Source organism: Numenius arquata, chromosome 3 (assembly GCF_964106895.1).
Source record: "Numenius arquata chromosome 3, bNumArq3.hap1.1, whole genome shotgun sequence".
NCBI lineage: Eukaryota > Metazoa > Chordata > Aves > Charadriiformes > Scolopacidae > Numenius > Numenius arquata.
In genome coordinates this window covers 11341239-11403085 of record NC_133578.1, presented here as the reverse complement: position 1 = coordinate 11403085, position 61847 = coordinate 11341239, and the positions used below count along the sequence as shown (strand labels likewise).

General features: G+C 47.5%; 1 protein-coding gene across 2 annotated transcripts; it reads right to left on the bottom strand.

Moving 5' to 3' along the window:
* Positions 1 to 6614: 6614 nt before the first annotated feature.
* SLC12A8 (solute carrier family 12 member 8) lies at positions 6615 to 59472 on the bottom strand. 2 transcript variants are annotated; one of them, XM_074145344.1, is made up of 14 exons: positions 59250 to 59472; positions 58333 to 58479; positions 55184 to 55375; positions 50666 to 50897; positions 32832 to 32945; positions 25418 to 25505; positions 23829 to 23916; positions 20606 to 20752; positions 16828 to 17503; positions 14868 to 14965; positions 13846 to 13848; positions 12386 to 12503; positions 10103 to 10163; positions 7847 to 8012 (listed from the first exon to the last, which is right to left on the bottom strand). In XM_074145344.1, the coding sequence occupies exons 1-14, from the start codon at positions 59316 to 59318 to the stop codon at positions 7847 to 7849; spliced, it is 2199 nt and encodes a 732-aa protein (XP_074001445.1). In that variant the 5' UTR covers positions 59319 to 59472. The 2 variants fall into 2 exon arrangements, with proteins under 2 accessions (XP_074001446.1, XP_074001445.1); XM_074145345.1 differs by lacking the exon at positions 13846 to 13848 and having other exon boundaries at positions 6615 to 8012.
* Between the last annotated feature and the right edge of the window lie 2375 nt (positions 59473 to 61847).

The following is a 61847-nucleotide window of genomic DNA, read 5'->3' as shown; positions in this document are numbered from 1 at the left end:
AATCGTGATGACACTTCTAATTATACAAGTAAACATCCAAGAAAACACCTGAGTGACCCAGAAGCCACTGGTAGTTACCATCAAGGTACATGATCCACACAAGACATCTTTAGGTTCCTTCAGCCTACGTCAATGTATTTATCCATTCTTTATGGAGTAGGTTGTGTAAAGAAAGCTTCCTTATCGATAAGATGGAGAGACCAGTACACAAACTAAGTAACGTGCCACCATGGGATTGAGTTAAAGCTCAGGTGAAGAGCTGTGAAGTACTTTGGTACTTTGGGAGATGGCACAGGGAGCATAGAGCAGCAGCTCAAATACGTGGGGATATCCCTATACATGAAATGCAGGACTCCACATTACCGATTCCTAAGATAATATCAGTAATAATTATAATTCTTCAGAAACTTTCGTTAGTCCCTGGAATGAAAGTCTCGCCAACAAGCAAATCTGACACTTTCCTACGTCCTTTAACTATGCAATACAGGTGAGGCATCAGGGGCAGAGAAACCTCTCCCAGGTCAGCGATATGCCATCAGGGCTGCGCGGGGCAAATCAAAGCTAAACCCAGCCCTGATGTGAAATGGATGCTCTTGCATCCGCTCATTCGCAAGCTTGAGGGGCCATAACGCTGAGCCTAGAGCTCTCATCCCCTATCCGCCCACCTTTCCCAAGAGACTTCCCCAACGTCTAAGCCACATAGCAGCTCCCTGCTCTTACTGCATCCTCCCAAGCTGTAAATCCAAGCGGCAGGAAGCACGGTATCGAATGCTTTTCCAAAAAAAAGTCTCAATAAATTCTTCCTACTGTTTTACTCAACAGGCGCATCGAGAGCAATAGCAGAAGCAGGCAAATGCAAAACAAACCTTGCTGAAAGAACAACCTGTGTCTGTATTGAATGGCTCCATCTCCCCCTGCCCTTGCGGTGCATCCATAGCACGACCCATGGAGCTGTGAGCAGTGATGACCTGGATTAACCCCCTCCGCTGGGAAAGCAGGTAATGCCCTCTCCCAAATTGCAATTAAACCCACCCGAGCTGCTGCAAAGCTGCATTTCTGAACCAAATGGGTCATTTGTGACCATCAGGAGGGTGACCATCAGGACCATACAACCGTATGCACCACCAGCACCAAGAAACACCGACCGAAGAGCCCTGAGCTGCCCTTGAACCAGTTGCATCCCAGCACAGCTTAATATAGGTGGGAAAACCGACCGACCACCCAGCCGGTGGTGCCTGGGGTGGCCCGTTGCAGCCTCCGACACACACGCCAGCGGTGAGGCTGCTGCCTTCGCCCACCCCAGCTGGGGCAAAAGCCCCGCAGTGTGAACCCATGTGTTGAAACCAGTATTTACCATGAGAAAATAATCTCTCTCCTCCCTCCATCACGGCTCCAGTCACAAGCAGCACATTATTCACACGCACCTGGAAGGAAACACCGATATTCAGGCAGTTTCAGACTTCCCAAATGCAATCCCTCCCCTCCCCTCTCCCCTGAGGTACTTAATTTGCCAAGTTTAGTGGCTGTAAATTTAAAGCTACTGTGTTTTCCTGCCATGTTATTTTATTTCGACCTTCACTGCTTCATAAGGAATACCCCTGCACCAAAGAAGTCAATTTACAGCTGATAGTTTTGAGCTCCAGCTCCAACAGCCACATGAAAACATGGGAAAAAAAAATCAAAAATCTCCCCCCCTTTTTTTTAAGTGGATTTTTTTATCGTTTGGGGCTGCAGAGGGTAGTGTGTTTGGGATACCACCCCTGCCACCTACATGACCCATTAGACGCCCTCCTGCAAGGCTGGGGAAGAAGCATCGGGAGCAGGAGGGGGATGCACTACAGCAGGATGAAGGTAGTTGTGTGGAGCATGAGAGCTCAGCGAAGGCCACCGGCACTTGGCTTTTCCTCACGTGGTCCTGGAGTTGTTTATCCCCGTGGCAGGACTGCACGCTTCGCTGCTGCATCCCGCTAATAATGGTTACAGGGCAGCTCCGCGCTGAGGGCTGCTCCTCTCCCTCCTTCAGAGCACAAAACTAATAGGGGATTTAAATGCATGAAATCGTGCCTGAGGAGTTGAATGGAGCAGGAAAACCCTGACGTAAAATAATGCCGCCACATCCTCCTGAAAAAGGCTGTGACCTCAAGCTTCTCCCCGAATTATATATAAAATGCATTTAATGCTTCCGTCTGAAAGCAACCAGCGCATTCAATACACAAAGGAACCTAAAAAATAAATCAAACAAAAAACAGCAACACAGGAAGCCTTAAAACATAACTGTATAAAACATGATTGATAACATACATTGATTAATTGAATCCCACCCATCACCATGTTTTGGGGCAGGAAAAACATTATTTGTTTTTATTTCACCTTGATTTCCACTTTTCAGATTCAGGGGCTGGAGACACATGACCAAATTTGCCCAGTTCTGCATTTTTTCAGTCTGAAGTCACCAACACCCCCCCCAGGGGCCTCTAGAGAAGAGGCGTCTCTGTAGCACTTCGTCAGGATTACACTGACCGGTCCCTTCTCTCCGGTTCCATAGGAGCCTTTCACAGCCCCGGCCAATGTCATGAAACTCCTGCAGCTCCCTTGAAACTCAGCCCAGATCTGTCCAAAACTTGGATCAGGCTCATAAACCTCAGACAAGTTTTAAGCTGATGATGAATTAAGGTACAAAGTGAGTATTTTTTACTCCTGGAATTTGTTATTAAAAGTCCTGAGTTTCCAAAGCGGACAGATAGTTCCTAACTGAGTAATTAATTACCTTCCCCATCTCCTCTCGATGCCGTAAGCCATCCATTAATGGATCCCAATCATCCAAAAGGCACTTAGTACCTGACCATTTTTCTTGAAATTTTGGGGGTGGTGGTACTTTATTGATTTATTTTCACAAGAACTGCTTGCCTTGTACCGCCCTTGGAAGCTGCTTTTTCCAGATACTTGACATTTGGAGGTCAGGATGGATACGGATCTTGTGATCTCATCTCATCCCTCACAGAAAAATGCACAACAAATTAAAATGACGTTGCATTTTGAATCCCATCATGGAAATAAACCCCATAATTTCTGGGAAAAAAACAAAACAAAACAAAAAAAAACCCCATCCATTTAAATCTTGCTGGGAAGAAGCAATTTTGAATTTCTGATTTAATTCTTTTAGGACCCTTTTCAGACAGCTCTGGTTTGGAGCGCATCGAAAAAGCCCTGGATATTTCAGAGCCGAGAAAAACACTGCACAGCAGCGCCTTTAAAATCCAAAACCAAGCCCCTGACAAAGTTTATGAGCAACATTTGGATCCGTTAAAGTTACAGGGGCACTCTTTGCCCGCTGCGTTTCTAGGAGTGTGCCCGTGCTTCCATTCACTCTCACACGAGGGGTGCAAATCCCAGGTATTGGGAGGGGAGTGCATGAAAATCACATGAAAAAAAGTCACGAGCAGAAGGCAGAAAGGGAAGGAGCCTCTCTTGTGCCGTACAGACTTTAAAGCTATTTATTTCTAGCCTGCAGTTTGCTGCTAGAGCCTCTCGTCCGTAGCTTTTACGGCTGTTACCGTTGAGGTCTCACCTCATCTCAGGTTTAAGTGATGCTGTGCCAAATCTGGCTCTCACATCACTGTGAAGTCAGGAATATAAGCAAGTCCATTATATACTCCATTTATATGAAGTTACCAAATGTATAGGTTGTCAACAAATTTTTCTCTCTTTTATCCCAGTAACTGCCTTTTCTAAAATTCACCAGGCAAGGGCAATAATTCAAATAACCTCGGTTTCCCACTAGTCTAAATGTTAATCCTAGGCTGGCTCCTGGGGTTCAGCAAACCTCTTCCAGCCTTGCAGGTGTAAGTATGATGCTGCTTAAGAATCTCTGTCTGTCTGAACCCGAGGTACATGGGCGAGAGCATACCAGCTCCTGGGGCACAGAGAGCCCCTCGTGCCTAAATTCGGCCGTGCACAGAAGCATAATTTCATAATTTGTCATCATTCTTTGCTACTTCAACACTGCGGTCATGACTATCTGCTATGAATAAGTGACCGTGGCCAGCATGTGATTTTTTTGGCCGCTGTACACAATAAAGACCAACCAAGGAAACTCAAAGATGATCAAGAGAGAGCCATGAGGGCAGGAAAAAAAAGATGAATTTAAGCTAAACTATGGATTTAAGAAGCTTGGTTCTCCCTGTGCAGACTCCTAACGGGACACACAGGCAGATCCAGGGGGAATTATGACAATTTATACCAACTGAGGAGCTGTCTCTTAATGCCAGTATCACAATACAACATCACTTCTCTCCTGCCCATTTTTAGTCTTGGCTATTTGTGATCTAAGTTTTTTGAAGAAGAAGATCCTGATTTCCGGACCTTTTTAGTGTTGTGGGATCAACAAACACAGCATGAGCTTCCAGGCAATACTGCAAGACAAGTCATAAAATATTTATCCTCCACTGTCTTCTGTGCTTGTATGCTCTGCAAAGGAAGCCGTCAAAACCAGAGCCACCAGTTTACAGTTGGAGTCTTCAAAAAGAAACAAAACCAGAGCTTTTATATCCACATCTCTCTCGAAAGCAAATCTTCTCACACCCTGACCCATTGCAAAACATGCTCATTTCTTACATAATAATTTAATTTAAAAAATCAAATTTCCAACTGAAAGGAAAGTAATTGCAGATCATAACAAACCTTCCATGGTTTAGAAGGTACAAGGGCCTTTTCATAATGGCATTAACCAAGCTGCAACCTATATGGGACATATGATGCTCAGACCTGGGTCCCAAACCAACCTTCAGGGAACCTGAAGCTTCATGAAAGCTGCAGCATCCATCTGGAGTCACAGCCTGGCTCCTGGGGGTATGAAAGCAGCACGTTCCCACTCACAGCAGCATTAACCCATTAACCACTAAATGTGAAGCTGATAAATTCCTACCCCTAATTTCACCTTTTTTTTTTTTTTTTTCCTCAGAGTGCTACTGAAACTACAGACATTTTTGACACGACACCCCAATCTTTGGCAATGCAACTGCTTGCTCTTTCTCGCTGGAAAAGCGTTGATGTGCAAAGTCCCTCCACTCTTACCATTCACTAAGCGAAAGCTAACACTCTGGGAAAGATCAGCATGTCCCTTTTCAAGCATGAAACAGGACAGTTGCTCTACCCATAACCTGTAACAGCAGCAAGGAAACCAGCCCTATGCGATGCCTTACTCCCTTGCAGATAGGAGGGGAGGAAAGAACCAGGTGCCTGTACTTACCAGGTGGTGAAGGGAGGGAGCTGGTTCCTGCTGAGGTGGTGGTGCCAGTGGGGGAGATGGAAAAGTTTCTCCAGCAGCAGCACGTGGAGCCCAAAACCCAGAAACCACCTGCACAATGTGCTCTGCAGAGCATCTCCTCCGCTGCCAGGTCCCGGTGGCAGCTATTGCCATCCAGCGCTCGTGCCAGCCCTGCCACTGCCTTTTTCCAGAAATACTGAGCCAGGACCCATCCTCGCACCCTAGAGCCCTCTGGACAGCCTCTCACCAGGCTCCTGCGCAGCGCGGTGCCTTCCTCCAGCAGCCGGCCGAGGCTTCACCAGCGGGTGAACACAACCAAAATTGTTCCAAAGGACGTCCGGATGCAAAGGGAGCTGGAGCTAACGGGGCAGGACAGTGGTGGCAGGGGAAGGGGACGGCTGCTACAGACTCACTCGGCTGAAAGCAAACTGTGGGGCACCTTCCCAATACGGCCAAGGGACCCTCCCCATCCTCCCTCTCTGGATCTCCTGGCTGCTGCCATATTTTAAGAAGGGAACTAAATTGTTTAGGAGCTGACAAAGAAGTTAACCCAGGACCTTCTGCCCATTAATCGCTTCATGATGTGCTCTGGGGTTTTCTTTTGTTCAAGCTACAGAGAAACACAGGGCTGGGCAATGCTGGTCTCGGGAGGGAAGGCACCCCACAATATTTTGATGCAACAGGACTTTATGAAATACAAGATTTTACAGTAACAGCATTGTGGTTGCGTATCAAGCTCTAACAGGGGATAACACAGCACCATGCGCCTTGCCAGTGGTGGATCAACACCAAGGTGTGTTTGATGTTTGCACAACAGCAGTAGCTGCCGAACGTCAAGGATGCTACAAGCCCAGGAAGGGCTCTCTGGAGCCACTGGTCACAGGGAACCCAGGGGAAGCTTCAGCATGGAGCCACATCCTCACAACAGATCCAGACTCTTTGGAAACCAAAGGCAAAAAGCAATGAAAGGAAGGAACCCTGGAAAGAGCATTTCCAACACAGAACAACTGGCTTGAGGTGGCTCAGAGCTGGCCACAAAAGCGTAACTTCCCTCTTGCCTCTACTGAGATAATTAAGGTTAAAAACACTTAGTAGAAGACCTGCGACCTTGGAAAATTAATATCCTTTCTGCAGTGTACCGGGACTGCTCTTTTCTTCATCGCAGTAGAAAGCCTCCTTTGCTTCCCTCTGTAAGAAAACTGGAAGAGCCAAAGCTGCAGCTGGTCAGACCATGAGATGGGACAGGGAGTCCCTCCATGGTTTATAATGCCAGGGCACTGGGTGCCAGCAGGCAGAATGGTGCTCAAAGGCATGGAGCGCACCCATACAAGCATGGAGAGGAGTTCCTGGTGTCTCAAGATTTTATTGCACAGAAGGAGAAATAAATAATCTACAGGCTGAAATGTTCAGAGATGAAAGGAAGTGAAAGGCAGTGATTTCCCCCTCCTTTTAGCATCAGAACAGTTTGTGCTGCTGGGGCTTGCCCCAACCCCAAGCCCTCCTTCACACCTCCCTGGGTCTCTGCCAGGACCACTGCCTGCAGGCAGGACAGTGCTCAGTGGAGGGGTTTTTCCTGGGGAGCAGAAGCAATGGTGACAGGGGCATCCATGCAAGACCTCACCCCACCGCCACTGCCCACCAACCCTAAGGTCTGCACGGGAAATCCTGCAGCATCCCCTGCTGAACCTCCTGCATCCCAAATCGTGGCAGCAGGAGTAACGGCTCCTTCTGGGAGCTCACCATGGGATGGGCTTAAAGCAAAATTAGAAAAGATGAGGCTAAACATATTTTGTTAAGGCACTTCTGAATCATCTGTCCCCTTCAGCCAGGAGACGCTCTATTTGGACCCAGCTATGTTGTCAGGACCCAGATGTTATGTCAGAAAGGATGTGGGAAATCACTATGAACAGCTTCTAAGACATCATTTCACAGTTTTACAGTAGAGGTCATTATACCGCATTAAAATGTGCAATTTCAGTTGTGAATATATTTCATAATCTTCTTGCACTTGCCACTGATTCTGGCCTATTGTCTAATGCCTTAAAGTACTTTCTAAGACCTTGGAAATTGAAATGCTGAGGTAGAAAATTACTGTATTACAAGCAGGCAAATTCATGCCGAGAGGAGAAGTGAATTGACCTGGAAGGTCGCATCCATCCGTGGCACAGCTGGGAGCCGGGCACTGGCTTCTGCTGCCGAGGTCACCGCTCCCAAGCACAAAGCATCCCTAGTCACCCAGAGGATGTTTGAAATGAGGTGTTATAAGCAGTGATGGTCTTTAGAGCTCAATAGTGCTTATAATTGAATTCTTTAAAAGGATTATACTGTCCTCAGTAACTCATCACTTCCCTGGACTGGCCCTTTCGTTTGCATTTTTTCCCCCATTTTGGGTAAGATTTGAAACCCAGCAATATTGTAGTTTGCATAAACAAACAAGCCTCGAATAGATAAATAACTATTCACATCCTTTTCATATATATTCAAGTATTTCACAAGGCACCATGGCAGCCATTAACATTTCTAAATGCTTTTTGAAGTCATGGCTTGATTATTATTTTTTTTTGTGTGTGTGTGTGTCCTTTACTGGAATTGATTCCCAAACTCCTCTCTGCTGATAAGCGAGGACTGGTGATAGCGGTCCCGCGAGGCGAAGTCTGCGTTCTCCTCGGTGAGCTGCGTGGTCTCCATGCCAACTGTTGCAAAGGACGGTGTCACCACGATCTGCTCCTTGGGAGATGGCCTTCTCCTGCAAACAGAGAAGCAGAGGCACCTGCATCCCCCCTTGCTTGCCATTCATTAGCGGCTGCACAAACAAAATCAGCTGAACCGCTGCTGTGAAGAGGCTAAATCCTCCTCGTCGCCCTTGGGATGCATAAAGCTAATCTGAAAATATTTTTCCTAGAAGGCAGACAAAAAATATACTCCCTTCCTCCAGCACACACTGGAAAACATACATTTTCTTAACAAATACGTTTCCTCTTTGGACACTGGCTACGGCAAACGCTTTCGACACCGTGCAGGAAAAGGAGCTTAAACCATTTCTAATGAAAAATACCTTTCTTATAGTTTCCTAAACTTTAGTGTACATTTCAATTATTTTTGTAACTCTTTTAAATGAAAAAGGAGATACTCCTGCAATCTCTTTATCCCAGAGGCTGATTTTAAGAAAACCTTATTGCACATCTGCAAATCAAAAGAGCAAGAGCTTATAGCACCGACTCAGACCTCATTCAGCACCAAAGAGCCTTAGAGGTGTCAAGGATCCTTGGTTGCCTCCAGCTCTCTTGCACTCTAATGGGATTTCTTCTTTCTCTCCAACTCATTAAAATGTCTTGCCTGGATTTCAAGAAAACAAAGCTTAGGAAAATACAGCAAGTGACTTCAATGCAATTTCTCACAGATGAGCAAAGGTGGGCTTCAAAATGACCTCCCTATCCCCCAAGCAGAGCCAGAATTGTCTTTGTGCCAGTATAAGCAGGACCCCTGGTACTAGCATAAGGCGACCAAGCCAGCTGGCTGACCCAGAGACTGCACTTTTTGAGCAGAGAGAAACAGGATCTGTCTCTACCTTAGGCAGTCATCAGCTCTCCACTCAGCCCTCCTCAGCAAGGTCTTTGCTCGCTGATTCCACTGATCAAAGCACTAAGGATGGGGCCGGTCTGGAGAAAATCCCCATGAGACAACGACACTTCTACCCACAAGAAGTGAAGCTGCCTCTCCAGGGGGATAGCTTCTCCTTTCCACACATGGTAACTCTCCATGAAGCCTCACATCTCAACCAGCCTCCCGTGGGCAGGAGACAGGGCTGAGATGCACCAAGGGACAACAGGGAGGAAAATCGTGCTCTATCAACACTGCATCAAGCTAAGAAAGGTCCCATCACCCCCACCTTCTCTCCCAAGCCACCTTTGCTACCGAAGACACGTGGCCGTGTTAAGGGGACTGCAGGCAGAGGCAGGAGCTGGCAAGATAGGCACGGGTGTGTGCCAATGTGCTTAAATGCCTGGACTTTCATTTAGTTTAAAAGGAGCCACCAAATTTGCCCACATAACGCAAGGCAGCTCGTGCTGTGCAGTCCCTACTACGGTGTTCACTCACCGCAACAAAAAAAAGCAACCCAACAGATTGAAAATCTCAAAACCCCACTGCATTGTACAGCAGCAGAGATGGTCACTACCCTCTGTGAGAAACCCAAAAGTGATGGAATTAATAATTAATAGGATCAAAACAGATTAACAAAACTAGTTAATAACCAACCAAACAAAACCCTTAAGCTCTTGGGAAGGAAAACCCCAAAACTTTGCTACTGCAGTCCCATGCAAATTCAATACTGAATGGTTCCTTCACTGAAGACCTTGTTTATTGTATTTGCCCTGCAGTTATCATGGCTCCCCCCCAGATTTCCTCTCTGAAACTCAAGTACAGCTGCTGTGTGTGCCTGTTCCACCACTACCATAGTAATTCCCTTTCAATGGATGGTAGGTGAAAGAGATGGAGTCTCCTGTTCCTCATTTTCTACCAGATTTTCCAGTTCAACCTGAGCCACGCGAGGTTAAGCACAGACCTTTGGGGTAAGATGAAGCTTCAGGCACCAAGATATGGTTATCAGCTGATGTGTCCACATATAAGACTCCAGCTGTCCCACTTACATGGCCAGCCATATGCCAAGCTAATGGGAGCAAGCAGTTATTTTTACCATTAAGAATAACTCTGAGTATGCAAGAAGTATGCCCAAGGTAATAAGCAGGTCAACTCTGCCACTCCTCGCTGTACACATTAGTGGATCACAGGAACAACGAGCATCACCTTGGTCACTGCCACGTGACTGGTACCAACCTGCACGAGGTGATCAAAACCGACTTAATCCAGCCGAAGAAACTGAAATTCGCTGCTGCTCCTACAGAAAAAAGGCATCAAAAGTCAGAATGCTGCTAATTCTCTCCTAATAGCATTATGCCATTGAACTTTTGCATAAAATCTCAAACCAGCAGGCCTGTTATTAGCCTTCAGTACACAAAGATTCCGCGATGGTAAGAGCACTCCTGCAGTCTTCCCACGTACTGCAGCTTTTAAACGATTGTCAAGAAACTTAACCCAAATTTCCCATGGAGAACAGCTATCCTTTCCCAGACTGACAGCCTGTGAAAACCCCAGTAAAGCTGTGAGCAGAGCACAGACACCCTCAGCCATACCTTTTCCTCCCTGGACCGCAAAGCTCATTCCCACTGCAGGGATGGAGAGACAGCAGGAGCCATTCAACTGACCTCAACTAGGGTGGCTGTGGTGTCACCCTTCATTCCCTCCTTCCTCGCCCCATGGAGAGCTGGCTTGGCTTATTACACCAACACTAAGTTTTTGTGATTTCTCTGTAGAGTTAGTTTCCTGCACTGGGTCACTGCAGGGGCAGGGAAGTGCCAGTGGCAGCAAAAGCAGCAGAAGTTTGCGGTGAGGGACAGAGAGAAGAACAGCGATCCGGCAGCGTCTGCTGGGTTTGGCTTAGGCTGATGGGGAGTAAGAGGAGGGAGTAAGGAGATGTCGAAATCCCAGAGCACTTCCGCTCCCAAGGTCTTCATCTAGTCCTTAATCCAGAGCATCTCTCAAGCTAATATCTCCCAACCTTTCTAGACAGAAGGGTTGTTCAGTCTTTTGGGGAACAAACTCACAGCTCATTGGATGCCATATGACCACAAAATAACGTTCCCTCACAGCCAAATAAAAACTGGGCTGAACTTTGAGCATTTATTTCTAATGTTTTCTTTACCATGCATTGTTTTACTGTATGCGTGGGGATGCACATGCAAAAGAAACTAAGAAAAAAAATTTCTTATCACACTGCTATTTGTCAGAACACCTTCCAAAACCCTCTACACACTGAGAAATTCTTTTTGAAGTAATTTTTGGCAAATATTTCGAAAGCAGATAACAGAGATATAATATAGCAAATATACAAAGAAAACTCAAAAGCCTGAAAACATTGTGTTTTCTTTACTCCATTGGGGCTGTAAAAAACTTTGTTAAAACTTAGATGTATTTCAAAAGACACAAATTAGCAAGTACTATCCACCACCTCAGCTCTTTCTACTATCCCATGCAGATAAATAGAAAAGAAGTCAGAGTAGAAAGAGGAGCACTGGTGAGCGATGCTGTGATGGTTACCAAGTGACAACTATTTTTTGGTTTCTCATCATCTGGGTTTCTGAAACCCAGTATCCACTTACCTACTGTCTAATAATCTTTCACTTAAATAAACACAAGTAGCTATTTCTGCATTGCTTAGAAGACCTAAGAACTCAAGGTCTTTTGACTGTTCTCATCTGGGACAAAAAACTGCACATCCACGTGTGCAGGTACTTACGTATGCATACACCTATATATGTATAAATGCACCTACCTATGTATGTAATGCATAAGTACGTGAGTATGTGCACACCATGTGTGTACCACCCTCTCCCTTCAGAGACACAGACCCCTGCAAACCCCTCCCGCCGCCATCCCAAGGAGCCGCAGGCTCTCATGAGCTGCCTTCTGAATGCGCTTCACTGTTTAATTCTGAACTTGTTTAAGCCGATCACATGCGCAGACCTTTCTAATGCCCTCTGCCTAAGAGTATTTTCCCAGATTATGTCCCCCAACATATTCAACCTGTTTAGTTCTGGAATCAAAAGGCTCTCTTGTTCTACAGTTATGAATGCTGAGATTTAATGAGATATTCGTCATAATTCCCATTTTCATTAAAGTTTTCTCAGGTGGGTTTAGGTTGATTAATTAAGTTTATTAAAATGTATTTACGGCAGATTTTTCTCATTGCTGTGATACATTTACAATCTGCCATCCCTGTTAAGTCTTAGTATTAGTATCTGGTTTTGCCATTTAAAGTACAATATATTAAAGCAATAAGCACAATGTTCAAACTATCAGACTCATGCTCGTTGCAGTTGGAATCCAATATAACACCAAAGACCCAGAGAGAAAATGTATTTAAACTAGCAAAGAAATAAAACCTCATCATTCACTGTGTCACCTGCATATTAAACACAAGAGTCTCAATCCCTAATTAAGTTAAATTAAAGCTTAATGAATTTTTAAGCAGATTTAATAATACAGAAAAAAAATACTCACCAAGGGGGAGTCCTGGGCTCGCTTGGCCAATGTAGAAATACAGAATAACTGCTGCACCCAGGCTGACAAGGGTGTAGATCCACTGAATGACAAACATTATGATGAGGGACACGATCGCCTGTTGGAAAGACATGGTTTGGGGTTACCCCAGAGTCCATAAGATAACACGTTGGTGACAATCTGATAGTCCTTTTCCTGCAAAGCCCAGAGCATGAGTTGCAAATCTACAGAAACTCTTCAGTAACTGAGGCAGTGCTGGGGCTTTCAAGTTTTTCCAAGAGCAGCAGTAAGTACTCTTTTTTTTTTTTTTTTAATCAGAAATGCTGCAACTTGGTTCAAAACACGTGCAAAACCAGTGCTTTGATGGCATCTCAGCACCTTTGTCTTTCTCAGAGTCTTCTTGGGAGCATTGTGTAAGAGACACATGCAGCCAGGACCCAACGATGCAGCCACTCGGCTTTATCCTGATGAGTGTTTCCTTTTAGGTGTCTCCTTCCTAACAATGTCCCAGGATGGGGACACAACAGAGGCTCTCCTTGCCCAAGACCTGCTGCACAGCCTGGATCCTACCTGTGGGAGGAATGATGCCAGCTGCAACCAGGTGGCTGGATAGGTGCTCCTGGGCATCAATGGCTGAGGCCGGTGGGGCAGCAGGACCCTAGGGGAGCCACATCATCTCCTGCCTGAAAAACGCTCCACGGTGCACAGCTTTTGGCCATACATGGAACACTTCCATCCAGTGTTATCTGGAAAAACTTGGGTATGGAATGGCTGAGGTTTCGTAGTAATGAGGTTCCCATGTTAGAGGCAGCCTTGTTTGGTCTCACCATTAAAAGGAAGGACAGAACAGGTTTACAGTGTCATGTCCAGCAGCATGGAGGTAGCTTTCAGCAAGCTACCTTGAGTCCTAGAGGCAGCATGGGCCTCAGGTCTCTGCTCGGGCTACTCCAAGAGGAGCATCCAGAGGGTCACCAGCTCAGGAGGTAGATTTGGCTCAAGGGGCATATGAATGAGGGCAGAGGTAGCATCTTCATGGATCGGGTTAGGAACAGCAAGGGACAGCATGCAAATAAAGAGCTAAATGAGTCCAGAGTAACACGAATGGTGAAACTGGGTGGGAGAGGGCAGAGGCAAAAGGAGTCACGATGAACAGATGCATCCGATTTTTGCTTTTGTGATTTTATTTTGCATTGTTGATCCCTTCTCAGCTTTGCTGCAAACTCATAGAATCATAGAATGCTTAAGAGTTGGAAGGGACCTTAAAGATCATCGAGTTCCAACCTCCCTGCCATGGGCAGGGACACCTCCACTAGATCAGGTTGCTCAAAGCCCCATCCAGCCTGGCCTTGAACACCTCCAGGGATGGGGCATCCACAACTTCCCTGGGCAACCTGTTCCAGTGCAGGAAGTTCCAGGAGTTCCAACTCCTCCCAAGTCTGACCATTGACAGGAAACCAAACCTGCTTTAATGAACACGTCAGTCATCTCTGTAAGCAAATTCCCCCAGGAAGGCAGAGAACTGACAGCTTCGTGACGACATGTGCTTGGGAGCCACGTTAGTTGCTGAGCCCGGAGACAGTATCAGCCCGCAACCTCCTAAAGATGCCATCACTATAGAGGAGCCTCCAGCATCCATCCCACCCCTGGCACCGCAATCCGGCAGGACTCCTCACCAGGAGCTGGCTGCTGCAGCAGTGAATTTGAAAAGCAGGTGTCAAACTTCACCTGAGGATTAAACTAAAAGGGTTCGGTGTGTTGTTTGAGCGGGTTTGTTACATTTTACATGCAAGTCTGAAACCCCTACTCATGCAGCAAAGCCATATGGTTCATTCATTATGCATATCTGACCCTTTCCCTGTCACCTGCCCATTAATCCATCTTCCCAAGATGATTTTAAATGTCTTAAATTCCTCAGCGGCTTGAGACAGAAGCTATTTAAAAGTTATTTATTCTTTAAAGTAATGTGCTGGAGGAATACTCCGCTTTCCTCCCTCAAAATTGTTGAATTTTACAACTGGTCTGCTGGTATCAGGAGGTCAGCGCTAATGAAACCCACCCCGAGCTCGCAGAAACCGTCTCATAAATAAAAGCAATACAGCTTTGAAGCTGATGTCTCACTCCACCTCACGGCAAGAAAAAGCAGGCTGGCACACAGTGAAAAGAGGGACACTGTTTTTTTTCCCCAGCCAGTCATGCATCTCTAAAGTCCTCAGATGCCAGGCTTTGAATCTGTAACTTTTTGGTTTGGGTTGGGTGTTTTTTGCTGTTGTTGTTGTCTGAAATAATATGTCACCTGGCTTTCTCTGAATTTGAACTGCTGGATGCACAGAACCTTGAGTACTTAAATTTAGGTGACCTGAAACAGTAGAAACAAAAGCAATTTTGAAGTACTGGAGTGTAATTTACACTGCAGTAAGTGATGAATTGCCATCTATTTTCTACAATCGCAAACTAGTGCCAAAAATAAAAGAAAATTACTTACACCAGCAAAGGAAACCCAGTGGTTGCAGAATTTGGAGTAGAAGGATTCTGGTATTTGCTGAATTCCCAGCTCTGGATTTTGTTGCTTTATAGATGATTCTAAAGAAAAAAGTGAGGAAAAAAAAAAAAAAAAAGAGACATTAGAAAGGTGCTAAAGTGTTCAGTTTTTTTCTTCCTACATTACATTAATGGAGCAGGGTCGAGTTTGAGGCCTGCAACCAGTGGTGTCCCCCAGGGGTCAATACTTGGTCCAGTTTTGTTCAACATATTTATCAATGACCTGGACGAGGGGACAGAGTGTATCCTCAGCAAGTTCGCTGATGATACCAAACTGGGAGGACTGGCTGACAGTCCAGAGGACTGTGCTGCCATCCAGCGTGACCTGGACAGGCTGGAGAGCTGGGCAGAGAGGAACCTAATGAGGTTCAATAAAGGCAAGTGTGGGGTCCTGCACCTGGGGAGGAAGAATGTCAGATACCAATATAGGTTAGGGATGGACCTGCTGGAAAGCACTGGTGAGGAAAAGGATCTGGGGGTCCGGGTGGATAGTAAACTATCCATGAGCCAGCAATGTGCCCTTGTCGCCAAGAGGGCCAATGGGATCCTGGGCTGCATAGGGAAGAGCGTGGCCAGTAGGTTGAGGGAAGTCATTCTCCCCCTCTACTCTGCACTGGTGAGGCCACAACTGGAATACTGCATCCAGTTCTGGGCTCCCCAGTTCAAGAGAGACAGGGAACTACTGGAGAGAGTCCAGAGTAAGGCAACAAACATGATCAAGGGATTGGAGCATCTCCCTTATGAGGAAAGGCTGAGAGAGCTAGGACTCTTTAGCCTGGAGAAGAGAAGGCTGAAGGGAGACCTTATTAATGCTTATAAGTATCTAAAGGGGGAGGGAGGATGGAGCCGGACTCTTTTCAGTGGTTCCCAGTGACAGGATGAGGGGCAACGGGCACAAGCTGGAACAGAGGAATGGAACAGAGGAAGTTCCACTCAAATATGAGGAAGAACTTCTTTATGGTGAGGGTGACAGAGCACTGGAACAGGCTGCCCAGGGAGGTCGTGGAGTCCCCTTCTCTAGAGATTTTCAAGACCTGCCTGGATGCAGTCCTGAGTAACGTGCTCCAGGCAATCCTGCTTTGGCAGGGGAGTTGGACTAGATGATCTCTAGAGGTCCCTTCCAACTCTAACAATTCTGTGATTCCATGATTACCAAATTGCAGAAAACTAAAGCACAAATTCTAGCTGACAGCTTGGTATGGCAGAACTTAACCAAAACTTCTAAAATGAAAGCAAAAAGAAGGGCAAGGGAAAAAAAAAGTTGCCAACTCCAGTGCCGAGTCCATTTGAAGACCACATCTGCCTATCTCTGCTTCAGTTTCCCTATCGTGAAAGGAGAGAAATAAGGCTTTTCTCCACTGGAAGGGTTTACGAAGCTTAACTGCATAATGCTGATAAAACACGACAGCACTGAGATAACAAACTCCAAGCAAACACACGGTACCAAATACCCACATTGCCAACACAACAAATTCAGACTCTGAGCAGTGGATGTTGAATTACAGGCTCCACCTGTAGCATGGGGACCACTGCATCTTAGTAGCCTGAGCTTTAGATTCACATGGCTCCATCCCTCCTACCCTGCACCAGAGTGAAGTAAACCCCAAGATACACTCAAAACTTTTTTAATGTAAAGTGTTAAGGGTGCATGTGTAGAATAATGAGTATATAGCAAACAACCCTACACTAAATATAGTCCTGCCTGCTTTCCTGTCATTAATCTTCCATAGGAAATTGCATTGGAACTTCTCCTGTGATGCGTTGCAATGAACCCTACCCTCACCTGCAATAAATGATATTATTGCTATGAATCATTGAGTGACAGCCCCATATAATGCTAGTTTCACACCTTCCTCCAGGAAAGCACTGTGAGCACAGAGACGTCCACCTCCTACGGCCCTTACCTTCTCCTCTCTGGGTGGGGAGCGTGGGGGCCTCGCTGCAGAGCTGCTCCCCCTGCTCCAGCAGCCCGGGTGTCCGCTGAGCATCCACAGTGGGTGACGAGCACGGACCTGTGTCACACCGACAGCCCTGCTCAGCCAGGTCCTGCCGGCTCTCCTTGTGGGGCTCCGTGGTCTCATCCCAACTGTATTGAGCCAGGGGACCATCATGATGGAGATCCAAGAGAAAGCTGTCCTGCAATGTCTGCTTGGCTGGCTTCTTTGCCTTCTTTTGTTTGGCCTTTTGGGTTAAATTCTTGGCTCCTCCTTTTTCGCAAGTACCTGGCTCAGTACGAAATGGTTTGAAAAGCTGGTCCATGTCTTTTGTGAATTCTAGCAAGGTGCCATTTGATCTGCTTTGAATTACTCCATCTGCTGCATGGCTGGAGGGCTTGTTGAAAATTAAAGGCTGGGAAGAGTCAGCAGGCCTAGTGTTTCGCATCTGGGTCTCATCAGGTTTCTGCTGAACGTTGTAGCTCAAGGAGACCGAGAAATAGGAATAGTCTACAGCAATATATGTTAACATGAAGTTGATGGTGACTATGGGAGCAAGAACGTTCACTTGCCCAATGAAGACGAAAGCCATGGTGATGAGACTTGTTAAGCAAACTGCAGCCACTGGAGTCTTGTTGGGTCCTTTCTAGTTCATAAATAAAACAAATTTTCATTTAAATTAATAATCATGAGCCTCGCCATGAGGATTCACCATTTGCTCAGCTGCCACGGGTGGTTACCTGGGCTGTCAAGTACCCCCTTAGTCATGAAACACACACAGGCGTGCGCAAACAGAGGCTCACCAGCTTAATAAATTAAAGACCAGGCCAGAAGCCAAAAGCTGCTGAGCTCCCACCTCACCTCTGAGCCCTACTCAAGCTTTGTCTTTGGAAAGCTCATCCGCTCTCACTCCATATCTCTGCAGTAAAACAATGTCATTAAAGTAGCAATAAACCTTCAGAGAGATTTGTGGGGCTTATGGGAAGTCTGGCAATAAAACGCATTAATTAGAGTTAACTGTTCATCTCCAGTTTCTCCACAGGACTCTGCATCACTGCCTACCCAGAAGGCTCCCACTCGCTGCCGCTGGAAAGGCTTCGGCTGCCAGATACAGCCGGTGAAGCAGTATCTGCACAGAGCAGTGCCACCTTCACAGCAGCAGCTTCTGGCTCTGCCCTGACACCAGGCTGAGCTAAATCCATGGTTGGCTGAGCCTCTGCAATGGGGGTTTCCCTCCTTTCTTCCACCAAAGCCGCATCTGCCCAGCAGCAGGAGGGAAGCAGCAGAGAGGTCGGGAAGCTGAGGATGCTGGAGGGTGGGAGGCAGCCCCAGCGATGCCAGGAGAGCATCAGGAAGGCAGGCAGCCAGGAGAAACACCGATTGCTCCTCTCCTTTGAGGCGGGGGGAAGGCAGGAAGAGGAAGAGAAAGAGAGATACAAAGCAAAGGGCATCAGGGTCTGGCAAGACTTAAGCCATAGCTCATGAACTTTAATCCCAGGTCTAACGTGCTCTTCCTCGGACAAGGCACTGTCTCGCTGTTTCAGTCCCCAAGAAGCTGTGTAAAGATCTCACTGGAAAATATCTTACAAGATATATTACAAAATATCTTTGGTTTTGCCTTACTGCATGTACTTCTTTAATAAACACACAGCCCAAATGGAAACTATTTCTATATCCTCCATTCTTATTGATTAATAGAAAAGGGGACCCATTCTGGACTTTACGCCTTTTCACAATGAAATAGAAATACGTCTCAGGGATAAAAGAACACAGTTCTCAGAAAGCATCTATGGTATCAGAAGGACGTACTGAGATGGGGAACAGATGGGATGATCTCAGGATGCCTCTGGCTTGGGTTTAACGCTACAGCAAACAGTCATGTCCTTCCCATCAGCTGGGATTATGGTGACTACAATACTTTTTTCAGCCATGGAAAAGAAGAACTGATGTGGAACAGATTGGTAAGGGAAAACGAAATTTATTAACTCTCCATACACCAAATCTAGACAATTTTCAAGGTGGCAGAGAGAAGGATGGGATGAAAGTGATCTGCCTTTGATTTCTCACCTCTTTTTGAGCCCGTCCCATTGTGGCACTCTGCCCAGACAGAGTTCAGAGCAGAAGATTTGACAGAAAGACAGAAAACTATCAGAGAAGAGAGAGAATCAGCTTTGCAGTAAAATTTGCTAAATCACTGAGAATTTGCAAAGGATTGCCAAGTGGAGAACACCCTGTTCTGGGATTGCCTGACAACTGCCTCCAGGAGCTGGAAGTTTTTGCTGTCATCATTGTTCCCACTTCACTTATAATTATTACTATTTATTATTATTATTGCTATTACTATGACTTTAATTTTGAAAATTACTTTGAGGAACATAAAACAAAGTATAGAAAATTGTTATACCTATTAAAAATTAAATATTTTAAAACATTCAGAAATACCAATATTGTAAAATATCTTTCTGTATTTACACACTGCTCTGAAGGAGCAAAACATCTTAAGATTTTTTCCAGCCCTCGGTACAGACAGTTAGGTGTTGCAGGTTATTGAGAGCAAGGGAATTATTTTCTACCTGTTTAGAAGAAAGCCATAAAAAATAGTTTGCTGTGAACATATAGCCCAAGACTACAGAGTCCTTAGTGACTGGTACTTTGACTGATCTCAGCAGAACAACTCATGTGAACGAGGATTATTTGTGAGGACAAGGAAAAAGCCTCTTGTCATATTCAAAGCAAGGCTTTGTTTCAAAGCATATCTAAAGCTTAGCAGCCCTCTAACTTAACCTTTCAAATCTATTCTTTGTTTTTATTTCATAGTGTCCAAAAGGTACCTTATCTTACAAAGAAGTGTGCTCTCCTCTGGTGCATGTGGACTGAATCCACTGCACCACGACTGGTCACGTACTCAGCTATGAGGTTACCAGAGAGGATAGGAAGAACTCAAAAGAAAAAGTGCAGAAAAGTGCAGAAAAGAAAAAAGAGAGGAGAGAGAGGAGAGAGAGGAGAGAGAGGAGAGAGAGGAGAGAGAGGAGAGAGAGGAGAGAGAGGAGAGAGAGGAGAGAGAGGAGAGAGAGGAGAGAGAGGAGAGAGAGGAGAGAGAGGAGAGAGAGGAGAAAAAAAAGCAAAAAGATAAAGAAGCAGTTACCCTCCATTGCACCAAAGTGCCTGGACAAAAGCTTCATGTCTCTGCCCTGGCTGGGAGGGCAGAGAAGAGCTCGGTACCTTCCTGGGTCAAGGATTAGGATCAGTATCAGCGTAGATAAGGCTTTTGCAAAAACACCCCACAGGTAAAGTTGCATCATAAGCAGCTGTTTTACTAGAGGCATCTCGAAAGAGGTGGGTCCGAGGGAGGGAGGGGACAGATGGCAGCCCAGGAAGGGCTGTCTGTGTGTGGGGACAGGACAGCCAGCCCCGGGGCGCAAAGGTGGGCGAGGGAGATGCTGGGGCGAAGAAGGGCTGTTCTTGCACGGTGCTGAGCCCATGGGAGGGCTCAGGGCAGAGGTGGTGCAGCACGAGGGACAGGCAGGGAAAGGACCACAGGCAGCTGGGCTCTTGGGTTTTTAATAAAACCACCCACTTCCTGGCTTTTCTGCCTACTCCAGTCTACCAGATCCCAAGCCCTCCCCCTCCTTGATTTTCATACATCCTCCATCTCACCCTACAGACACACAGAAATCCTGGCTTCTTAAATCGGCAGTTTTCCTTCAGGTGAAGGTTGGAGAGCAATCTCGGAGGAAGGATGACTAACCCCACGTCCAAGGAAGGCGAGCATGGGGATCACATTTTCCTGGGCGATGCACTGCAGGATCCTGGGTGCTCCGTACAGCCCCCCCATGCAGGAGGCCAGGGACGAGATGTACAGCCCTAGCAAAAATAAGAAACCCACCAAGGATACCTGGAGGAAGTGAAGAGAATGCAAAGTTGATTATATCGTTCTTTAAAGACCCCTGAGCAGTCTTAAATACATGTATTTTCAGAGATCACATATATTTTGTAACATGGCTCAATGAACAGAGCAAGCCCTGGGAAAGCAGCAATTTAACTGGTCTGTGGTATAAAGTGCAAGCAATTAATACAGGAAAATTATCCCATAAAAGTAATTTAATACTGAACATCCTGTACCGACAGAGCCATTTGACAAGCTCATATCCAAGAAATTCTTTGTCACTTGGAGCAATTGCAGCTAAGCAGCAGCTATTAGATTCCCCTTAAGTAACTGGAAGTGAGTTTATTTCAGGAGAGATCACTTATATACAGAGCACATCATACAGGAAAAGCTGCCCAGGCTTCCAACCATCCAAAACAGGAAGACAAACCCCTGCGTCCCAGAGGGGAAAACCAACCCTGAGAGAAAATCCACAGTGAAACCAAATCAAAATTGCCACTTAAACAAATGGCATCTCAAAAAAATACGCTCCGAAGGATATAATACAATGACCTTATTTTCCTGTCTTCAATGAGAAAAGAATTTCCTTTGGCCAACATGAAACTTAAAAAAAAAATACATCTTTAAAGCCACAGTGCTAACAAGGCTGGGTTTACTACTGGTTTCCAGTGAGCATCTCCTGCAAGTGTGGAGCAAGGAAAGGAGGGCAGATCATGGTCTATCACACAGGACTGGGGTGCCCCTGAGAAGGTCCCCACTGTCAAGTGCTGTGAGCACAGGCAGCAGCTCTAAAAAAACCCCACCCAAATACACAAAACCCCACAATAGGAATCCTATGCAAGAAAACTTTGAAATGGGAGTGCTCCTGGTACCACGGTGTGAGGATGTGGGCAGACATAGCCAAGGAGACTAAAGGTCATCATCCCTAAATCCTGCAAGACCACACAGAGAAAGACAAATCACAGGGGGTAACACCAGCACAAAGGCCAGGCAGGGAGGAAACCCCACAATTTTGGTCCAGATTCCTGCCCATACTCTGCTGAAGCGAGCTGCTGGAGGTACCCACAGACACCTGTGGCAGAGGATGTCACCAAATGCCGGTCCCTCATGTCCCACGTGTCCTTCGCTCCCCCCCCTCCTCTCGTGGAAAACGAGGTCTAAATGAACATGGGTCCTCCCAGCTACTGCCCCTGCTAAGGTCAGGTGGCGCATGCTCTATTAGAAGGAATTACAAAAATTGTCTAAAGATGATTCAGGCTACATCTGCCTTTTCCTCATCTATGAAATCCGCACACAGCAACGAGGAGATGGGGTAAAAAGACATAAAATGTTTGCTGTTTGGGGAAAGCATGTAAAATTGATTCTGTGGTCCAAAACCGTACAAAATTCCTACCACAACATTCCTTTTCCCCATGAGAAGCCACTTGGCCTTGTGAATTTTATCTTGTGGGACAGAAGAAACTTGAGGCAAGGATGAGCAGGTATCAGCTTCCATTGAATGGACAGACACTCGATGAGGAGTCTTCCCTTCCCTCTCCTCTAATCCTGCCCTGCTCTAAGAAATACTTGGAAGAAACAATCTCTTGTGCCAGGCATCATATATTATTTTAGCTGCCAAAAATACTTGCATTTAAATGTACTACTTGATATTCAAATCAGGGTTAGAGGGGAAGAGTCCTTTTCACTGAGGCTGATGAAAAGGTTTGCTGGGGGGTTTGAGCACGGAGAGTGTGAATACTTTGTAAGAAATTGGCACTTCGAGCTCATTAGAAGTGAAATTACTGAATCTCATTTTTATGTTTGAAAAGCCAAACAAGTATTGTAAGGGAGAGAAGCAGCCAAGCACTCGCTCACCTGTGAGTGACAGAAAGGGAGAGTTTGCCTGTTGGATGTGTAATGATCTCTCCTCCTCCGCCCCTCAAACAAAATCATTAAAATCTGAAGCAGCTTGTTATAATTCAAAGAAGCAACATGAATATTGGGATTTCACCATTTCTTTGGTTCCATACTAAGGAAAATTGAATTTTCTTTTTTGTTTGGTTTTTCTGGGTTTTTTTATATCTAACATTATTAAATAACTTCATTCTTTACCATGAGATTTTTCATTTCCCCCCTGAGAGGGTTCAATCTTTTTCTCTTCATCTGATTCATTTAAAGCTGATTCTTTTAGTCGCTGTGCTTTTCACCCACTAAGTCTGTCACACTGACATACAAAGATGTTGCCATAAAGAAGGTAGGGTCATTCTTTTTTCCCCTGAAACAGAGATGCTTTTTTACCTTAGCAGGAAGTGGCAGGAGCCCCACCAATAATCTGGAGTTTATTTTGGGGGCTGGAGGAAGTCTAGAGCTACAATTACATAGAAAACGAAGCCAGAATTTCAAATTGATATTTTAGATAAGAACCATGTTACAAATCAAATAAAAAATTGATTCAATTAATCACAAAAAGTACTGTCAAATATGATGAACCCATGATTTTGGATAATGTTGAATAATAGGAAATGATATCCCATATCCCATTTAAAGTAAGACGGTGACACACACCAAAACCTTTTGCTCCCTTTTTAAAGGCCTGCAATGATCAGGTTCATTGCCTGTAACACTACAAACCTCCCCCATGTACATACAGCCCTGTGGAATGTCTCGAGTTTAATAATCCTATTGCTCGCCCTGCAATTACAGCCCGCTTGATATGGAAATGTAAGCTTCGCTTGACTTAGTAAAGATAAGCAGTGGGGTTCTTTAGAGATTTCAATTTGGTCTAAGCTTTCACCAACGAGAAAGGATACATTGAATAAAATACAGTATTTATCGTTAGACCACATTAGCATATTTTAGCTCTTAAAGCTATCACCGGGTGATTATGCCAAGATTCAGCATTACGGGATACGCTGGTGAATGCAAAGCTGTTCGAACCAATTGTACACTGCGATTTGCAATGGGGGAATCCCCCTGAATTTCAATGAGGGATGGGTACCCAAAATTCCTTAGGCTTTTGGAAAAGTTCAGTAAAGCAGATGGCAATCCGACAGCATCATTATATAAAACCGCTATATATAAAGGCTGGGTTATTCAAACAAGTTACCTTCTCTGCTATCATGAAGTCATAACGGAGTGACTGACGCGTACAAATGGCTCCCAGCAAAAAAACGAAGACCATGTACAGAAACCACCTGCAAACAATAAAAATAAACTAATTTTTTTCCAGCAAGCGAAGACCCTCGAGAATTCCGCCCATTAGCAGAGCCAGGAGAAGGTCAAGTACCTGGAAGGTGGGTCTTCAATCACTCTGCATGGGCTGCTCCTGCATGATTTAGCCTCAGGGTTAAATTTAACACCGGTCCGTGTTACTTACCAGCTACAGTGCACTAGGGACAGCCGCAGCGTGACTGTACAGCGCGCCTGAGGGGAAATTACCCGTACGCTTGATCTGTGCATGGGGGGAATAGCCCAATCATGGGGACAGGCTTTTTAACAGGGCCTATTCCGAGAGGAAGAGGGGTAATGGCTTTAAACTAAAAGAGGGAAGATTCAGACTAGATAGAAGGAAGACTTTTTTTTTACAAAGAGGGTGGTGAAACACTGGCACAGGTTGCCCAGAGAGGTGGTAGAAGCCCCATCCCTGGAAACATTCCAGGTCAGGTTGGACGGGGCTCTGAGCAGCCTGACCTAGTTGAAGATGTCCCTGCTCATTGCAGAGGGGTTAGACCAGGTGACCTTTAAAGGCCCTTTCCAACCCAAACTATTCTATGATTCTGCAGGTACACAGGTCCCCTTGTCTGGCAGTAACGTTAGATACCACAGCCAGCTTGCTCTACAACCTCAGTCAACCTTTGGTATCTCTGGCGTTTCCATTACTCATGTGGAGGGATAAGCTAGTCTTGTCTGCAAAGTCCAGACTGCAGAGATGTGAACAACCACAGTCCATCTATCTGTGATACTTCTGTGTCCCATGGAATCCCTCAGAAGCACCAATGTCAGCAGGAACCCCTCTAAATTCAGAAGATCCTTCCTGTCCAAACCTTGGTACGCAATTAAACATAATTATTTCAAAAACAGTTTAGGTGGCAATGAAAACAGGCAGGAAAACCTACTGAGGTGGCTTTTTTTTTTTAATATGTAACAGTATTTTATTCCTGGAAAGCAGCATTTCCCTTGGGACAGCACTGCTTGGGAATGCGGGGCCGCAGCATTCCTCTAGCCTTGTAGGTGGGTAGGTCACGTCACTTGTCTTGGCCCCATTTTCCCCAATAATAAAAATTATATATTTTTTTATATTTTATATTTGTTTGTATTTTCTATTTACATATTAAAAAAAAAAAAAAAAAGCGAGCACTTCAAAATCAACAGCAACAAGTGACAAAATCACACATCCCAAGCCTTCGAGAGCTTTGCATCCTGCCCTGGGACAGCCGGGCTGCAGCAGCAGCACAACCGCTCTCACACCAACACACATCCCACCCCGCCAGAGGAAGGACTGATTATATCCGCGTTAATGAACCTCTTCTACCAACCCACCCAGAGTAGGTGGTGGTAATGGATGATAATTTGAATGAGAGCCAGACTTTAATTTTCCAGATGGCTGAGTAATAAAAGGTTGATGGGAATATGAAATGGATTGGTCACATCCAGGGCAGGCTCCAAAGAGTAAATTTTCCCCAATCTGTGACTTACGAGGTGCCAATAGCAGCCAGAGACCCCAGGGGGATGCTGGTAGCAGGCTTCTGGAGATCTCCGCTCATATTGAACCCAGCCATCACACCTGTGTTTTGTAGACATAAATGTAATTTAGAGTTAATCTAAGTTATAGCATTTATAATACATATTATAATATTTAATGTAATTTAATCAATCAGTTAATCGATTGCTTCAGAACAGTAACTATATCATTTCATTGCACTTAATGCACAGACGTGAATATTGGCTCCCACCGACTGCTTGGTAAGAAACTGTTCGTGTCTTTAACAGAAGCAAGCCAACACCAACACGTCTACAAAGAATCATTTGTCCAGTTTGAACAATGCTGGGGGAGGGAAGGGAAAAAAAAAAAAAAAAAAGGAGAAATGTGAAACAAAACCCATCTTATCTTAATGCAAACCTCACAGAAGACCGCACTGTCTAATTGTTGAAAAGAAAAATGCTCCCGTTCATCAGGGCAGCGCATTCAGCAGGGGGTTACTGTCCCCACCCCGACCAGATCCATTACAGGTCCCCGCATTCATAGGGGACAACCGCCCTTACAAAAACGGCCTGGCCTGTCCGTGTTTAATGACGATCACATGCGCGTTGAGCAGAGGGAATAACAGTGCTCAGCACGTAGGTGGCACCTTCCAGCCAAGGCATCTGCTTTGGCAGTAGGCATTATCGCTGCTTTGCAGATAGGAAAACAGAAGCACTGAGAGGGTAAGTGATTGTCCCGGCGTCACGTAGAAAACACGTGGTAGGACTAAGAATAAAGTACTGAACTGTTATTTTAGGCCAGAGTACAGGGTATTGTACAATCAGGGACAGTCCTTAGCCTAAAAAATTACCACCTAAAGACGCAAGAAAGGGAAACAGGATGGAGCGAAGGATTACAGTCTCCACATTGAGGCTAGGAACCCAAGACTGAAATGGGTTAAGAGACTTTGACCATAGTTGAAGAAGGAATCATACCAGACTTGGCAAGAAAACACAACTTTTCATGTCAAATTATCCCAGAACTTCTCCTAGAAGACTTCAGATATCTACTATAAATTTAAAAAAAAAAAATAAAAAATTGAATAATCTGTGGTTCAGAATCCTGATGAGGATATGGACAATTTGAAGGCAGGACAGAAGAACCTCTTTAAGACACTAATTTCTGCCCATCGCTGTCCCACCCCTCAGATGTCAGGCTAACATCTTCATAAGGACGCATGGGCCAGGTGCCAGCCAGCAGCGCTCATGGGATGCTCCCTGGGAGCCGGGCTGAGATCACCACAGATCAACAATGAGGAGGAGGATGACAATGCCACGGCGCTTGCAGCATCTGCCAGCCCTGGCAGCAGGGGACCGACCGCACGTCGGTCTGACGCTCAGCTGCCAAGTCCAGCAGCCATTCCTCATTTTCAGAGGGCACGAGAATGACAAAGTCAGTCTCTGAGGCTGCCAATCTGAGTGACTACAGCTCTAAATCAGCAGCAGCCCATTGCGTTTTAAAGCTCAAACACTGATTGCTGCTTGGGAGGGTTTTCTCCCAAGATGAAGGGTAGACAGGAGCTGTGGGACAAACCCCACGGTAAAGGGGACAAACCCAGCTCAGCCGCTGGGTGCCTTTCCTACAGACCTCGTATGGCCACCGACAGACTGCCAACAGGGAGCAACGGCTGCATTGCTGATCAGGGAACAGGGACTGATCTCCTGCTCCATCCCAGGCTTTCCTGTGCATCTTCACAGCTCCATCTCCCCATCTGCTAAATGGGAATCGTAACACTTCCTCTCCTCGCTGTGCTGCCGTGAGGATGCCACGTTAATGAGCACAAGGCACTCATATGTTGCCAAACGCATCAGCTAAGCATCCCGGGCTTTATTTATTTATTATTAAAATTTTTTTCTTTGATCATTTTCTTTTTTCCCCCCCTTGATCATCCCACCCAGCAGCCATCTTTTTCTGTCACCCTTTCCATCACAGAGCCAGAGCCCCAACAGCCTTTCCTCTGTCCCCATGGGCTCCTGGCATTCCTCAGCTCCTGGAAGAGCTGTCTTCCAGATTCAGACCAGATTTGAATCCTTGACACCATATCGAAAACATTACGAATCAAAATGAGTTCTTAATTTTCTCCTGGAAGACTCTTCCATGGACATACTTCTGAACAGCACTGCTAAAGCCCGTCAACTGGTGCACTTTTCCCCAGATAAAGCTTCCAAGTGCTGCTGCTTTTAAAGAGCCACACAATAGGCTTAGCTGGAGGTGAGAAAAGTCAGGAAAATAGAAGTCCACGGAAATGGTCACAAACATCATGCTAAATGAAGCCTCTATGAAGCAGTCTTCAGTGACATGCTACTTTGCACTTCAGGGGCAAAGTAGAAAGCTGAGAATACTCTGAATTTTTCTTCCAAAGGGAGCAAACCATTGTCGGAAGGACAGCTGTTAATCTCATGTGCCTCTTGGCCAAGTTTCCCAAACATCTGGCACCACCTCTAAACCTTCCAGCTTGAGTTTGACTCACCTCCTCCTCATCCAAACTCCTGCCTCAGCAAAGCACTGGGGAAACACCAAAATGGCAATTTCTGGAGTAAATATGAAAAAAGTTGAAGACATGTGAGTCACCAGCACAGCGATGACTGCACAGCCCAGGCCGCCTCATTGCCTCCCTCCCACAGACCCATGCATATTCACAAGCAGCCAGGAGATGACCTGCCAGAGCCCACATCAACGGGATCTTGAGATCGATGATTGACCTCCTGCTTGGCAGCAACTAGGGGTCAGACCCAGGCCAGTGCACAGGATCCCCAGGAGGTCACACCTGGGTCTCACAGCTTTGACTGCCAAAGGCCAAGGCCACCACAGAGGGAACCAACACCGTTATCTCAACCACTCAGGCCAAAGCTATCTCCTCCGTGCTGCAACTATACCTCTGACCTGACTAGTAAAAGTACGGGCAATCTTGTAGTACAGACATATGGACGATGCCAAAGCCACCTCTCCACCACCACCCAGTAAGTAATTTTCCTTACAGGATGACAGCTGCCAAAAAGCAGTATAGAGAAGGTCTTTTGCAAGCAGCAGACTAACCACCCCACTTTTCAATGAAAGGACAACCTGATTAATTTTAAAATAAACCTGAATAATCTCCACCATCCATAACCTCAGTCACCCCCTGCCAGAAAACTGGTCTGACTTGCAAGTAGCCACAAACAGCCTTTCCAGAGACTCTAGCTACTCAGCAGAAGAAAAACCCTACACTTGCATATACAATTCAATGACGTAGAGAAGTTGGGACGTTCCTTCCTCCAGACACAGACCTGTCCCCTAGGGAAACGGCCAATCCCTTCGGAACTAAAGCAATCATATCTTCAGATTGTCCACGGAGAAAATTATCCACCTCTCTGTTTCAGCGAGATAGCAAGCTGGATTTTCCACACTGGCTATTATCTCAGAGAGCAGCAGATAATTGCAAAGCTTCTGGACAAAGAAAGCATGAAAACACTGTCAACTCAGCCAGGAAATTATGGCTGAGACAGTCTGTACATTGCTGCTATTCCCAGCGTAATCCTGTCCTGGGCATCATCCAGGCAGTGGATACGTGCACGAGGGGACCACCTACATTGTACTTTAGACACAACCATCAGCTCTACCAGCTCTGGCCTCTAACTCCACCAGCTATGGTTTATAGCTGTAGATATGACTGCTTGCAAACACCCATTGCATTTCCCAGTGAATTTACTATAAAATACAAAAGGTTTTTTTTTCCTTCACCCAAGAGATGAAGAATGGAAAATCTTAGATAAGAATTGTAGCTAATTTTTTAAAAGGGCCAAATTCTCCACTGATGTAAGCTGGCACCTCTCCATAGGCTTCAATGGAGTTGTGCCAGTTTACATCATCTGATAACTTAGCCCAAAACTTCTAAATCTATTTGCTGTCATTTTGCAAGTGCCAAATACGGTTTATTTCAGAACCGGTTTCAGTATGATGATATTTTCCACTAACGTCGCTTCAAACATCGTCTTACTTTCTTGTATCACATGACAACACACTTCTTTCATTAGATAGAAAACCTCGGGGATTTAGTAGGAAAAGAAAAACATTCTCTGCACAACAGAACCGATGTTTAACTTCATTTTTAAAATGCATCGATGGCTGCGTGGCTGCTGCTCGGAGCATTAAGAAGGTACTTACAAACGCGCAGAAAAACATCTGGTTAATGCCCAGAATCTCTACAGGGGTACGTTCACATCTTCCATAGCGAGTACGTTAGTCTTTTTGATTGGAGGCAGCAAATCCGAGTCCTCCATGGCCATGCACCCCATTTCGGCCAGCTCTAGATGTATGTTTTGGATCGTTCCGCTACTTTCTACTATTAAATGACAAACTTGGGGGAATAAAGCCAGCTGCACTGCACATCCAGCTGAAATGGTTTAAACAGCTATTACCCAGGAAGCAAAGGGACCAGCCTCTGCTTACCACCGCTCAACCGTAAAACCAGGATAACTTCATTCACATGCCTGGAATCGTACCAATAAAATACAGAGAAACAGAGAAAACAAACAATCCGACCCAAAGCAAAAGGATCCAAGGAGGATACTCGTAGGAGGCAGCATGTTGCTACCGGTCTACGGAAGGCTGGGACAACGATCCCATCTCTTCCAGCTAAAGCGTGAACCCGGCTGCTCCTCCTGCCCATACGGTCCCGGTAAGGGTCTCCCTGCAGGTCCTGCTCCCCTTTCCCAATGTGGCTGCCCCTCTTTGCTTTGACAGCTACCTGCCTGTATTTCTGAATTCTCCATTTCACTGCTATTTCTGGTGGAAATAGGCAATTTAAACCCATTTTCCGGTACATCCCAGAGACCAAACTTAAGCCAGTTGAATTCAGATAATCATTTCAGAGGGAAAGAGCTTATCCTTAAGAGATCTAAATAGTTTCACTTCAAAGAGGAACATCTCATCTCAGAAAGGCCCAAACATCTTGTTTCACAATTTCCTAAACATTTTTTAAAAAAAAATCTTGTTATCAAAACAGCATCTTAGATTGTGAACTAGCATATGCTAAAAATTAAAAAGAGTAAACATTTAATAAATTAAAGATAAACAGAACATTGCTTTGGGTCAAAGAAATGTTTCAAACTGGCTCAAAGTAACCCCTCGAAACTAAACATAATGTTTCGCTGAAACTCTACACAAATTTCTGTTGCATCTTAAGGCAAAGGATTTTGCTTCCAGTGCTTCAGCTGGGTCACTTTGGGGGGTTCCAGCAGAGGTGGGCACCCCTGCTGGGTGGGAGCAGGAGGACAGGACGGAGGTGACTGCCTGGGAGTGATGTTCACGTGTCCCTGCCTTTCCTTTTCACGTAGAGGTGCTGGGGACTGACGCTGCCGCCCGCTCCCCATCTGCATCACGCTGCCTGCCCTGCGTCAGAGGCGCTGGCAATCCTATCGTATCTCTCCAGCCTGCTATTAACGCCACTGCCAAACCCATCCCTGAAATGTCATCTCCAGTCTCGTGGACTGCCTGTCCTGCTGGCAGGCTCGGGCTGCATCCAGGCAGTGCCCACAACATGGTGGGAAGCAGCTCTGCTCCAGCACGTGGGACCGCAAGACACCTGGGGTCCCCTCTGCAGCCCTAGCATGGCACCCCCATCATGGGGGAGGCGATGAGCTAAGCCAGCCTGGGTCAGGTGGGATGTAGGCAACCAGCCTTCACTCATTGCCCCAGCCCCAGGAGATGTGAGCTTCATTCCCAGCTCTTCTGAAGTTGCACTGGGCTCCCCATCTGTGATCTGCAGCAGAGAAGTCTTGACTCCCACCCAAAAAATTTCTTAATCAGGTCACAAGTTCTTCCAAGAGCACCGAACACAACTCTACGTTTTATGAGGCTCCTGAACTCCTCAGTGCTACAAACAGCAATAACAGCGGCAATAGCGACATTTTATGGTACCACTGGCACTGCTACTCCAAAGGAATAATTTAAATCCTGTAAATAACCAAGCAATTAAAAAGAACGCATGAAAAAGCTGTGCAGCAACCAAAGTAATTATACAGCAGCACAAACTGTATTTTCAGAGAATGTTTAACATTACTACTGGTATTACTACCGCTAACTAACAAAGCAACAGGCTGCCAGAGCTTTAAATAAATTATATCTATTAGCTTTGGCATTCTTCCTAGCAGCCAAGCATTAGCAGTGATGAAGAACCATTTAATATGGCTAATCATGGTAATTTTCTGCACAGTTCTGTCATAACCATTCCTTTTTCTATAACCAGGGAGCTGGAAAAAAACTGCTTTCCTGTGATAGAGGCAGGGCTTATGGGGAAGATCTCTTTCTTTGGTTGGGAAACTGGCTTGGGCCAGGCAGAAATGACAAAAAAGAGGGCAGAAGGCAACTTCTCTATGGTGCCAATAATTCAGGCAGGTGCGTTATCCAGGAGGAAGCCTACATAGAGGCAGCAGCCAGCCTGATGAGCTGAGAGAGAGGACTTCAAAGGAAAATTTGAAGTCCTGCACTAGGTGTACTTGACAAAGTGCCACCTTCTGCTACCAGACCATTCCTCCAGTCCCACCTGTTTCACAAAACCATTTAGTTTGTCTCCCTGTACCACAGCAATTCTGAGCACAACTTCGAGCAAGTTGCTTAGAGCTAATCCTCTGAAAATTCACTCTGTAATCCAAGGATTCATCTCTATGGAAACTGCTTATAATAGGTACTTTTTATAGCTTAAAAAACCCCAGCATCAACAAAAGGTATTGTAACTCCAATTGATAGTTATTTCATTCCCACTGGAGATTGCCAACTTTGGGAAGGGGACGTGGATCTTCCTGGTAATTTAAGGGAATGAATAATATGAAAGCATCCAGTTAAGCTCATAAGCGTGAGCTCTGCTGACACGCAAAGATGCATCTGTGATGCCGTGCAGAGAGTGGTGGGTCAGCATCATGAGCAATGGCATCAGCCCAGCTCGGCCGCCCGCCTGCAGTAAGGTTGGAGGGAAAGCCCTCCTGTGCTCTTCCCACCCTCCCAGTGCAATCATGTCATAAGGCTTATCTAATGAGATAAATCACGATCAGCCCTTTTAAAAAGGCTTGATACCTTGTGGCCGGGCAACAGTGCCTGAGCCTTGTCTTTGGCAGGGAGGGATTTACATCACCACGTCAACCCATAGAGCTGACCAGGAGTTTCTGACCACAGAGAGACAGAAGAGCACACTCAAGTGAATGGGACAGGAGCATGCAAAAACTGAGATGCTGGAGGAAAGCCTGAACATTTTGAATACACCACATGAGTCTGCTACAGCTAAGCACGGTCCTGCTCACCTTGCCCAGCAGCCCAGAGGAACTCCCCTTGCCTCTGCTCATCTCCGAGGTGTGACTGTGGAGGGAAAGAGGGGGAAGACAAAACTTACGGTACCTGTGGCAGCTGGGAAAAACACTCCAAAAACAGTGAAGAAGGACTCCCCCTGGCTGTAGTCCGGCAGCGTGTTGTTGAACATAAGCTCTTCTGAGTAGCCGACAAAGCCATGTTCTGTGAAAACACAGAGGGAAAGAGGAGAACCTCAGAAACCACAGGGACTGCAGGAGACCCTCCAGCCTGCTCTCAGCGACCACCCATTCTCTAAACACGTGCGACAGCAGTGGCTGTTTCCAGGGGCAGTTTGAAAGGATGAATGTGAATTTATTTGATGGGGGGAGAAGGCAGAGAAGAGGTCAGTGTGGTTACCAGGGTGCAAATGCCAGGGGAAGGTGCAGCGGTGCACATCGAGAGGCACCACCAGGCTGAGTGGCTCTCACCAAGCCAGAACACAGATCATATCAAGCCCTGTCTGCAAGCAAGCAGGACATCTTTCTGTAAAACCTGTCCACGGAAGAAAACTGTCTGCGGGGATCAGCCAATATTTATACTTATTTATCCATGCCACTTTAATCCTCTTTCCAAATAGAGCAGAATTATGTTGCCATAAGACAACTGCATCCCTGAGCAAGCCCTCCACACCATATCCCAAATTGTGTGTTTCTGCCAGTCAACCTCCTGAACAGACAAGATCTGAGACGTGCCCGTGCTCTGAAGCTGCTATCAACACACCCAGTTTATACACTGGTTGCCAATGAGGCCAGAGCCAATAAAGTCAGTTTGTTGCAGGGTGACAAGTTTCACCCAAGTTTCACTATAAGACAAGTTTTCCAGTGGAGAAGGAATAAGGTGCTGTAAAACTGCCCAGTGCTCTGATGCCGCATTGGCACCTTCCTGCTGCCATCACTCTCCTGTTCCTGTGTTATCATCTCCAAAACAAGGCCAAACATGGGGCCGTGCATCACAACCAGCCACCCCTCTCTCAAATCTTCTGCAGATGTTTATCACGGTGCAGCAAGGACCAAATGCTGAGACCTTGGGCTGTGCCCCACTCCCCACACCAACTTCTGCCAAGTTTTCTCGAAGTCACACACACACAGGTTTTACCTTCCAAACAAAAAGTTTTACAGAAGATGGGCAAGAGGGGAAAGCAACGGGTAGGATATCAATGTCGTGCAACTGGTTTACTGGGTATGTAATGGAGGATCCTGCTCCCTCACTTCATGTTGGAAGGACAGGTCAAATTCTTCCACAAATCTGCATTTGCTAGGAATAGTTGAGCCCAACTCAACAGTTGAGCCCAGCTGATGTGCCGGCAGGGCCCTTCTTAGGAAAGGTTTTAGATGCTTACAGGTAGGAAAGGCAACTCAGGAAAAGCAGGTTAAGGAATTAATGATGTGTCCATGAAATGAATAATTTCATTTTCAACAGGCAAGAGTGCTTTTTAATGGAATACCTTAATCTGTGGAAACTTGTCCCCCCTGTCAGTAATCCAAATGCTCGTGCCAGCTGGGGTGGGAGGTGAGCAAAGTCGGTTCTTTTTTTCCTCCTGCTACTACAATCTATCTCCACAAGACATGTGACTGCAATAACTTGAATTTTCTCATTAGCAGGCAGGATGTTGTTTATGGCTGTGCAGGGTGATGGCCAGAAATTAAAAAAAGTCTCCATCAAAGCTGTTCCATGCCTCAAAGACAACATTAATGTCATTTGGACAATAGATTAAACCGGAAAATTAAATCAGAGCTCTGAACGCAAGACACATCCATTTAAAGTATCAGAGTATGACTAACCACAGAGCTTTGATGTTGCCACAGAAAAATCCTATAGATAATCAGAAGTTTCCTACTACATCTGCATTCATTGTGTTGCCCAAACATGGATGGAAACGAACTGACAGAAAAGGTCTCCTGCTGCTAGGCTTTTTAGAACCACCACCTATCTTCACTAGGAACAAGTCCCAGACGAGATTTAAAGGGAATAAACTCAGGGCAGCACGTTGACCTCTCGACCCCACGGATGTCTGCAGAAAGTACAGCTTCTGGAGAAATAAAGGGGGGATTTGTGTAGGCTGTATGCTCCCACAAGACCAGACCTGAGCTCCTTCAACTGGAATTCATGCCCATGACAGCAGGGCACAGGGACTGGCTTCAAAACTCCCACAGAACTGCTCGGGGAAAATTTTGGTTCCTGGCCAATGGATTTTTCACAAAGTATGTGCTCCTCATAGAAATATTAATGTTTCATTAGTAAAACAAAAGGGGTGGGCAAAATATTCATCTTGTCCCAAGGAGATCTGCAGACCTTCTCCAATCTGTGCTTCACAGCAGCAGCATCAAATATATCTATGTCACTCTTGACGAAGTTTGCCCCACTGATTCTTAAACATCCCCTGGGAAGCAGACTCAAGCCTCTCTTGATGGTTTACTCTCATATTTTCCTGTCTTTATAATTTAAGTTTCCCCCACTATCTAACCAAAATCACCCTGTTTGAAGTTCATGATGCTATTTCTTGCCTGATCCATAAGTTATTTGCATTTTTTAATGCCATCCTTTCACCTGCTGGAGACAGTCCCCATGCTGCACTGGCACAGATTCTGCTAGGCTGTAAAACCTTATGCTTGTCTTCATCAAACCACAAATCGTCCTTCTCATACCACTTCCCCAGTCTGTGCGAGGCCGTCTGGAAGTCTGACCCTCTCAGCCAGGCTGCTTCTGCAAACTGAATCTGCATATTCTCTTTTCCATCATCCAAACAGTTAAGGAAAGTACCAAATAACAGCAAACCAAAACCAGACCCTTGCAGAACCTCACCAGACACAGCCTCCTGCTTTGTGAGTGAACGATCTCCAATTGGGGTCTTCCAACCGGGTTTTGGGGCTGTATAATTCAACAATTTAGCTCATCCAGGCACTTTTAGTGCCTTATGTCTCCTTTCTTGTACAAGAGGCCAAGTATACAACCTGACTACATTTTCTGTTATACCATTCTGGCCACACCATACCCAAAGAGAGACCATGAGACCCATGAGGCCAATGTCTGACCTGCACCTGCGTTCATCTGACTCCTATTAATCTTAAGAAGCCAAACGATCCCTTGTGCTCCATCCATTCATCTGCTGTTCCGTTTCCTACTTTATTCCCCCAAGTGTAAATCCTGGGTGGAAGAGACAAAGCCCAAAACCATGGAAGATGCCACTGGAGCCACAGAAAATGACAGCCATGGATTTGTTGAAAGAGCCACAGGATGCACCTACAACTCCATCCCACTTCTGCTTCCTTTCCTCACGGCTCTGGCGGGCGAGAGGAAGCCCAGCCATTCCACATTTCCCCTTTAAACAGAACCAGGAGCTTTCTTGTCTAATTAAAGAAAAGTTCATCCAAATGTTACTTGTTATTGCAGCCTCATTTCTCAATCACCCTCCCGTGAAGCAAATCTCACGTCCCTTTTGGTGGGTTTTACGCCAGGATTTGCAATTGCCATCAATTTAAGCAAGCTATTGCCACGCGACCACAGAGCGCGAGAACAACTCGCTGTGAGTATCTCCTGGCTGCCCTTGTGCCTGCAAGTCACAGAGCGAGTCATCTGTGACCTTTCAGCTGTCATATTAATGGGACTAATTGTAGCTGACGGGGCAATTGGGCTGAAAATCATCCAAAACAAAACAGGAATCAGCAACTGAGACCAATCGGTTAAACCAACAGAGCAGTCGGTCGGTTGTTCACAGAGTCAATTATCCACATCCCATTGAAAGTGCACTTCAAAAGGACGAGCTTCGGAAGGAGGAGGGAAGGAAACACGATAGGGTCTATATTTGGCTCTCTGATCTCTAAACAAGGCAAGATCATTTTATTTATTTATTTATTTATATTTTTTTTTTGTGAGAGGATCTTCTCCTCCAGCTAACTGCTGGGTACATGACACCCAAGCCAGATTCCTCCCCTCCTCACTCATTACAAAATGTTTGTCTCACAAATTTTGCTCTCAATTAATTTATGCAACCCCACAGCCTCTAAATCCTGCCTTTAATGATCCTGCTCTCAGTTGGCTCACAGAGGGCTCGAGTTGAAGTGCTATAAACAACCTTCCCAGTGTTGTACTAGAAGGAAAAGAATCTGGTTCCTTCTCTGTGCCATGTCAGCCTTATGAGAAATGCACAATAAAGAGCAGTAACAGTTGATTTCCATCATTAGATACTCAATAAGAAGCAGGCAAATAATGGATTTCTCAAGTGGTTGAGCTGAAGTAAATAAACAATGGGGGGGAAAATTGACATAAAGCAACATCTGAACAGTGATTTTTGACAAATTAAGTCCTTCCAGTTGCCTGTATTAAAATGATGTAATAAACAATAAAAACAACCAAGCCAGTTTCAAATAGAAGAGCTTCCAGGATAAGCATCCTCCATTCACAAGCGCAGGGGGACTACAGGGGGTTGCACATCATCCAGATGAGGAGTAGGAAGAAGGTGGCCAGGATTCTTATATTCCTCTGGCCACCACAGATGCCTGGGAGGGGATACCAGCCTTCATCTGGTTGCCATCACTACATCCCTCCCTCCACTCCAGCTAGTTTCCACATTTAAGCTCGTCTTGCCACTTTCTCCCACCTCTCGTCCCGTGGAAGAGGATGAAAGCAGCTGAAGCGGTTTTCCGCACCCAGGACCCACCTTAGCCCCACTACGAAGCCCAGGGTTTCGGAGTGGGACTCGAGGAGGTTGGAGAAGGGGCATGAAGCGAAGCCGTGGTTACACGGGGTCAGGCCATTATGCAACGGCACAGAGGACGAGGGCGCTGCCAAGTTCCAGGCAACCTGGAGCTCATTACAGATTAGTCAAGTCTTGGCCAAATTCAATAAGCCTGTTCACAAGCTTAAGGTTAAGTAAACCCTGGCACCGAGGCAGGGGCTAAATAATGCAAAAATGGAAAACCACCTTAAGAAACAGCTCCCAGAAGACAGTCACGTATTGCACTCTGCTTGAGATTAGAGATTTTAATTATGAAGGTGGATGCTGAAGGCTTGAAGTGGTGAGATTTTTTTCTTTTCCTAAATAAGTAGGCCCACACGTTCTCGCCTGGAAGGTACTTGCTGAGATTTGCTTTCAGAGGAACAGCTGGAAATGTTTGTCTTGCAGCACATTTCCCAGATCTGACCCCAGCATTTTCAGGATCCTGTGTGATGTAAGAGGTGGAGAGCCAAAAAGTAATTACATATCCTTGGCATAATTATCTCCCCTCTCTCTCTTTCCCCTCTTCTTCTTCCATCTCAAAACCCTTCAGGCATAAGCTCAGAAATCCAGTCATTCCCCTTGGACACCAGTCCAAGCACATGCTCAGAGTGAGGTCCCAGTGTGGGTGCTGGAAGTACCCGGGCACACCAGCATGCAGGAAACAGGAATGGTTCTCGCAGCCTGGTCCCACAGCTGCCATCCTCACCTGAACACACACCCTCATGGTAAGATGAAGTTTCACTCCTCCTTGCCAGCCACATGCTTGCATTTTCTTCCTTCCTGCCCTCCTTAGCCAAGGGCAAGGTACAAGCCTGGTACTTCTGAGCTGTTAAATCCCTGGTGGACGAGTCAGGCCTAAACCAAATTAATTTCTACACAGGTCAAAGTGCTCTACAGCAAGGAAGGACTGAAAATTCTCCCTCAAAAAAACGATGCAATACTAATTCTGGCCCTACCTGCAGAAGAAACTCATCCATGGATGATCTGGTGATCACCAGACTCACCAAAGTGTACTTACTAGCCATAGCCTATCACACAAGAACAGCATCTTCACTCACCAAGGGAAAGCCAGGTATGTCTGGCTTTAATGAAGCGATATTTTGATGCCAAAATACCACCAGCATCTCAAGAGTGCAGTTGCAGATACACAGGATTAGCCATCCTCATAGAAACTCTGGATGTGCAGAGGTGGATGGAATATCACCCAAACCCCACGGCCTTTTTATCTTTGCCTTCTCCCAATACTATGCAAACGCTGAAATTTAATTTGAGGCAACAAGCAGCACAGGATCCTCTGTCACAACAGCTCTGAATGCCACAGCTGTGCTCTCAACAGCTCGGCTTCCCAGCGAAGGGGCTACTCGCACATGCTGGAGAATGACACGGATTCAGCTGACCGCAACCAGCCCAGCAATGCCACGCAGAGCACCCAAGGAAAGTCACGGTGCACGTCTCCAGCAGACTGGCATGAAGTGGGCATCTGGTTTATAAATAACACTTTAACCACCTTTCCCAACAGAATAAAAAAATGAATAAATCAAAGCGGTGCAGTGGAAGCCCCACCTCTCCGCATCCCTCCCTGCACACGCTCGGCTTCCTGTGTTTGGGCTTGTTTAACACCGACATGAACAATCACGTTTCCAACGCTCTTCCAAGGCCAGGCCACTTCTGCAGCCTTCGCAACCGCCCAGCTCCAGCTCCTGAGGTCCTCCCACCTCCCGCTCATGTGGGCAGCACACAAAACACCAAGTCAGCAGAAACCACACCATCTCTTTTTATCCCGGCAAGTCCTACAGTACCATCTCTGCTCCCAGGCATTGCCCTATTGCTACCAGCCTGGTACAGGGCAGACGGAGATGGAGATGTATGAGAAACATGTAGAAAGCCTGGGAATCATTGAATCATAGGAAGGGAAGGAAAAGAGTGAGAGGGGAGCAGGTCTCAGTAGGTAGACAGAGAACAGTATGGTGTTTTTTCCGTGCCACCAGTCCACTGCTCAACTTGCTGTGGGCTGACACTCAGCACGTGAGATGCATGAACAGTTTTTCACCAGAACATCTCCAGTCCTCTAAAAGACAGAGAATTGGTGAGTCATGAAAGCAAAGCGCGTTAAGAGGCAGAGCTGTGCTGGCAGGTACAGAGAATAAACATAACCTTCGCTGAACTTGTATGGATGTACAAAAATGTTTCAACATCTTCCAGGACATCTCCTGCTTTACCTTTGGATATACAAGTTTTGTCTGGAGGACTGGGAAGAAACAGAAGGAAAAGAGAAGAGCTACCGGGGAGCTGAGCTGGAGGAGGGTGGGATGGACTGAAGAGATCAATCCCCTATCTCCTGACAGCTACCGCTGGACTCATCTAACCAGGGGACCCCATTCACCAAAGCCAGGTTGCCCTTTTCTGGAGCCCCAGTGCAACACACGTGTGCCACATGAGTCAGAGTGGATCAGTGCACATTTTCGACGAGCCAGGAGCACATCTGCTCCATGCAGGACTCGTGGGCAGCAGCACAGCTCCGTAGCGGGAGATGCTGCACCTGCAGCCCAGCCCAGATGGAGAAGAGCAAACACAAGACTTCTGAAACCTGTCCCCGCAGATTCACCCTCCATACATCACAAATGGCGTCATGCCTTGGGTTCATCTCAGTCTTCAGGGCCACCTCCTACCTGCTGGCAGCTCCCACAGCCTGAGTATTTCTGCTTTGGGAGCCTTAAACTAGGTGGGGGCAAAAATAGGGAGGAATTTTTTGTCTGGAATACAGGCAGGTCAATGATTATGCAGTGATAAAAACACAGCTATTGCACAATTAACACAAGGGCATGTGGCCACACTGCCAGATCAGCGCAGAAAGACTGCAGAGCATCTGCTGGAGCTGCCAGGGCACTGAGAGATGGGGGATGCAGGAGCTGCTGGCAGCCCTGAGCACAAAGTACTGGGAAGAAGAGGAGGTAAGAAAGGGAAGGCACTAAATTCCCTCTGTAATTTCATCCCTAAATCCCAGTTAAACACATTTACTATAAAAAGAGCTCAGAGCGATTGCAGAGCCCGAGCCACAGGCAGCAGGAATGACTGCTGTCTCCCCACACAGCAGGAGGGTGCCCGCTGGAAATTAAGCACATCTCCCCGTGCCCCGCTGGCCATGGAAAGCAGTGTCCTCAAAAACACCAAAGTCAAGTTGAGCAGCAAGAGGCAGCCCAGGGCAGGGAGAGGAGCCCACTGCAGTTTTTCCATTCGCGGTGCACAAATAAGCTCCTATTTTATTGTTAGCACTAGGGAGATGGTTTCATAAATCAGGACAAACAGCACACTTACGTTCCAAATTCGTCAGAGCTGCAAGTAGCAAAAACCAGACACGTTTTAGTGAAAAAAAAACATTTGGCAAGAGGGCGGCGGAGGGGAGAAGGATCAGAGCAATTCTGAAGAAAGAAGGAAAGGAGTTCCCTTGCCCAAGACCTTCTCTGTACCCATAATAAGCCCGTCAAACCCAAAATGAGAGATTATGTAAAGTCTGTAATTGAAGGAGTGAAAGCCACAGTTAAAACAATCTAAAAAGGCCAAGCCCTGAGAAAGGCAACTCGAATCCCTTATCTTTTGATGGAAAAGAATGTGCTCCCTGAGATTAATGACGTGTTTACCCGAAAGGAAATCGCCGCCCTTCTGAAGCAGCGAGTGTTTGTTCCTCCCGAGCCCCTGTTTTCTGCTCCAGAGCTGATCTCCCAAACCTCCTGTTTAAAGTCAACACACAATACGGCTTCCTGCTGCCACAGGCTCCGAGGGATCCCACCATTAACCCTCTCCCAAAAACCACCCTCCACCGCACCTGCTCCTCCTGGCCACCACCAGCGGGGACACCTCCTCTTCTTCGAGCACCGGCACAGAGACAGGCATCACACCGACGTCTGCCAGCAACCTTTCTGCAAGGCGATGAATCACCCCCCTGCATAAATATTTCTGAGTTGAGCAGACAAATTAGCAAGAGCAGAGACTGACAGCGCTGTCGAGGGGAAGCACTCACTGTCTTATTTTCCTGTCTTGCTCTTCTCCGAAGTCTCCGGACGCAGCAAGCGACCTCTTCTCAAGTTGCTCGGGGTTTCGGCAGCGCGCCCTGCAGCCTGGCCTGCTGCAGGATGCTCTTGGAAAGAGGTCTGATGCCAGCCACTGCAATGTTCTGCCGTGTTATGGGAGGCAGGGAGAAGCATGGGATTTGTGCACGGAAAACCCTTGAGCAGGCAAGAAAGCTTAGAGCAGAAGCGCTGGAGGGTGATCTGTTTGAGGAAACCTGCCAAAAGGCCCTGCTCAGGACCACCAGTCCTTTGCATACAGGACAAACCCAAGTATTCACATCCTCACCCTCTGTCCAGCTCGTCAGGGTTGGAGACTGTTCAGCCTGGAGAACAGAAGACTGAAAGGGAACCTCATCGATGCTTATCAATATCTAAAGGGTGGGTGTCAAGAGGATGGGGCCAGACTCTTTTCAGTGGTGCCCCGGGACAGGACAAGGAGCAACAGGCACAAACTGAAACACAGGAAATTCCATCTCAACATGGGGAAAAACTTCCTCACTTTAAGGGTAACAGAGCACTGGAACAGGCTGCCCGGAGAGGTTGTGGATTCGCCTTCCCTGGAGGTATTCAAAACCCACCTGGATGCATTCCTGTCCAACCTGCTCTGGGTGACCCTGCTCTGGCAGAGAGGTTGGACTAGATGATCTCCAGATGTCCTTTCCAACCCTGACCATTCTGTGAGACCCCAAGGAAGGGACTCAAGCCCCAGGGGTGTCTGAGGCTGACCCCTGGTAAATGCACTCACACCCCACCCCAATCTCCTTGTGGTCCGGGGACCTCGGAGCATCCTGGCCATGAGAGCCATCAGGTCATGAACATTCTCCTCTCCCTAAAGCCAACCGACCTGCTATAAGGGGTCCTGGCCAACAGCTAAAAATAGCACAAAAGGCAGAATAAACAAAGGGAGCTGCTTAAATCAGTCTCTAATGTTTTTATTTAGCTAACGGGGCAATTTTCATCTGCAGGATGCTGTCACCTCTCTCAAATCGTGAAGCAGCCCACACTCCCCCCGAGCTCTCCCCAGCCACGTCGTGGCTCCTGCGGGACCAGGCTGAGTGGGAGAAAACACTAATTTCTGCCCAACTCCCATGCTCCTGCTTCATCTCCACCTCGGCTTCTCAAGAGGATGGGGAAGTGAAAAACCATCGGCATGCACAAGAGGACACACAAAGCTCAAAAGCACCCACACAAGTAGCTTGTCATCATAAAAGCCCAGTGCCTCAGCACCGCTTAAATAAAGGAAAACTCAGGAATGTGCCTGTGGCAGTAGCCAGTAGAGCCCTTTGGCACTTATTCTGTCTGCACAGGTTGGTGGGTTTTAATATTTTTTGGAAAAAAAAGCCAAAAAACGTGTATTTTCCGCAGGTGGAAAATCTGAAATTTTGGTTAGGAGAAAAAAGGGAGAGACTTTAACATGGTTATTTCAACTTTATAAAGCCCACTTATGCTTTACATTATTTAATGCAAAGCACCAGACTTGCCGTAATATATAAAATCCTGCCATTACTATTTTATTTTTTGATGTGGTATCTGCTACCTGGCTTGTTCAGCGGTATTCAAACCAGCCAGAGGAAATGGTTTTATTCATTACAAAGAGGACAAGAAGTAAAATGTTCCTTGCTTCACCCTTTTTCTAGGAAAATAGTTTGCATCAATGGGATATTATTATTAATTATAGACTGGTATTCCTTGGAAGTCATGCCCAGAGTTCCTGCTTGTGGGAGGCTCTACAGAACTTCTCCGATGAAAAGCCCCAGCCTTGAGAAATCAGAATTTAGGCTGAGTCAAGGCGCAACAATTGGAGGAAAATGAAGGGCATTTGAGCAGCAGCAGCGATGACACACATCCTTCAGGCTCATTGGAGTGACCTCCTTTCTAACACGGAGCTGCTCCATGTATTGCTTGGGACAAAGTCCAATCCCTGTCGATCAAATCCCCATCTTTAAAAAGAAAGCAGTTAATCAAAATGTAACATAATCCTCTGGACCCTGCCATGGCCTACAGAGTCTTCTGCCATGGTCTACAAGAGTCTTCTGCCATACTCATGACTAGATCATCCCGTACTTCCAAGTTATGCATACATTATGCAGATGAAAATGGTATCTCAAAAGAAAACTACTCAGTTTGTTGATTTTTTGATTCTCTGTCCAAAATGATAGTTTGATTTTATTTTCAGGAGGTCTCCATTATCCTCTATACAACACACACAGCTACAGTTTCAAGTCTAGTTTCAGACTGCAAATCAAACTGGAAATCAAACAGTGTTTGATTTTGGAAAGATTGAGCAAGATGTTGTCATCTAAAAGGATTTTTTTGTTTGTTTGTTTGAAACTATTAATTGAATTCAGTTTAAATCAGACAGTACATCTGCCCTCCCAAAATCACATTTCTTCAATGAATTCATTTCCCCTTTCGAGTAGAAAAGAAAACCAGCAAGAACCACTGGGCCATCATCCAGGCCAGGGAAGGCACAACCAGGCTAAAATCTCTTACCTACAGCCAAAAAAGGCCAAAAATTGTTAACACAAGCCAGCAGAGATGATGAGCAGTAGATAAGGACTTGTGTCCCACGCAAAGTTTTCTCTTTAGCCTAGGGGAAGAACACAAACTAGAAGTGAAGCGGCTGGAGAAAGAATCTAATATCTAGAAATTATCTTCATAAATTAAATCCTTAAATAAGGAAAGCTGATTCAGGGCACAGCTGAACTGTGACTGGAATTAAACACCAGGGGAATGAAAAAAGAGGAGGTAAAATATCTCCCATCATTTGAAAACAATTATGCAGTGGCACCAAAAAAAAAAAAAAAGAAAAAAAATCAATGCAATTAAATAAAGCTGTCCAGTTTAAACAAAGCAACAGGGAGAGATGGAGAGATTATGGGATGATATATACCTTCCTCAAGCCAGTCAGTTTTATTAGGTCTCTAGCATTAAACAACTTGCTGCTAAACGGAGAGCCTGCACGGGAGGTTTTATGGGGGGAGCGGGTGGGGAAAGCCCACGTGAAGGCAGCATCTAGCAGGGGACAAAGCCAGCCGAGGCACTTCAGGATTTATTTACAAGCTTCTAGGAAGACGAGTTTAGCATCGCCTCGCAGGGAAACAGCAAAGAAATTAAAGGTTAAACCAACGGCGTACAAAATCCCCTGTATAAATCAGGAGCAGTATTACCTATTAAGCAAGTTGAAACCTTTAACAGCCTCAGCAAACCCTCTCCCGCTCCAGGGATGGAGCCAGGCCAGCCCTGCCCTGACAGCACTGTGCCGCAGCATGTTTTAGAGTGCCCAGGGAGGCCAGGACCCTCCTCCTCCTCCTCCTCCTCCTCCTCCTCCTCGGCACACGCGGCAGGGGGCTGCTCGCTCCCAAGCCCCACATGGCTGCTCAGATGGCGCAGCCTGGAGAAGAGAAGACCAAAGCGGAGCACAAGAAGTCTTCCAAGCACAATAGTTTAACACAGAAAGGAAGGACGTGGGATGGTCCCCGAGTCCTCGAGAGACCCAAAGCGGTGGGTTGCGGCCGCGGGAAGGGGTGGTTAGCTCAGGAGAGCTGCGACTGGAGTGGGGTCCCCAGGGATGCAGCGGAGGATCCATTGCTGGAAATACTTAAGAGCAGGTGAGACGCACATGGCATCCCCAGAACAGCCCGGCGGGTGCAGGAGGTCAGGGACCTGCAGGCCCTGAGCTCTCCTCCCCTCCTCCTTACCCACCTCCTGGGACATGCTTCAGGGTGGTGGGCTCAGAAATCCCGCCTGGCCTCGGTGGAGTGGAGGCACAGGGATGCCAGCTCCAGCCCCCGGCGAGCAGCAGCTTTTCCAACGCTCCAAGCATCCACCAGCAGGTGAGACGGCTAACAAAGTCCTACTCCCAGGTGTCCTCCAGCGAGGAAACACCGTGAAAACCTACCTACAAACAGGGCAGCAGAGTGGAACCATGCCGCAAAGTTACGTCTCAACCTCATTTTTTTTTCTTTTTTTTTTCTTTTTTTAATTTTTTTTTTAAATAAACTGCTTTAAATACCTACTTCAGAGAGCATGGACAGAGTGGTGTAGCTTTCCTCTCACTATCTAAATAAGGCCCCTAACAATGTTATCACTTTTCAAAACACATCTGTCCCACAGCTCCTAGCCCAGACAATTGGCAGGTAACCAGTTAATAAATGTCTTCGCCAGACTGTTGAATAGGCTGGCCCCGGCTCAAGAGTGATGTCAGGGCCATTCAATGCGCTATAATTGGAAAAACCTGGGGAAAGCAATCCCGTGTTTTTTAATAAATAAAGAGCATATTAGCAGCCTCCTGCTTTTATTCACTACGGTATCTACCTTGTTCGGTAGCAAAGTGGGAGTTTTTTTTTCTGCTGCCGCTCGCTCGGTGATTTCTACTTGGAACTTGATGCCAGTTTCCAGATGTGTCTCAGGCCAGGAAGTCAGCAATCAGCCTGGATAAAGCCTCTGGGATTAGCTGCAGATCATCTTCTGACACACACATCCTTCCTGCACCCTCTCTTATGAAAATGGGGCACACCCCTTGTGCCCAAAAATACAATAAAACCACCCAGAGCCAAGCAAAAGCCCCTGATTAGATCACTTTTGCATTAAATATGTGAGAATATATTTAATTAATTCAATCTATCAAAGCCCCCAAAGCACCGTTTGAGGGGCCTTTACAACACTGGAGTGTTTACATACATAAATCACTTGCAGGCTCCCCTTCTGCTGGAGCAGCCCCAGGCGAAGCTCCTCTCCTGCAGCTCCTCGCCAGTGGTACCCACGGGAGAACATCAACTCCCCTGGCTCGGCCATAGGACGCCTGAGGGGGAGATGAATGCTCCAAAGGACTCATCCTCGGAGGAAGAAGCGAGAATAATATATGTGTTTTCTGGGTGCTGTGTGAGCAGCTTCGGGAAGCTAAAACCCAAGCGGGTGAGATGAAGGATGTGGTTTGCATGGAAAATAATCCCAAGCAGAAGCACCCTGACAGCAACGCGCCTTTCAAGCCTCCCCGTGTCCCTGAGAAATGAACTACCCGGGTTTCCCGGCCGGGAGGAGAGGGGCTCAGCCCCACACAGCCGGGCTCCACGCTCACCCGAGCCACAAGGTGAGCAAGAGGGGGCAGAGGGTGTCCCAGCCCAAGGGACCCAATTATTGCATTCCCAACAAAATAATATATTCCCCCCCCCCCCCCCCCAGGCACTTAAGAGGCTGTTGTCAGGCCCCTTTTGCTCGTGCCGCGATTCCTTTCATCTCCCCAACAAAGTGCAACCAAATTAACACCAGCTCTCCCCCCAGTAACCACCACCCCCCCCACGCGCTCCCGCAGCCGCTCTGCTTCAACAGGGCACCTGAGAGCCGCTGCCAAAACAGGAAAGCAGGCGCCTAATTGAAAGGGAGTATTTGGGAGTCACCCTGCACAAAAATTAGCAGAGATATGCTAGGAAAATAAAAGTGTGGGCATTAACGGCGGGCTTATCTTCTTTTTCCATGACTCTAACGTTCTGGACGTGAAGAGGCCAAAAAGTTTCACATACTGTTCTGAGGAGCTGGTCGCGGAAAGGAGCATCCTCTCCTTTACGTTCACGGCTCCCCCCAAAATAACTCAGGCTGATTTTGAGGCATAGACCTCCAGAATTAAAACACAAACATACACAAGCTAAAACACCCCTGCACTGCTACCGTCAGTCTTGGTTGGGGGTTGAGAAGTCAAGTGCTGCCTGATTTCAATTCACTTGCTTTAGGTTTGGTGAAACCAGTAAGCTGGGCCAAGGGAGAAAGAGAACACGGATGTTTTCTGTCCCAAGGAAGGGGCATGGGGGTCTCCATTTCTAGAGGTGGGACTGAATTTTAAGGTGAGTGGCCAGAGACAGCTCAACGAGGCTGGTTTGCAGACAGCACGGAGAGCCCCTCTCCTCACTGCCCACCCCTGGCCAAGATCCCAGCCTGGGACGGTGACCCATCCCCAGGGGAAATGCCAGCCGGAGCCAAGGGGAGGATTTGGGATTAACTCCAAAAAAAATCAGCCAGTCCCCCCTCCACCCTGCGGAAAGGAGCAAAAGCCCTCAGGGCCAGGCAGAGGGACGCCGCAGCCTGGCAGGGAGCAGGCAGGCAGCCCTGCCAGCAGCCTCAGCGGGGTCAGCAGCATCTGGAGAAGTGACCCAGAGTATTCCCTGTCCGCTGGAGCCACTGAGCTCCTCCAGCCCCAGCTCCGGTCTGCAGGAGCCCGGCCGGCTCTCAGAGCAAGAGCAAGCCACGGCCATAGAGAGAGAAGGAGAAAAAGCTGCGGGAAGCCCTGCTGAGAAGCCCCCTTTTGTGTAAACACGCTCCGTCCTCAAACTAAAAATAAAGGCAAACCACAGGAAGGGAGTGAGTGCTTGGACAATATCCAATTTGGTGTGTGCCTGGGTGTGAGCTGAGGGAATGGGGAGAAGAGCAGGGGACTCCACCCAGCGCAACCACACAAAGGCAGCCGTTTGAGACCTTCAAGATGGACAGGCATTCCTGGAGATTATTTAAATCCAAATAACTGCTGCTTGGCAGATGCACAGTCCTCTGGTATGTGCGCAGCACTTGGAAACGCTAAGTGAGGGAAAAGGCTGCCATGGTAGGAGCAGGAAAGGCAGGATCATCACACAAAGGCCCATTTTACAGGTTCGGAGACTGAGACCTGAGGCTGTGAACTGAAGCCCCATAAACCTGTCATAAACAAGGAAGCAACCCAGGCAAGATATCAACTGAAATCTTCCTAGCTCACAGGTCTGTCCTCAAAAATCACTTCTCCCTTCACACTGCCCTTCCCATCTCAGTCGCTGAACCAAACCCAAACCAACCACACGCTCGCGATGGCTGCAGGGAGCTGGTGCTCGGGATGGGGAAAAGCTGCAGCTAAAACACACTAGGAAAGAACAGAAGAACTTCTGGAAGGTGCAATATTTTGCCTAAGGCCGAGGATAATTAATTTCTCAGTCAACTGCCCACCTCAAAGCCGTCTCAAATGCTTCTTCGGGTGCTGGGCTCTGATTCACAGCACCTCACCACTGCCATCAGCCAACTCTCAAAGGATGGAGCGTCACCGACACCTGCACATTCCACCCACAGCCTCCTGCACTGCCTTGCCAGAGGGATATTTTGCTGATGGGTACAACCCTACCCAAGAGACAAGCATCCACCCATGCCCGGCAGAAAGCGTGCAAGACAGAGCGAGGAGCCTTCTTGAAGCCCAGCGCTCACCATTGGTGCTGACACACCACTCAGAGGCCTTCTGGGGAAATGCAGGACTTGGGAGGAACCAGCTATTCAGCCTGGGCTCAAAACAGTTCTCTCACACAGAAGCAGTCTGTAAAAGCAGAGAAACCCATAGGTGTCCCCAGCCAGCCTTACGGCTACAGGTCCCACTGTATGGGCAGCAGTGCTCTGGGGTACTGGCGTTTGGGGCTTGGATGTGGCCACCATCAGCCCAACCCATGCCCTGGAAACCCTCCTCTCTTTAGCCAGTCACAGCTAACCTGCAGCATCTGCAACGTTCAACAGCGTTGCTTCCCTTCCTTTCTCTATTTTCTGTTAGAAAAAAATGAGACAGTACTCAGCAGTGGAGGAAATCAAAGATGACTACGTTGACCTCAACTTGGGAATGTTTTCTGCTGATGTTTGTATTCCTCTTACTCTCTCCTCCTGGTCCCATGTTCACTTTCCTACCATCACCACAAGCATTCATTTTCTCTCTACTATTAGAAAGGTCTCTATGTCCATGTTAAAGGTCTCCTCTGAGCACAACAGAAATACAAACTCCCCCCCCCCCTTCCCCATTTCCTTTAGAAAACAACTTCCTATGAAACACAGCTGTTTGGAACAGGTCAGTTGCTTTCTCTGCAAAACACGCCACACTGAGTACAACCGTCCTCGCTTCGTCCTCATTTCCAAGTGTCTGCTGAGATTTTTGCTGGCTTTCATTTGGGGCATTTCTTACAAGCTAAACAGAAAACGCAATCGCCTTTCCACAAGGTTCTCTCTGAGAGAGGAGCAGCTGCTGGTACAGCAACTTCAGCCCCCACGCCACCGTCCTTGTACACTGTACCCAGCAGCACAAAATAACACAGCAGTGTGAAAACACAGCCACGCCATCAGCGCTATGAACACCTACGTGACTTACCTCCTGCCACCCGACTTGGCAGCTGAATCCTAACTAAACCAAAACTGGAGATCTTTCCTTTAAACTGACTTTAGCAGGTCCCTTGCAACCCCCTAAGGTGCTGCTGGACACAGGGGAAGCCAAGAAGAAGGTGACACCTTCTGTTTACTCAGCTAATTACACTTCATTATTGCTGCAGCAGCCGCTGCAGCGCTCATGGACCCCTTCCACCACAACTCCCCGAGTTTTGAGATGTGTTTCCCTGCAAACATCTCTTGGAATGAGGACAGAGGGAGGGGAAGAAGGTTTGGGGGGCAAGTGGGGCTGCAGGTGGGAGCCCCGGACCTCTACCTTGCCCAAGCTGGGGCTGTTGGTGCAGGCTGAAGTCAAGGCTGGGGAAGGTTGATGGGGCATACTTGCACCCACAGCTCCTTGAAACCCCAGCAGTCACCTGCCCCAACCCACCCAGCTCCTTCCTTGGCTCCCCAACATGGCCCTGGGCAGCAAATCCAGCAGGGTGCAGCCCAGGGCCAGTGCTGGTGACAGAGCTCATCACAGCCTGGGTCTAATTGACCTCAGGGGTCTCTGGGGAGAAGATCTCCTCCAAGTCACAATCATCCATTTTCACGGGCACGATGCTTAACGCAGAGTCAGACAGGAGAAGGCTACAAACAGCAACCACAAACCCAGCCGCTCTCTTGTCAGAAACCTCCGAGGGCAAGACAAGGATAACAGGCACACACTGAGAGCTCGATTCCTGAGGTTAAACACCCACATCAGTGAGGCATCTTCAGTCACGCTCTGGAAATACCTACTCCTTGCAAAATTACGGGTTGCCTCTAAAAGGCAAAGGACAGGGACATCTCTGGAAGTGCTGAACTCCACCTCTGCCCAGATGTGTAACTTCACAAGGACACCTAAGAAGAAAACCCCCGAGGGATTAATGCCTCATGACCCCAATGTGATGAACTCCCAGTTTTACCTGGATCAAGGTGTGTAAAGGACCCGATGACAAAGTCCAGCGTCGAGACGGCCAGCAGGAAGAGCAGCAGGAGCTGGAGCCTGATGATCCACTTCACCCCGGCCAGGTTGATCCCCAGCAGGCCCAGCAGGACAGCCAGGGAGATCCCACGCACCGCCCAGATGTTGCTGAGGCTCAGGACGTCTGCGATGGACTCCGCAAAGCCAGTGATGTACATGGCACCTGCAACGCACTGAAGGACAGAGCTCTGTGAGTGCCCCACGGGAGAAGAAGGGATGCCCATCTGCAGCCTCACCTGCTAGGCTTGTGGGGGGGTCTCTGTCCCCATGGACATACATTTACTGTCACAATACAATCTTTAATGTTACCCTGGCCTAGAGGGACTGAACCTTATGGCTGTAAGACAGCACACTGCCAGGGCAGCATACCTACTGCCCAGGTAAAGAGAGAAGACTGGGCACTAGGACCAGCAGCCCAGCAACTTTCCACTGGCTTTAAAATTTACCCTCCATTAATGCTCCAGGAGAAACCACACCGGCTTCTCCGAGAGAGAAAAAGATGAGTCAACCTCTACGCTTCTTCCCTTCTTCTGTTTCTCTGAAGGAACGGGTCCCAGTTCAACACCTGCCTGAAGAACAGCAGTTTGCTTCCCCCTTCATTGCCTCCCAGGGGTTATTTTTAACTCGATGTTTAGTTTGGATGTAAAGTCTGATGTCTCACCGGCTCCCCATCTCGTTGCTGGAACTGAGCCTGCGCCTTTGAGGAGAGTGCATTGTGCGAGCCCTGCCCCCTGAGCTCCCGGGAAAGCTGCTTGTTTGTCTTGCTGCAGGGCAGGACACGCTCTGCCCTGGGTGGCTGAGAGCCTGCAGGACAGGACAGGACATCTGCAGCCTCCAACCCCACTGCCGGGCAGCAAGCCTAAATACCAGGACATTTCCCTCCAGAGGGTCCCACTAGCTGACATTTCAGCAACAACCCTTTCCAGTGCATGGCCTGACCAGCAAAGCAGGTCAGGGCACACACACAGGTGGTGTGATCTTGGGTCCTCTGACCCCACTATCCCCATCTACGGACGAGGGATGTGCAGAACAGCTCCCATGTGACTGGAAGGGAGAAAACCCCCACCCAAGCCAGCAAGAGTCAGAGCAGACCCCTCCTTCCCCGTAGATCCCCCTTGGACCAACCCAGCACCACCCCATTGAGGGTGTTCAAGACAACCTGACCCATAGCAGGAGCTGTGGGTTCTCATGTGGTTTTCAGCCAGCAAGGTGGGGGAGATTCACCTGTTCGGACTCGACACCTACAAGCTGGAGATCCTAGAGAAGGATTCACTTCCACCACATCACCTAGCAGAGATCAGGGGAACTACACCCTGAAAGTCTCTCTCCTTGCTGGTAGCCCCACCATGAATGTCTCCACCACAGATATCTCAGACTGTGCAAGTTAGACCCCAAATAAGTGGATGTATTCTTGTTTATTTGTGTTTAGCATGGCCTACACCACCACCGAGTGGACCACACACATCCTACAGAGGATCCCTCCTGAGCTAGCAGAGGACACCACCTCATGCCAGCACAGCTCTGCTTTGGGCACCCACAAAAACTGCACTTGAGACCTGAAGCCAAAAAACGCCCAAACAGAATGTAACTCCAATAAACACATTAAAAAAAGGTGCAGCTCTTGCCTCTCACATGAGGAAAGGCCCTATAGACAGAAAGCAGTATCACTGAACCCCAACTCAACCTAGAACTGAGTTCTAAGCTGAATTTTGCAGGCCCATACAAGCCTTTGTAAACCACACACTTTGCTGGATGAGGAATATAATCGATTTTCAACACCCAAACAAGCACTGCCACTATCTTTGCTTTTGGGATTCTAGGATTGGACCCTGGAAGACCTCTGCTTGCACAGACAGGTCTTATTGCAAACCACTCCACGAAAGGAGACTGCAAAGAAAAGCACCAAACCTTGGCCTCATGGTTAAAGCTACGGTGACCAAACATGTGTCGGTCTCCATAGGACCTAGTAGACACATGCTGCATCGTTTAGGGCAATCTAGTTAAGCCTCTCCTCTGGAACATCCCAGGAGGACAGCAAAGCCCAGCTGGGTCTCAGCTCACCTTGGCTGATGCAGCAGGAGCCCATCTCTGCAGCATCCCCAGGGCACTAAGCCACCACCTCTCATCTCCCAGGGCATCAGCAGCATGTTGCCAGTCATTCCCCACTTGCCCCAGCCAGACCAGGGAATGGGGAATACCCCCATTTCTAGTGAAACTCGCCTCGTGACGGAGGCTACGCGGGCATCTTGCAGTGGGGGGAGCAGCCTGCAGCTGGTGCAAAGAACGCTGGGCAGAAAACATGGCCAAAGAGAAGGGAAAGGCATCAGCTTTCGGGAGCGGGCAAAGCGTTCCTAAGCGAGCTGCCAGCTCCCACCCCGCAGCCCCCACGGGATGCCGAGGCAGGGGCCGGGGCAGCCGCAGCCCAGCTTTTACGACCCTCAGGACAGGCTGCATCCTGATTGCTTTCCCAGACAGGGTCGGCTCGCAGAGCCAGAGCGGAAAATATGACAGGAGGGATTCTCATGTGTGGCCCATTTCCATATCTTGGCTTGTAACTGTATTCAGTTTGCATTTTATGGACACTTGCTTTTAATCTGGAGTGAAAGGAGAAGAGGGGATTATTTTTGGTTCGAGGGTTTTTAAGGGTTTTTCAGAGATTGCTGCAAGCCAGTCAGTTAAAAACAAACCTCAATAAAAATGCTTCTCTGCTCACCACATTTTATACCGTTCATAACATCTTTATGGGGGGAGGGGGTTAAGTTACTGCAGGCTTAAGAGACTACTTTCCATTTTTTATGTTTACTACTTGTGTATTTCAGTGCTTCCCCACCGTGACAGCTCCTTGGGGCCTTTCAGAAAACCCAGAACTGCTTCTTTGGGATCTCAAGAAGTCAATTAGCTGTTGCCCTTACCGTTGCCCAGCTCTCCTCCCATACCAGCTCCGCTTCTGCTGGCTCCCGCGGAGAAGCAGCCAAGGCTTGCCTGGTCCCTAAGGGCACAGGGAGCACACCAAGGCCAAGCTGCCAGCCCACAGCCACTCACTGGGCTTCAGGTGGCCACCTTGGCCTCTCCCCCTTCGGTTTAAGTCAAGTCTCTCACCAGCAAAGGCATGTCCTGGCAATGGGGGTAATTTGGGATGAGAGGGCATGTCCTACACGGTTCGCTTGTTGAGATATCCAGTTCCTCCACCATTGTGACCCATGCCACCCATGGCCACGCACAGGCTTGTTCTTGGGGAGCAGAGCAGGGCTGAATGCTCCCCATGGTGCTCTCCCATGCTGTCCAGCATACCGGAGCATTACTCAGATTTTACTTATAGAATCACAGAATGGGTTGGGTTGGAAGGGACCCTTAAAGATCATCTAGTTCCAATCCCCCTGCCATGGGGAGGGACACCTCCCACTAGACCAGGTTGCTCAAAGCCCCATCCAGCCTGGCCTTGAACACCTCCAGGGATGGGGCATCGCAACTTCTCTGGGCAACCTGTTCCAGGATCTCACCACCCTCACAGTGAAAAATTTCTTCCTGATATCAATCTAAATCTACTCTCTTCCAGTCTGAAGCCCTTGCCCCTCATCCTATCACTACATGCCCTTGTAAAAAGTCCCTCTCCAGCTTTCTCGCAGGCACCCTTCAGACACTGGAAAGATGCTATAACATCTCCCCCAAGTCTTCTGGGAGCATTACTTCACAGAATCACAGAATCTTCTAGGTTGGAAGGGACCTTCAAGATCATCTTGTCCAACCATCAACCTAACTGACAAAAATAAACACCCACAAAACAACAAAATGCAACACCATCACTAAACCATGTCTCCCAGCATCACGTCAACCTGTCTTTTGAACAATTCCAGGGATGGTGCTTCAACCACCTCCCTGGGCAGCCCATTCCAATGTCTGATAACCCTTTCAGTGAAAAAATTTTTCCTAATATCCAGCCTGAACCTCCCCTGGTGCAACTTGAGGCCATTTCCTCTAGTCCTGTCACTCGTGACTTGGGAGAAGAGACCGACCCCCGCCTCTCTGCACCCTCCTTTCAGGTAGTTGTAGAGAGCGATAAGGTCTCCCCTCAGCCTCCTTTTCTCCAGGCTGAATAACCCTAGTTCCCTCAGCTGCTCCTCATAAGACTTGTGCTCCAGACCCCTCACCAGCCTTGTTGCTCTTCTCTGGACCCGCTCCAGCACCTCGATGTCTTTTTTGTGGTAGGGGGCCCAAAACTGGACACAGTACTCGAGGTGGGGCCTCACCAGTGCCGAGTACAGGGGGACGATCACCTCCCGAGTCCTACTCGCCACACTGTTCCTGATACAGGCCAGGATGCTGTTGGCCTTCTTGGCCACCTGGGCACACTGCTGGCTCATGTTCAGCCGGCTTTCCTATGGCAGGAAAGCAAAAGATTCGTATCTGCATTGCAAAGTTTCAACATTTTCTTTAAATAACTTTTTTTTTTTTTAATTACCTGGCCAAAAATATAAAGGAGGCCAATGGTCCCTCCTACTTGACCTCCAAGGACAGTAGAAATCATGGAGTAGACTCCTCCACTTCCGATGCTGCACTTCTCACACACCCCAATTCCAGATAAGACTGTCACCAGGGCAACCAGGATGACAAAGGACACCAGAAACATGCCCATTACAATGCCAGTGTTTCCCTGGAAAGAAAAAAATAATTATCAAATAAAGATCAAGTCACACCAACTCTGCTGATAGAGAAAAAGGACCTATCTGCTTCTGGTCACTAGTGATCAATGAATCTGGAGTCATTACAGATTAAAAGAAAAACACACCCACCCCTACTTACCTAATTAACATAATTGCCAAACTGATTGTCAAAGTTCCTATTGGCACCCCTTTGAAGACCTGCTTCATCCTGTGGATGGACAGACCTTTGCGTGAGCAGGTTCTGCTCTGTCACTGGGCTCCTGCATGAATCACTGATTTTGTCCTCTGGTTTAAAAAGAATGATGTCAAACAATGATTCAGCCACCGTGGGCAGGGGATCACTGCCTATTTGCATGTTTTAGAATGACACGCTTTAAAAAAAAAAAAAAAAAACAAACCCAAAACCCACTTTCATAACAAAAAGCAGTTTCAAAATTGAACCTCTGGGAGTTGCAACAGCCGATTTATTAACAGCATTAAGCTCACGTTTTAATTTTTCAGAACATTTACCTTTAAAAGCTCTGATCCTCCCAGACAATGAGATGCCAAAGAACAAAACCCCAAAGGCAACACAGCGTGGAAGATAAATCACACTCTTATAAACCAGCGCACACTGTGCCGTATCCGCAGGACGGACGCCCAGCAGCAGGCGCCTCTCGCTCTCCCTGTTCTCTGGGGAGTTTTGTGCAGAGGATTCAGCCCCGAGGAAGAATAAAAGAACTCCTTGCTGCTGGGGGCACAGGGAGGGCCCTGGGAGGAGCTGCTGCACCAGCCATAGTGCCGCTGGGGGTGAGGAGCCAAAGCCCCTGAACAAACCCAGCTGCAGGTCCCTGTTGGCAGCTTTAACAGCCAGCATCACCCCTATTTTTGAGGGTTTCGTTTGCCATTTAGGTCGGATTTTCAGAAACCGATGGCGCTCAGCACCTCCAAAAGGATTCAAGCACCTCTTCTGAGCTCGGGACCTTCCAACCCTCTCGCACGTGGCCGCGATTCATTTTTCAGGGTTAAAATTTTTCCCCGTGCTCCAGCCCACCTTCCCCTGCTGACACATCGCTCAGACCAGCGCGCAGCGATTCCAACGGCACGAGCAGAAATCTCCTCCGGTGCCCAGCGCTTCCTTAACCTCTGGCTTCCCTTCTCCTGCCTTTACTGAGATTACAGGTCGTGTCCACATCCCTCCTTTCCAGCCTTGCTCCCGCAACGCTCATTGCTGAGGTCACGCTAGCCTTGATGGGCTTTTTTTGCCACCAGCGCTAAAAAGCCGCTTCTCAGCTTTGGGGTTGGTTGAAATCCCAGATATATATTTTATTTTATTTTTTTTTTTTCCTTTTCTCTTCTTTGTGGAACAACAGAAACATATTCAGGATGTTGCTATCATCATAAAATCCAATTTTGGTTCAGCATCCCGCTGACAGGGGTTTTATCTGGTCAGTAGGGAACGGAGCCAAGGTTTGCTATAAAGGCAGCTGCTGGCTGGGTCAGCACCACAGCCCGCTCCAACCCCACACTCGTTTTTCAAAAGGACAATAGTTCTTCTTCTTCAACAGCTTACCCTCAGGTTAAAAGGGTTAATAAATATGACACGCTTCAATTAAAAAAAAAGAAAAAAAAAAAAAAAAAGAAAAAAAGGTGCACACATGCAAACATACACAAAAGCCTCAGGCTTTTCCAGAATCTGCTGGTGGCACCAGGCTATGGCAGCCGCTAGTTAATGGGCAATCCAATGGTTCCCACAGGAGAAAGGGTTAACACAAAGAGCAGGGAGGAAAGCTGGCCTCACAGCAACAACAGCAAGAAGAGAAAGTAGGAAGAAAAAGCCCCCATTAGACACTGATGCCTATCTATGCATTCCTGCTGGAGGGGGTTAGTGCAGCTACAACCTCCCTGAGCATTTCAGCAAGATTAGGGTCCCCTGGAATTGCAAAGCTCTACCAGCCCAGGCTCTGGAAATTTATAGCAAAAGCCTGACTCTGCGAACAGCTCGACATGACTGTCCTCTGCCAGCGGAGCTCTCTGCCAACCCCAACTTCTCCTCCCTTCCCTTTTATGCTCGCTTCCAGCTGTTTCAGTTTTTCTTTTATTTACTGGCTTTATTTTTATTTGTGTTCACTCCAGCAGTAACTTGCTTTCAAAGGAGACGTGGAGGAAGCGAGATCAGGAGGAAAAGGGAGCTAGCAAGATCATCCCAACTTTTCCACCACCACAACTGCAGCTCCCCTCAAAGCCCCCAGCAAAGCCATTTTCAACACAAGTGCAAGTGGCTTCCTGCTCCTTTTGGAAGATGTCCACCATGCCTGTGACACGAACTCATGCTTGTGACATAAACTCTACCCAAAGCTCAAATTCCACCAGTCCCTGGAGGATCTGTCCTTCTTTTAAGGGGAAATTTTAAGGGACAATACAACACTGTGCATCAGGAGGGGAGCAGAGACACTCTTCCAGGCTCTGACCCTGGGTGAGATAGTACTGAAGTGGAGATACTTCCACTTCAAGTGGAAGTCCCTCTGATAGCGGTGACAACTTTGCCTGACTGAGGATGGCGATTCAAGACATTGGGGACTCCAATATAGACATATTTGGAAGAGACCTGCTTCAGTGGGGTTGGGAAGACGGCTGAGCAGCTGTAACTGTGGTGAAACGCTTTACCTGAAAAACTGTTATTTCATCTCAACTATACAACACAAGGGTGCCCCTGGTCATTGTCAAGGTTGGTTGCTGTGTTTTCCTATTTCTTTCCTGAAGCTAAAATAGGAAACCACTTAACAAAGACCACTTCAGCTTTCCATGTTAGTGAAATTTTTTGAAATGCTACAAAATGCCAGAGGACATTAACCAGCTCACTGCCTATGAGGAGCAGCACGGAATCCAGAACACCTGGGAGACGCAAGGTAAGGAGGTGAGGAGGAAAACGCCTATTCACACGTTCAAAAAGTCAGCGCTCACTCACCACGAGCCATCCCGTCCTCAGGAAAAGAACCACTCCGAAAATGTTGATCATGCAGGAGGTGAAGACACCATCCCACGTTCCAAAAAGCACCGGCTCCCACACAAACAGCTGGATCTTCCACCAGGGCTTGGTGTGTGTTTGAGATACCTAGAGGAAAGCAAAGCTTTCAGTTTTACCTCTCGTGCTTTACGGGCCAGCTGCAGAAGTGGTACAACAGCCAGCCACCAGCAGTGAGATGGCCACCAACAGCTGCTAAGACACCACTTTGCTGCAAGTTGTCTCTAAGATGAAGGGGCAGCAGAGCTGTTGGGATCCCTGGGCCCTGGAAGAGAGGGTTCCCTGTAATGCCCTATTTATATTCTTGTAGGATAAGCAGCAACAGAATTCTACTCAGCCTCAGCAAATTAACCCCGTTGATGATGTTACATGAACCAGACACAGCATTCAAGGGATCCTTTACAGAGCCTGCAGCTGTACATTATACTTCTGTCCCTGCCAAACACCCCACCAAGATAAGCAGGATCCTCAGCGCACTGGAGAAGTCTCTTAGGTGAGATGACGAACCAGGCTGGACCAACTGGGACTGACAGAAGAGGTTAAGATGGCCTATCCATCACACACAGCCACCTGCAACAGATCTGGGGATCGGGACACTATGTTTCTAGAGGAGACACAGGACTCTGGTGCTCGGGGCACCAGTGAATTTCAGAGCTGCTGGAACCGAGAGCTGAAACTCCAGGGCAACTGCAGCTTTCCCATTGCAACTTTGGAAGCCAAGTCCCCTCTTTCCCTTTCTAAATAAATCCCTTCAGGTTTAAGTAGCAGAAAGAAGGGTGGTCTTGTCACTTCAGGAGGAGGTGCAGAGACCACTGGAGATGGAAACTTGGGCTATGAAGGGAAATGCCTCTCCACCATACCTGCTGTGCTTCCTCGTGGAACAGCTCTTGGACATACCCCTCGCTTCTGGCACCATTCGGGCTGAACATCGTATCCTTCGCCTTGCCTCCACCTGCCCAACGCGCAGCTCTAACACCACAGCAGGCGAGGCCGATCCAAGCAGAAGGTCAGCTATTCTCCTCAGTCAAATTCCTGCGGTGCTGGATCCTCCGTTGTAGAAGATTCATGATTTTATTGCACTTACTGTGAAAGCAGGAAAGACAGAAGGCAGAGATAAGAACAGGGAGATCACTCAGCAATTACCACCACGGGCAAAACAGACTCCAATCAGAGTAGGGTCATGAAAAATCAAAACTAAACCTCAAAAACACCTTCCCCCCATCCCTCCCCTCTTCCTGGCTCAACTTCATTCCTAAATTCTTTACCTCCTCCCCTCGAGCGGCACAGAGGGACGGGGAACGGGGATTGAGGTCAGTTCATCACATGTTACTATCGCTTCTCCTCCTTGGGGGGAGGACGCATTCTTCCCTGCTCCAGCATGGAGTCCCAGCCATGGGAGACAGTTCTCCATGAACTTCTCCAACATAAGTCCTTCCACGGGGTGCAGTCCTTCAGGAACAGCCTGCTCCAATGTGGATCCCCCACAGGGTCACAAGTGCTGCTGGAAAATCTGCTCCAGCATGGGCTACTCTCTCCACAGGTTCATAGTTCATAGGTCCCACCAGGAGCCTGCTCCAGCATGAGTCCCCCCACAGGGTCACAGCCTCCTGCAGGCATCCACCTGCTCCAGTGCGGGGCCCCCCATGGACCACAGGTGGATATCTGCTCCACTGTTAACCTCCATGGGCTGCAGGAGGACAGCCTGCCTCATCATGGTCCTCTGCAGGGGAATCTCTGCTCTGGCACTTGGAGCACATCCTCCCCCTCCTTCACTGACCTTGGTGTCTGCAGAGTTGTTGCTCTCACACATTCTCACTCCTCTCTCTGGCTGCAGTTGCACAGGGTTCTTTTTTCCCCTTCTTAAGTATGTTATCCCAGAGACACTACCAGCCTTGGTCATACCCACTTCAGATGCACCTTTTGCAGACTTGAGTCCCGCCAATGTAAGCTCTCCCCTGACAAGCAACCTCGTTACCCAGCTCTGTCCCTCTTCCAGTACGACACAGAGATAGAACTGGAGCAGCTGAAGGTGTCCACCACCACAGACCCACAGTCTGCATTCCTGATGCTCTCAGCCACATCCCCTGCACCAACGTACAGGACCCTTTCTTCATAGCCATGCCCATCCTTGGAGGTACAGTCATCATGGCTGCAGTGGGTCAGGCTTAATTCAACACCACGTATCTACCAAGAAAGCAGCATCAGGCTTTATTTCAAGGATAACTGATCCCATTACAGAAGGGGAAAGCTAGCACAAGCATTTTTCTACCTCAAAATTGCTGGTTCCTCTCCTCATTGGGGTGGTTCTTATATGAAGTTCACCCTCTAATTGTAGAGAGCTGCTTTCATACACCTCCCTCCAGCTGGCTACAAGTCTTAACTTTCCCCAAATGGTTTTGTGATGGCCATCAACCAGTTGCCCACAGTCTCCCACACCAACTGCCAACAGAGCCTTTCTGGCCATTCCTCAGCTCAGCTACACCGTGCCTAGGTAAGACAAAGAGGGCTGCAGCCAGAGGGGAGCAAGACATGCCCCACAGCTGTGGAGAGGACAGTTTGTTTGGATCATTGGCTCTCCTGCGGCAGATAATTTCCTGGCCAGTTGAACTCACGTGATTAGAAGAACCAACCATGGTCACCCATGGCTTTTACCAGCGGCTGTACACCTTATTTGAAACCAGAGACCAAATTTACCGTAGGCACAGTGTAGGAATCTCTGACTCCTCAAGCTTGCAAGCTATGGAGACAAGACAATGAACAGAAACGTACTTTTCCTATTTCACAGGGAGAGAGACATTGAGAAAGCACTTTGGGTGACTCTGAAATTTCTCCATCAAGGTCTGAACCCCAGCTCTCAGATCAGCCCTTTCACCGACCTGCCTTTATTATTCTACTTTTAAATACCCAATAATAACTAACAAATGCTGCCGCTGCTCCACCACGGTGTTTCGGGTCTCCTGCAGCTGGGGTACAATGGCCAGCACGGGAGGTTTTCCTTCGCCCCGTCCACGTGGCCGGTTAAGCAGCACCAGAGCCGTACGAGTTCATTCACTCCCTGCTGCTCCCTCCCCTCTTTTTGAAGCAAAGAGCCCTTCACAGTCTCACAACTGGGGGCTGTTATGGGGAGATTGGGGCTTCAAGCAGGGCAAAAGCAGCAGGAGCAGATGAACTCTAAAGAAACAAAGCTGATGTTTTTATGCAAATAGCCGTAAGTCATAAAAAAAAAGGAAGAAAATACACGACATGAAACAAGATTACAATTGAAAAGCCATATTCTCCTGAGATTCCTTCCTCGCCAGAGATCTTGCTCAGTGCGGTCATCCAAACTCCTGTCTTTCCCAGCAGTTCCGGGTGGATGTAGGAAGAGGCTACGGCCCTGCAAGCCCCCCAAACCGCTCCACCAAGGGAGCCCAGAAGGAGGTGGCCCCGAGCCCTTGCTGCAGCTCAGGGTGGCCGGT

Excerpts from the sequence above, each read along its gene's own strand:
- SLC12A8 (XM_074145344.1), bottom strand. The coding sequence starts at position 59,318 with ATGTTCAGCCCGAATGGTGCCAGAAGCGAGGGGTATGTCCAAGAGCTG. Across the intron at positions 23,917-25,417 it reads CTGGCTGCTATTGGCACCTC|GTGGTTTCTGTACATGGTCT; the intron begins GTAAGTCACAGA and ends TATTGTTTGCAG. Across the intron at positions 10,164-12,385 it reads GAGCCCAGGACTCCCCCTTG|GAGCAGCAGCGAATTTCAGT; the intron begins GTGAGTATTTTT and ends TTTTTTCTGTAG.